Source organism: Ornithorhynchus anatinus, chromosome 21, assembly GCF_004115215.2.
Source record: "Ornithorhynchus anatinus isolate Pmale09 chromosome 21, mOrnAna1.pri.v4, whole genome shotgun sequence".
In the NCBI taxonomy this organism is placed as follows: domain Eukaryota; kingdom Metazoa; phylum Chordata; class Mammalia; order Monotremata; family Ornithorhynchidae; genus Ornithorhynchus; species Ornithorhynchus anatinus.
Genome location: NC_041748.1, coordinates 2,734,145 through 2,802,331, shown reverse-complemented (window position 1 = coordinate 2,802,331; position 68,187 = coordinate 2,734,145). Strand labels below are relative to the sequence as shown.

At 64.2% G+C, this 68,187-nt stretch overlaps 2 protein-coding genes and 1 pseudogene across 2 annotated transcripts; 1 reads left to right on the top strand and 2 right to left on the bottom strand.

Moving 5' to 3' along the window:
* Positions 1 to 25,674, bottom strand: part of LOC114806157 — a 26,220-nt pseudogene extending 546 nt beyond the window's left edge.
* Positions 25,675 to 30,613: 4,939 nt separating this feature from the next.
* Positions 30,614 to 35,602, top strand: SNRPB (small nuclear ribonucleoprotein polypeptides B and B1). The gene is made up of 7 exons (XM_029048716.2): positions 30,614 to 30,744; positions 30,836 to 30,987; positions 33,057 to 33,168; positions 33,765 to 33,917; positions 34,731 to 34,869; positions 34,975 to 35,100; positions 35,484 to 35,602. The coding sequence occupies exons 1-7, from the start codon at positions 30,742 to 30,744 to the stop codon at positions 35,519 to 35,521; spliced, it is 723 nt and encodes a 240-aa protein (XP_028904549.1). The 5' UTR covers positions 30,614 to 30,741; the 3' UTR covers positions 35,522 to 35,602.
* A 2,081-nt stretch (positions 35,603 to 37,683) lies between these two features.
* TGM6 (transglutaminase 6) lies at positions 37,684 to 59,738 on the bottom strand. Its single transcript, XM_039910067.1, has 13 exons — positions 59,732 to 59,738; positions 54,963 to 55,136; positions 53,755 to 54,030; positions 52,124 to 52,242; positions 49,856 to 49,984; positions 48,456 to 48,633; positions 46,664 to 46,802; positions 45,288 to 45,391; positions 44,134 to 44,379; positions 42,774 to 43,097; positions 41,317 to 41,471; positions 40,485 to 40,618; positions 37,684 to 38,349 (listed from the first exon to the last, which is right to left on the bottom strand). The coding sequence occupies exons 1-13, from the start codon at positions 59,736 to 59,738 to the stop codon at positions 38,151 to 38,153; spliced, it is 2,184 nt and encodes a 727-aa protein (XP_039766001.1). The 3' UTR covers positions 37,684 to 38,150.
* Positions 59,739 to 68,187: the final 8,449 nt, after the last annotated feature.

Below are 68,187 nucleotides of genomic sequence, written 5' to 3'. Positions count from 1 at the left end.
CCCCGGGCCCGCGGGGCGCCGGCGCTCACCGAGCGGTCTTCCTCCCCGGTTTTCCCTCGACGCCCCCCCGGGGTCCCCTCCCCCCTCGATCCGCCCCCTCGACTAGGTGAGTCTCGTATAAATATATATATATATATATATATATAATATATGTATATATATACACAACGTCGGTAGGCGTGCGGGCCGGAGGGAACGGGGCCGCCGGCGTCGGCGCCCCCCCGGCCGGCGGGCTCAGCCGTAGTGGTAGACGAAGTCGTAGCTGGTGGGCTCCTTGGGGACGGGCGGCGGGGCCTCGGGGATCTGGATGTTCTCCAGGTCCAGGAGCCGGAGCTTCATCTCCATGCTGAGCAGGGTGTCCAGGTCGGTCTTGGTCAGCTCGCTGCACATCTCCTTGCCCAGCAGGGCGCACAGCCCGTCGATCCAGATGCAGTACTGCGGGGGCGGCGGCGGGGGACGGGTCGCCCGGCCGGACCCCCGCCGGCCCTCCATCTCCCGCCGGTCCATCCCCTCCCTCCTCCTCTCCATCCGCCCACCCGTCACCCATCCCTCCGTCTCCCCTCCACAGTCCCTCCGTCACCCCTCCGTCCCACCCCCCATCCGTCTCTCCGTCCACCCCGCCGTCTCCCTCTCCGTCCGCCCGCCGGCCACCCCTCCGTCCGGAGCTCGTCGATCCCTCCCTCCGTCTCCCCCCCCTCTCCACCCACCCTCCATCACCCGCCCCTCCGCCCCCGTGTCCATCACACCGTCGCCCGACCGCCTCTCCGTCGGTCCGTCCATCCATCCCTCCGTCTCTCCCTCCGCCCGTCCGTCTCCCCCTTTCTATCCATCCGCCCTCCGTCTCTCCGTCCGTCGTCCAACCATCCACCCCTCCGTCCCCCCATCTCTCCGTCCGTCCCTCCGTCTCCCCCTCCATCCACCCACCCCTCCTCCATCTTCCCCTCCGTCTCTCCGTCCACCCGTCCGTCTCTCCGTTGTTCATCCATCCGCCCCTCCCTCCCTCCCTCCATCTCTCCACCCACCGCCCGTCGGGGGATATCTATCGAGCACCGACCGCGTGCGGGGCCTCGGTCTCCCCCACCGTAGAACGGGGCTGGGGGGGGGGTCCGATCCCTGGGACTCCTCTCTGAGGCAAGAGCCCGGAGACTCACCTCGTATTTATTGGGCGCGATGAAGTTGAGCGTTTCGTCGGGATCGTAGAGGATGGAGAAAGCCAGCTCCAACAGCTCCTGAGACGGACGGACGGCGCGGTCTCTCAACCTTCGGTCTGGTTCTCATCCCCGCCCGCCATCTTGAGTTCCTTCCGCCCTCTCCTCCTCCTCCTCCTCCTCCTCCTCTTGCCCCCACGGGCTCCGACCGCCATTTTGAGTCGCTCGTTCCCTCCTCCTCTCCCTCCTCCCTCGGAGTCCGGCCGCCATCTCGAGCCCCTCCCGGCAGCCTCCTCTTCCTCCTCCCTCCGAGTCCGGCCCACCTTCTCGAGCCCCTCCTGCCCACCTCCTCCTCCCCCCGCAGGCTCCGACCGCCGTCTCGAGCCGCTCCTCCGCGCCTCCTCTCCCTCCTCCCGCAAGCTGTGGCCGCCATCCCGAGCCCCTCCCGTCGGTCGGCCTCCTCTTCCTCCTCCCCCTCGACGACCGCCATCTTGAATCGCTCCTCCCCTCCTCCTCTCCCGGACCACGGCCCCGGTGGCCGTCACCCACCTTGTTCTGCTTCAGGGCGCTCTTCTCCCTCATGTGCGGGCAGTCCTTCCGGTGACGATGGCCTTGATGTCGGCCACGGGGACTGGGAGGGAGACAGGAAGCGACCGGTGGCGGGGACGGCCCTCTCCGGGGGTGGGGATGGGGGTCCGGCCGCCCCCCCGGGTCCCCCTCCGTCCCTCCCTCCCTCCGTCCCTCCGTCCCGCTCGCCGGCCCCCCGGGTCGGACGCACTCTTGTCCTGCAGGGCCTCGAAGGTGACCTCCCCATCCGGGCGGTCGTCCAGGTCGCCGTAGTGCAACACTTTGTGATTCAGGGCCAGGCGACAGTACCAGAACCGCTCTGACCGCGAGGAATAATGATAATCACCATTCGATTCTGTCACAGTGGACTAAATACATACTACTGAAATAGACACTAAATATATCACACTAAATGCATACTAGATAGACTAAAAGTATTGTGCTAAACATATACGACCAGTATATACTGATATATACTATTAATATACTAAGTATAATGCATGTTTAAAGGTAAGGGGCAAGGTAGCAGATATAGTACGATCTATTAAAAATATTATAGCGTATAACCATGTCACCATGTCACCGATTAATCACGTCACAATGGACTAAATAAATTCTACCGAAACGCAGACTAAATATATCACACTAAATACATACTAGATAAACGTATCGTGCTAAACGTGTACGACTGGTATATACTGATATCATATACTATAATATACTAAGTATAATGTATAGTTTAAAGATAAGGGGCAATGTAGCAGATATAGTATGATCTGTTAAAAACATTAGAGCGTATAACTATGTCACAATGTCACAGATGAATTACGTCACAGTGGACTAAATAAATTCTACCGAAACATAGACTAAATATAGCAGACCAAATACATACTAGACTAAACGTATCGTGCTAAAAACGTGTACGACTGGTATATACTGATATCGTATACTATAATATACTAAGTATAATGTATAGTTTAAAGATAAGGGGCAATGTAGCAGATATAGTATGATCTATTAAAAACATTAGAGCGTATAACTATGTCACAATGTCACAGATGAATTACGTCACAGTGGACTAAATTCTACCGAAATATAGACTAAATACACCACACTAAATACATACTAGGTAGACTAAGCGTATCGTGCTAAACATGTACGACTGGTAAATACTGATATCGTATACTAAAATATACTAAGTATAATGTATAGTTTAAAGATAAGGGGCAATGTAGCAGATATAGTATGATCTATTAAAAATATTAGAGCGTATAACTATGTCACACTGTCACAGATTAACTACGTCACAGTAGACTAAATAAATTCTACTGAAATATAGAATAAACATAGACTAAATTCATACTCGATAGACTAAACGTATCGTGCTAAACATGTACGACTAGTATGTACTGATATCCTATACTAAAATATACTAAGTATAATGTATATTTTAAAGATAAGGTGCAATGTAGCAGATATAGTATGATCTATTAAAAATATTATAGCGTGTAACGTTTCAGATGGACTGAATATATCATAACCTATTACATATATGGTAAGATATTGCTATTATTAAATATACGAATGTATCACATACATCGTAGGCTAAGCGTCTAACGTTTCAAATGTATTGAATATATACAACCTATTAAATAGTATCATAAGATATCGCTATTATCAAATATACGAACGCATTACGTACGTTATAGACGACGATACATTTCCTAAGCGCTTACTGTGTGCCCGGCGCCGCCGGGGGGGATACGAGCCGACGGGGTTGGACCCGGTCCCCGTCTCCACCCCCGTTTTCCAGAGGAGGGAAACCGAGGCCCGGAGCGGTCGGGAACCGTCAGGAAGCGGGGGCCGTGACTCGCCCGCGAGGGGAGACGGGGGAGACGCCGCCCCCGGCCCCGGCCCCGGCCGCCCTCACCTTGGCGTCGCCGGTTCCCGACCTTCCGAAAGCTTCCCCCCTCGCAGAGCCGGTTCAGTCGCTGCTGCTTGATGAGCTCCAGGATTTCCGGCTGGATCTTCTCCCGGAGCTCCCTGAGGACGGGGGGGGGAGGGGGGGGGGGGGACAGGGACGACGGGGTCGGCGCCTCCTCCGGGCGGCCTCCCCGGATGACCTCCCCTCCCCATCCTCGTCACGGACCCGCCGGGCAGGGGGGATGTGCTGAGCGCCGGTGCCCTCCGCCCTCTGTCGCCCGCCGCCTCGGCCCCCGCGGTCGTTACTTCCGGCTCTCCATCTCCCCTCGGGGAACGCCTCGGCCGGCTCGGGGATCCCGGACCCTCCCGAGCACGCCGTAGGCGCTCAGCAAACACCACCGAGGGTGTGATGGCTCAGCACGGCGCTCAGTACGGCCCGCTGACCGGCCGCTCGGCGCCGGGCTGTCGGCCGGCGCTCGAGAGACCGGTGGTTCGCGCGGTCTGGCGCCCCCGCGGCCGGCCGGCGCTCGGTAGGTAGCCCCGACCGATCGAGGGCTCGGCGTGGAGCTCCGCAGCCGGCGGGCGCTCAGAAGGGAGCCCCGACCGACCGACGGCTCGGTCGAGAGCCCCGCGGCCCGCCGGCCCTCGGGGAGACCGTGCCGAGCGACCGACCGCCGCGGGGGCGCGGGCCGGAGCCCCGGCGGCGGGGGGCCGGCGGGGGGGAGGGACTGACACGATGGCGGCCGACTGGAAGTCGTCCTGGTTGAGGCGCTCGGCCTGGCGCAGGCGGAGGATCTCGGCGTAGCTGAGGCTGCGGAGTCTGCTCTTCAGCTGGTCCAGGGAGTTGGGTCTGGAGGGCAGCGCCCGCGTGATCTGCTCGCGCACCACCTGCATCACCTGCGCGGACCCGCCCCGCCTCAGCCTCCTCCTCCTCCTCCTCCCCGGCCCCGCCGCCGCCCGGGGGACGGAGCTCCGCCGGCTGCGGCGCCGGAGGGGCGGGCGAGGGAAGGGGTTCGGGGGCCGCGGGGGTTCGAGGGGTGGAGGAGACGCGGAGGGTGGGGTCGCGGGTGAGGCACAGAGGGTGGAGGTTCGGGGGGCCGGGGAGGTGACGGGGGAGGGGGCACGGGGGCCGGGGGAGGTGAGGGGACCGGGGGTGCGGGGAAGGTGCGGGGGTGCGGGGGGCGGCGGGGGCCGGGACCTTGTTGAAGTCCTCGGCGGTGGCGCGCATCTCCTTCCACGTCTTGTTGAGCAGCTGGATGCAGACGGCGAAGAGCTCCTCGAAGGCCCGGTCGTGGGTGAAGAACATGGGGTGATAGTCGTTGCGCCCCTCGTTGGCTGTCGGGACAGGGGGTGAGGGGCCGGACCACCGCCCCCCCCCACCCGCCCCCCTCCGTCGTACCGCCCCAACGGCGGCACGGCGCCGGACGGCCGCGTGGCCGGAGGGGGCGGGGCGGGAAGGGGGAAGCCCCGGGGGGGGGGGGGGGGTCCCTCCCCGCCCCTCCGTCGGCGCTCGTATCTATCTACCGAGCGCGGGACACCGGGCCAACCGCTCGGGAGAGTCCCCCAGGGCGGCCCCCGGCCCCGGCCCCCGACGGGCCCGCGGCCTAGGGGGCTCCCTTGGCCTGGGAGACCCGCACGGGGGCCCCGACGGTATTCGCCGGGCGCTTACTCTGTGCCGGGCGATAACAACCGTGACGACGAGGGTGTCGGTTAAGCGCTTACTATGTGCCGGGCGACGTTCTAAGCGCCGGGGGAGACGAGGAGGGAGAGGAGGAGGGGAAGGAAACGGGGAGGGGAGGAGGAGGAGGAGGAAGAGAGGAAGGAAATGGGGCGGGAGGGAGAGAAAAGGGGAAGGAGGAGGAGCAGGAGACGAAGGAGATGGGGAGGAGGAGGAAGAGGAAGGAAATGGGGAGGGAGGGTGGAAGGGAGAGAAAGAGGGGAGGAGGAGGAAGAGAAACGGGGATGGGGAAGGAGGAAGAGAGGAAGGAGATGGGGAGGGAGAGGAGGAAGGAGATTGCAGGGGAGAAAGCGGGGAGGAAGGGGGAGAGAAAAGGGGATGGAGGAGGAGGAGGAGAGGAAGGAGATGGGGAGGGAGGGGACGAGGAGGAGGAAGAGAGGAAGGAGAGGGAGAGGAGGAGGAAGGAGATGGGGAGGGAAAGGAGGAGGAAGGAGATGGGGAGGGAGGGAAAGGAGGAGGAAGGAGAGAGGAAGGAGTGGGGAGGGAAAGGAAGGAGAGGAGGAAGGAGATGGGGAGGGAGGGAGAGAAAAAGGGAAGGAGGAGGAGAGGAAGGAGATGGGGAGGGAGAGGAGGAGGAGGAAGAGAGGAAAGAAACAGGGAGGGAGGAGGGGAGAGAAAGCGGGGAGGAGGAGGAGGAAGGGAGGAGGGGAGAGAAAGCGGGGGGGGGGAGCAACGGGGAAAGAGGAGAGGCAGGAGAGGGAGGGAGAGGAGGAGGAAGAAGAGGAAAAGAGGAAGGAAATGGGGAAGGAGGGAGAGAAGGAGGGGAGGAGGAGGAAGCGGAGAGGAAGGAGAAAGGGAGGGAGAGGAGGAGGAAGAAGGGAGGGAGGCAGGAACAGGGCAGGGAGGAGAGGAGGGAAGGGGAAAGGCGGGGAGGAGCGGAGGGACGAAGAAGGAAGACGACAGGAGACCAAGGAGGAGGGGAAGAGCTTCCTTACCGATTTCTCTTCCTGTCCGTCTCCCCCCCACCCCCGTAAACCCCCAGCTCGTGGGGGGGGGAACGCGTCCGTGCGCCGTTCTCCTGGACTCTCCCGAGCGTTTAATCCAGTGCCCGGGAGCGCTCAATAAATACGACCGGCTGCGGGGAGGAGGGGAGCGGGGGGGGGGGGGGGGGGGCGGGCGCGTCCACTTACGCAGCTCCCCGACCTGCAGGATCTCACAGAGGGCCTTGGTGAGCTCGATGGCTCCGCGCCCGAAGGGACACTCGTGCTTGTCCTCCCGGCTGCTGTTCTCCAGGACGATCTGAGCGGGGGGCGGGCAGCGTCGGAGGGGGGCCCGGGGCGGGGGGGGGGTGGGGGTCCCGCCGGGCCCCGGGGCCGCCCCCCGCCGCTTACCCGGATGTAGGTGTCCTGATGGACTTTGGCCAGGTAGAGCATGTTGTCCAAGGCCAACATCCCCGGAGGGGTCTGGGTGAAGTCCAGCGCCGGGTTGACGTGATTCTGCGACACGCACGGACGCGACACGGGCCGACTCGCGCCTTCTCCCCCCGCGCGCCGGGGCCGAGGCCCCGCCGGGCCCCCCGGGCCGTAGCGGACTCCCCCGGGCGCTCGACAGACCCCGGCGGCTGAGGGTTGCGAGCGTGACCTTCCCGGGCGCTCGGCGCCTAGTAAGCGCTCCAGGAACAGCGCCGACGGGGAAAATGAAGCCCGGCGGCCGGCGTTCGCTCGGTCGTACTTATCGCGCGCTTGGCGTGCGCGGAGCGCCGTGCTGGGCGCTCAGAAAGTAGCGTTGGGCGGCAGGGAGAGACCATCGGGGCCGGGACGGCCGCCGGCCGGACGGCTCGGGGGGACGGGCGGAGGGGAGATGGGGGACGGGGGGACCGTACCGTGAACCCCAACATCTTGTAGTCTTTGGTGTACATCGCTCGGCGCTTTTCCGTGCCGCTGACGGCGCTGGGGTCCGAGTCCGCGTCGAAGGCGATGCGCCGCAGCTCGAAGATGACGTCCCGCTGCGCCTGAGGGGACGGACGGAGGGACGGGAGGGAGGGAGGAGGGGAGGAGGAAGAGGAGGAAGGGGAGGGGAAAGAGGTGGAGAAGATGAAGAGGAAGAGGAAGAAAGGAGGGGGAAGAGACGAGGAGGAAGCCAAGAGGAGGAGGAGGAGAAAGGGGGAGGAGGAAGGGGGGAGGAGGAGGAGAAAGAGGCGGAAGAGGAGGAGGAAGAAGAAGAAAAAGAGGAAGTGAAGAGGAGGAAGGGAAGAGGAGGAGGAAGAGAAGAGGAGGAGGGGAAGGAGGAAGAGGAGGAAGCGGGGAGGAAGAAGAGGGGGAGGAGAAGAGAGGAGGAGAAAAAGGAGGGGAAGGAGGAAGAGGATGAGAAAGCGGTAAAGAAGAGGAGGAGGAGGAGAGGAGGAGGAGGAGGAAGAGGAGGAGGAGGAGGAAGAGGAGGAGGAGGAAGAGGAGGAAGGGGAGGAAGAGAGAGGAGGAGGAGGAGGAGGAGAAGAGAGATGCCCGGTTGGTAACGTGTTCTTTCAAGTGGATGTCAGACTCTGACAAATAACAATGGTAGTATTTCTTAAGCACGTACTACGGGCCCGGCCCCGTGCTGAGCGCTGGGGCCGGACCCGGTCCCCGCCCCCCACGCGTCCCCATCCTGGACGTCCGACTCCCAAACGTGTCCCCGTCCCGGACGTCAGACTCCCACACGCGTCCCTGTCCCGATCCCGGTTCTCCAGGCCGGAGGTGCTCCGTAAACCTTCGCACCGACGCGCTCGACGCCCGTCCGCCGGCTTGGTTTTGGGGTCCGTCTCCCCCGCTTCCGGCCCGCGGGCCCGTCGCCGAGCCGCTCTCCCCGAGCGCTCGGTACAGCGCCCTGCGCAAGGCAGGCGCCCGAGACAGACGACAGCGAACGAGTGAACCAAGTTAGCGACGGAGCGGTCGGCGCCGTCGGCGCCGCCGTCACTCCGACCGTTACCGTCGAGACCGAAGCGGGGTGGCCCGGCGGGCGGCGCCCCGGGCCGGGGGTCCCGGGTTCTAATCCCGGCTCGGGCCGGCCGCGTCCCTTCCCCGGCCTCGGTCCCCGAGAGCGGCCCGGCGCCCGGAACGGCGCTCGGCGCGGGACCGCCGTCGCCCGCGCGGCCGCCCCGGCCGGGGTCTGGGGGGGGCCCGGCGGTCGGGGCGGGGGGGCGGCGCCACCTGGGTCGTTGGGGTCCATCTTGGTCATCATCCGCTCCTCCAGGAGGTTAAAGGTCAGCACCTGGAGCACGTAGAGCTGGTGGGCCATCTCCGTTTTGATCGGACAGTTCCCCCGGATCACGTGCTGCGGGAGGGACCGGCGGGAGGTGAGGGCCGGGGCGGACCCCCAGGCCCGCGCGTCCTGATAACGATTCACGGCGAGGGGACCCGCCCAAGCCCCCACCGTGCGCCGGGCACCGGGCCGAGCGGATGGGGGTCGGCCTCCGGCCCCCCGTTTCCAGAGGAGGGACGGGGCCGAGGTGGGCCGGGGGGCGACCTTCGAACCCGGGACCCCCGGCTAGGCCGCGCCGCGTGGCGGGGAGAGGCCCGGCTGGGGAGTCGGAGGTCACCGCGGGGAGCCCGGGCGGGTCGCCTTCCCTTCCCCGGGCCTCGGTTCCCCCCGTCCGTCCAACGGGATGGAGAGCGGGAGCCCCCGCGGGACGACCCGATCGCCTTCCGTCTCCCCCGGCGCTCGGCACACGGCGAGCGCTTCAAAAATGCGTCGTCGTTATCCCGGCTCTGCCGCTCGTCCGCGGGGTGGACCCTGGGCGGGTCACTTCGCTTCTCTGGGCCTCGGTGACCCCGTGTGGAAAATGGGGACGGAGACCGGGAGCCCCACGGGGGACGACCCGACGACCCCGCATCTCCCCCCGGCGCTCGGGACGGCGCTCGGCACATAGTAAGCGCTTCGCAAGTATCATCCTCCTCATCTTCATTATATCATTATTACTCTCTGGGCCTCGGTTCCCTCATCCGGCAAATGGGGGTGACGCCCCCGAGCCCCACGGGGGACCACCTGACGACCCCGTCTCTCCCCCGGCGCTCAGAACGGCGCTCGGCACGTAGCCGGCGCTTAACCAACACCATCCTCGTTACTATCGCGCGCGCGGCTCGGCGGAAAGAGCCCGGGCTCGGGAGCCAGAGGTCACGGGTTCGAATGCCGGCTCTGCCCCTCGGCAGCCGGGTGACCGCGGGCGAGTCGCTTCACCTCTCTGGGCCTCCGTTCCCTCCTCTGGAAAATGGGGATGAAGACCGGGAGCCTCACGTGGGACCACCCGATCTCCCCAGCGCTCAGGAACAGTGCCCGGCACACAGTGGGCGCTTAACAAACCGCCAACGTGATTGTTTTATTCTTATTCCTCTCCGGGCCTCGGCTGCCTCATCCGGCACACGGGGGGGACGCCCGTGAGCCCCCCGGGGGGGGCGGCCCGGCGGCCCCCGCGTCTCCCCCAGCGCTTACGACGGTGCTCGGCGCATAGTCGGCGCCTCACGGATGCGTTAAAAAACAGACGTGCCGCCTTTATCGCTATTAACCACCGTGTTAGCGAATGTAATATTAATCTAACGCAATCCCGTGAGTACGCTATTAAGATATTATCGAATCCAGAGCTGGATTCAATACGATCGATCGTCATCGACACGGCTTCCGGGCCGCGGGTCCGACCTCCAACCCCGGCCCGCACTCACGTTGAGGATGATGGAGCGCAGGTTGCTTCTGGGCGAAGGCGTTGGCCATGGCCTGCGGAGAGAGGGCGGGCGGGGGGTCGCGGCGGCCGCGTCCCCCCGTCGTCGTCCCGTCCCCCGGTCGCTCCCCCGGGCCTCGGTTCCCCCGTGCACGTGGTGAGCGCTCAACGGGATCCCGACGTTATTCTCCGGGCCTCGGTCTCCTCATCCGTCCAACGGGGATGACGACCGGGAGCCCCCCGGGGGACGACCCGCCGACACCGTGTCTCCCCCGGCGCGTAGTCAGCGCCTCCCAGGTACCGTGATATCACCATTATGCTATTAAGCGCTCAGTACGGTGCTCCGCCCGTAGTAAGCGCTCGGTCAATGCTATCGAACGAATCATCTGCCCCGGGCGAGGGGCCGAGCGCCGAGCGAACGTCTCCTCCCCGCCCCGGGACCGTCGGCGGGCGGGGACGGTCTCTCTCCGTCGCCCGACTGGGCTCTCCGGGCGTTCGGTACGGCGCCCCGCGCCCAGCGAGCGCGACGACGGACGCTGGCCGAGCCGGGGTCTGCGGGCGCTCGCACGGTGGGCGCTCAGTAAGCACGCGGGGACCGACGGCCGGGGGACGTTAGTTACCTGCCGCTGGTCCTTCTGGGGCCTTGAGGAAGAGGGCGTTGATGAGGGCGATGGAATACGTCTGGATCTCCGGTTGGAGCTGCGGGCGGACGGACCCCCGGTCGACGGCCGGCCCCCGGGACTCCCGCCCGCCGGGCCCGGACCCCGTCCTCCCCGGCCGCCGCCCCTTTTAGAGACGCGGGGCGGGCGGCCCGCGGTCCTCCCGGTCCGCGGGGGGGGGGGGGTCCCGGGCCCCCTACTCACACCTGCAGGTGGGCGGTGAGCTGGCCGACGGTGGACCTCCTGGGCGACATTGTGGTAGAGGGTCTGGCTGTTGAGGACGACGCTCTCCAGGATGGCCAGGGACCGCTGCAGGATCGACCCACGTCCACCAGCGGCTGGCTCACGTGCCCGTGATCTGCCCCGGGGGAGGGAGGACGGTGGCTGGCCGGGACCCCCCCGCGCCCCGCCCTCCTCCTCCCCCGCCCCGCTCCGTCCCCCTCGTCCCTTCCTCTCCCTTCACCTCCGTCTCCCGCCCTAGACCCGGCGGCCCCTCGGCGGGCGCGGGCCGGGTCCGTTACGCTACCGTATCGGACTCTCCCAAGCGCCCGGTACGGCGCTCCGCACGCGGGGGAAGCGCTCGCTCAGGCGATAACGCCCGACGTGGGCGGCGTATCCGTGATTTCTCTCTTCCTCGTCCCGTCCGTCTCCCCTCTTAGACCGGAGGCTCCGCGCGGCGCGGGGACGTGTCCGTTTATTATTATACTAGACCCTCCAAGGGCCCGGTACGGCGCTCCGCACGGAGAAGCGCTCGCGCAGTCGATATGCCCGACGTGGGCGCGTATCCGTGATTTCTCTCTTCCTCTTCCCGTCCGTCTCCCCCTCTAGACCGTCGGCTCCTCGTGGGCGGAGGACGTGTCCGTTTACTGTCGTGCTGGACTCTCCCAGGCGCCCGGTACGGCGCTCCGCACGGAGTAAGCGCTCGCTCAATAAATATGCCCCACCGGGACGCGTATCCGTAATTTCTCTCTCCTCTTCCCGTCCGTCTCCCCCTCTAGACCGTCACCTCCTCGTGGGCGGGGAACGGATCCTTCTATCGTCGTACTGGACGCTCCCGAGCGCTCGGCACGGCGCTCTGCACGCAGGAAGCGCTCAACCAAGACAACCGGCAGACTCGGCGCCCACCGGGGCGCCGTACTGAGCGCTCGGGAGCGTCCGGCACGGCTGGGTGGGGGGGGGGGCGGAGGAGCGGGGAAGGCCGCGGGCGGGCGCCCCGCGCCGGAGGCGCTCGGCAAGTAGCGCCCAAGGGCCCCGCACCTGCTTGATGAAATTGACGGAGACCAGGTCCCAGGAGATGATGCCGTGGTCCATGAGCTCGAGGAAGGCGGTGAGGGTGAAGGCCAGCGTCTCGCTGTAGCTGGGCCCCGGGGGAGAAAGGAGGCGGAGGAGAATCGCCGGGGCGTCCGATAAGCGCCCGCTCCGCGCCGGGCTCCGTCCCCAACGCCGCGGGGCTCCCGGCCTCCGCCCCCGCTCTCCGGAGGGGGGAGACCGAGGCCCGGGCGGGAAGGGAACGGGCCGAGGTCGGCCGGCAGGGCCCGGCCCGGCCGGGCCCGCCCGGCGCCCGCCACGTAGTGAGCGCTTAGTAGAGAGCGTCGTCGTTAAAGATCACGAGGCCGCCGCGCGACGCGGCGGCTCGGCTCCCCGCGGCCCTCGCCTTCTCCCCCGGCCTCCCGGATCCCCGGCCCGGCCCCCCGGTGCCCGCCGGGCTCGTCTCATGTCCGCCCGGGGCCCGCCGGGCTCATCTCGTGCCCCCCCGGCTGGTCCCGCGCCCCCCCCGGTGCCCACCGGCCTCATCTCGCACCCCCCCGGTGACCCCGGGCTCGTCTCGCGCCCCCTCGGTGCCCGCCGGGCTGGTCTCGCGCCCCCCAGGTGCCCGCCGGGCTGGTCTCGCAGCTCCTTGGTGCCCACCGGGCCAGTCTTGTGTCCCCCCAGGGCCCGCCGGGCTGGTCTCGGTGCCCACCGGGCTCACCTCGCACCCCTTGGCGCCCGCGCGGGCTAGTCCGTGCCCCCCGGTGCCCACCGGGCTCGTCTCGCACCTCCTTGGTGCCCGCCGAGCTCATCCCGTGCTCCTCCGGTGCCCACCGGGCTCGTCTCGCACCTCCTTGGTGCCCGCCGAGCTCATCCCGCGCCCCCCCGGTGCCCGCCGGGCTGGTCCCGCACCTCCCTGGTGCCCGCCGGGCTGGTCTCGCGCCTCCCCGGTGCCCGCCGGGCAGGTCCCGCGCCGCCCCCGGTGCCCGGCCCTCCCGCCCCCGCCCCCGGCCGGCCCCGGGACGTACTGGGAGAGGAGCTTGGCGCCGCCCTCGACCAGGCGGGTGAGCACGGCGATGCCCTCCATGTTGATGAACTCGGTGGCGAAGGTGACGTCGGCGGACAGCTTGGCCAGCTCCTTCATGGCCTCCAGCCGCGGCTCCGTGTGCGAGGACTGGATCCGGTCCAGCAGCTGGCGGGCCGCCCGCGACTGCCGGGAACGCGTCCGAGGGAGGGGGCGGGGGGCGGGGGTCAGGGGCCGTCTGCGGGTAAAACTGTCTCCCCCCTTCTAGCCCGGGAGCCCGTCGTCGGGCAGGACTTGTCTCTGTTGCCTAACTGTCCTTTCCAGGCGCTCGGTACAGCGCTCTGCACCCAGTAAGCGCTCAATAAATACGACTGAACGAATGAATGAGCGAGCGAATGTCCGTCTCCCCGTTCTAGCCGGGAGCCCGTCGTCGGGCAGGGATGGTCTCTCTCCGGTGCCGAACCCTCCTTCCCAAGCGCTCAGTACAGCGCTCTGCACGCGGTAAACGCTCAATAAATGCGACCGAATACAACTGAATGAATGAGTGAATGTCCGTCTTCCCCGTTGTAGCCCGGGAGCCCGTCGTCGGGTAGGGATGGTCTCTCTCCGGTGCCCAACCGTCCTTCCCAAGCGCTCAGTATAGCGTTCTGCCCTCAGTAAGCGCTCGATAAATGCGGCTGAATGAATGAATACAAGTGAATGAACGAATGAGTGTCTCCCCCGTTCCAGCCCGGGAGCCCGTCGTCGGGCAGGGATGGTCTCTCTCTCTCTGGTGCCAGACTGTCCTTACCAAGCGCTCAGTACGGCACTCTGCCCTCTGTAAGCACTCGATAAATACGACTGAATGAATGAATGAATGAATGAATGAGCGAGCGAATGTCCGTCTCCCCCGTTCTAGCCCGGGAGCCCGTCGTCGGGCAGGGATCGTCTCCCTTCAGGGCCCAACTGTCCTTCCCAAGCGCTCGGTACAGCGTTCTGCCCTCAGTAGGCGCTCAATAAATAAGACTGACTGACTGAATGAATGAATGAATGAATGAGTGTCCGTCTCCCCCCTTCTAGCCCGGGAGCCCGTCGTCGGGCAGGATGGTCTCTCTCTGGTGCCGAACTGTCTTTCCCAAGCGCTCGATATAGCCCTCCACACACAGTGAGCGCTCAGTAAATACAACAGAATGAATGAATACGATTGAGTGAATGAACGAACGTCTCCCCCGTTCTAGCCCGGGAGCCCGTCGTCGGGCAGGGCCGGTCTCCCTCTGGTGCCCAACTGTCCTTTCCAAGCGCCCAGTACAGCGCTCTGCCCTCAGTAGGCGCTCGATAAATACGACCGAACGAATGAATAAGTGAACGAGTGAACGTCTGTCTCCCCCCTTCTAGCCCGGGAGCCCGTCGTCGGGTAGGGATCGTCTCTCTCTGGTGCCGAACTGTACTTTCTAGGCGCTCAGTACAGTGACCTGCAGATCTGCACAGTAAGCGCTCAATAAATACGACCGACCGACTGAATTCCCCCCCTCCTCTCGCCTGTCAGCGCCTCGTGGGCAGGGATCGGGTCCGCCGACGCCGTTTCAGACCAGCGGTCGGCGAGCGCTCAGTAAATAGCGCCGACTGGCTTCCGCTCCCGTCCGTCTCTAGACCGCGACCTCGTCGTGAGCTCCGTCCAGTGCTCCGCCCAAGGCGAGCGCTCAGTAAATAGCGCCGACAGGCTTCCGCACACTTCCGTCTCTAGGTCCCCGCCCCTTCGACCCCCTCCTCCAACCCGGGTGCGAGGGGGAGCCGCCTCGGCCTCCGCCTCGACCTCCCTCCGGGGCCGGGGGACGCGACGTACCGGGGACACGGCCCAACTGCAGGATGGTGCCGTTCTTGATGTCGCTGCGGGTCTGGCCCGGACCAGGGGGAAGAGAGGCGTTCAGGAGGTGGCGGGCGGTGGTCGCCGGCCGCCTTCCGCTACCCCGGCAGCTCCTCGAGGGCGGGGCCCGCCCCACCGACTCGACCGGACTCCCCCCCGAGCGCTCAGTACAGTGCTCTGCACCCGGGAGACCGGAGGCTCCACCCGGGCAGCGATCGGGCCTACGCTCGGTCTGCTGGACTCCCCCCGGGCGCTCAGACCGGCGCTCCGCACACCGTAGACCGGCAGCTCCCCGAGGGCCGGGATTGGGTCCGCTGACGCTACGGGACCCTCCCCGGCGCTCAGCGCAGCGTCCGGCGCACGGGAGGTGGCGGCTAAAGGCTCCTACGGGCGGCGTCTTCCCCGCCCCCCGCCTTCCCGGGGCCCCGGGTGGCGGGGTTAGGGATTTGGGGGGACGCTGGGGGGACGGCGGGGGCCGAGGGTCAGAGGTCAAGGGGTGAGGATCCAGAGGGCAGTCTGTCTGGGGGTCGGGGGTCATGGGGTGAGGGTCAGGGGTCTTGGGGGGGGTGTCCGGGGGTGAGGAGTCTGGGGGTCAGAGGTCACGGGGTGGTGGGTCCAGAGAGCAGACTGCCCGGGGTCAGAGATTAGACTGTAAGCCCGTCAAACGGCAGGGACTGTCTCTATCTGTTGCCGACTTGTTCATCCCAAGCGCTTAGTACAGTGCTCTGCACATAGTAAGCGCTCAATAAATACTATTGAATGAATGAATGAATGAAAGAGACCACGGGGTGGGAGTCCAGAGGGCAGGCCGTCTGGGGTCCGGGGGGGGGGGGGGGCGAATGTCCAGGGGGTGAGAGGTCACTGGGTGGGGGGTCCAGGGCGCAGACCGTCTGGGGGTCTGGGGGCAACTGTCTGGGGGTGAGAGGTCACGGGGCGGGGGGTCCGGAGGGTAGAATGTCTGGGGCCGGGGGGGAGCCAAGGGAGTCAGAGGTCACGGGGTGGGGTGGGGCGGTTCAGGGCGCAGAGTGTCTGGGGGCCCGGGGGGGGCCGAGTACCTAGAGGGTCAGAGGTCACGGGGCGGAGGTCCAGGGGGCAGGGATCTGGGGGTCAGAGGTCACGGGGTGGGAGTCCGGAAGGCAGACCATCCGGGAGGGGAGGGGGTGTCTAGGGGGTCAGAGGTCACAGGGTGGGGGGGGGGTCCAGGGCGCAGCCCGTCTGGGAGTCCGGGGGGCGACTGTCTGGAGGTCAAGGGGCGTTGGGGGGGGCCGGGGGGGGGGGGGGGTCCCACCTGCTCGGTGATGTAGAGCTGAAGGCCGTCGGCGTAGCGAAGCGTGTAGAACTCCGGGTTCGGCAGGGACCACCTGGCCGGCGGCGGGACGCACGCACGCACGCGGCTCAACCGGGGGACCCCCGGGGACCCCGCCCCCCACCCGCCTCTGGGGTCTCCCCTCCGGCGCCCGTCACCCAGGGACCGCCCCCCACCCCCCCCGACCCCCTCCCCGGGGGGCGGATCCGGGGGTCCCGGGATGGGGGAGACGCCCCCGCTTACCCGTCGCACACCTCCTTGATGATGGAAGCCAGGGGCCGCTTCTGCGAAAGGAGACGGACGGGGGGGCGGGACATCGCGCGCCGCTCCGCTCGCCCGCCGGGATCCCTCCGGTCCCCCCCCCCGACGCGGTCACGGCCTCGAGGACTGAGGGTCCCATGTAGCGCGAGAAGCCTTTTTGGGGGGTCCCCCTTCCCCGCCACACGGGAGTCGGATTCTCCCGGCGCTCAATCCAGCGCGCGGGGGGGAATAATAATAATAACGATTCATCCGATCGTATCTCACTCAGCCTTATTTATTGAGCGCTTCCTGGGTGCCGAGAGTTGGATTAATATCCGTTAGGCTGTAAGACCCCGGCGGGGGGGGGGGGAGGAAAGACGTCGGCTAACACTACCGGACTCTCCGCGGACGGGAGGGATCGGGTCCCCTGAGCGTACTGGACTCCCCCCGGTGCCCCGCCCACGGCAGGACCCGTCGGCTCCCCGGGGCGGGGACCGGGCCTCCTGATTTCAGCGGCCTCTCCCGAGCGCTCAGCCCGGCGGCGAGAGCCGGTCGGCCCGTATCCGCCCCGGCGGCCGGTACGGCGCCGGGCCCGTGGTAAGCGCCCGGCGGACGGCGCGGGGGTTACCCTGAGGCGGGGAGGGCCTCACCTGGTCAATCTCCAGGAGCTGGGCGTTGGTCCCGGGCCATTCTATGGCCACCTTGACGATGTCGGACGGGGGCGGCATGTTCTCCGGACGCTTCCTGGACGCCCGGCACGTTCCCTGCGGCCACAGAGCCGGGATTAGAACCCAGATCCTCTGACCCGGCCCCGGCGCCACTTCCCTTTCGGCCGAGCCGCTCCCCTCACCCCCGTTTCCCAGAAGGGGAAGCCGAGGCCCAGGGTCGCCCAGCGGACGGGCCACGGAGCCGGGATTGGAACCCGCGGCCTCTGACCCGCCCTCTTCCAGCCCCCCCCCCCCCCGTGTCCCAGCGGGGGAAACCGAGGCCCGGAGAAGCGGAGCTCCTCGCCCCGGCTCACCCAGCGGGCGGGCGCCGGGATCAGAACCCGGACCCTCCTGCGCCCCCCACCCCCCGCTGCAGGCCGAACAAGTTCCGCCTCAGTTTCCCCCGGGGGGGGGGGGGGAAGGGCTGGGCCTGACCCCCGGGGTCACCTCGCTTCCATTTCGGTTTGAGAAAAGAAGAGGAAACGGAAACGAAAGCGCCTCGAGGCCGGGGAAAACGGGCCCGTCCTCTCGGGCCGGGGGGGGGAGACTGAGGCGGGGGGAAGTCGGGGGGCGGGGGGGCTCCCCTCTTTGGGACCCTCCCCTCCCCCCAGGAGACGAGGCCCCGTCCCTTAAGCTCCTCCGGCCCTAAGGGAAACCTCCGGAGCCAAAACCGACCGAGAAAAACCACAGATCGTGTCTGCCGACTGTGCTGGACGCTCCCAGGCGCTCAGCAGAGTGCTCCGCACAGAGTAGGCCGGAAGCTCCTCGAGGGAAGGGGTGGGGTCTACTCTACCGTCCCGGACTCTCCCAGGCGCTCAGCAGAGTGCTCCGCACACAGTAGGCTGGACGCTCCCGGAGGGAAGGGGTGGGGTCTACTCTACTGTCCTGGATTCTCCCAAGCGCTCAGTTTCCCTGTTTCTCCGCCGTCTCTCTTCCAACTCTCCCCGTCCCTGTCTCCCTGTTCTCCCTCTGACTCAGTTTCCCTGTTTCTCCGCCGTCTCTCTTCTCTTCCAGCTCTCCCCGTTCCTGTCTCCCTGGTCTCCCTGTGACTCTCTCTCGTCTCTGTTTTTTGTCTCTGCTTCTCTCTGCCTCTCCCCGCTCCCGTCTCCCTGTTCTCCCGCTGACTCAGTTTCCCTGTTTCTCTGCTGTCTCTCGTTTTTGTCTCTCTGCCTCTCTATTCCCCTCTGCCTCTCCCCGTTCCCGTCTCCCTGTTCTCCCTCTGACTCAGTTTCCCCACTTCTCCGCTGTCTCTCTTTCATCTCCGTTTCTCTCTCCCTGTTCTCCCCGACTCCGCTTCCCCGTTTCTCTGCTGTCTCTCCTGTCTCTTTTTTGTCTCTCTGCTTCTCTTTCTTTGCCTCTCCGTCTCTCCCCGTTCCTGTCTCCCTGTTCTCTGACTCAGTTTCCCCGTTTCTCCGCCGTCTCTGTCATCTCTCTCTCCGTTTCTCTCTCCCTGTTCTCCCCCCGACTCTGTTTCCCCGTTTCTCTGCTATCTCTTGTCTCTTTTTTGTCTCTCTGCTTCTCTTTCTTTGCCTCTCTGTTCTTTTCCGTCTCTCCCCGTTCCCGTCTCCCCGTTCTCTCTCTGACTCTGTTTCCCTGTTTCTCTGCCATCTCTCTCTCTCTCTCTCTTTTGTCTCTCTTTCATCTGTTTCTCTTTGCCTCTGTTTGTCTCCCTGTCTCTCTGCTGTCTCTCTCTGTTCCTCTCTTTCTCTCCCCATCCCCGTCTCCCTGTTCTCCCTCTGACTCTGTTTCCCTGCTGTCTCTCTCGCTTTTATCTCTCCCTGTGTCTCTTTGACTCTCTGTTCATCTCCCTGGTCTCCCTCTGACTCTGTTTCCCCTTTTCTCTGCTGTCTCTCTCTCTCTTCTGGCTCTCTCTTTCATCTCTTTCTGCTTCTCTCTGACTGTCTCTCCCCGTTCCTGTCTCCCTGTTCTCTCTCTGACTCTGTTTCCTTTTCTCCGCTGTCTCCCTCTGTCTCTCTGCTGTCTCTGTCTCCCTTTTATCTCTCTCCGTTCCTCTCTGTCTCCCTGTTCTCTCTCCGACTCTCTTCCTTTTCTCCCTCGGACTCGGTTTCCCTGTTTCTCTCTCATCTCTCCCTTCCGTCTCTCTCTGTTCCTCTCTGGCTCCCTGTTCTCTGTTCCTTGTCTCCCTCTGACTCGGTTTCCCTGTTTCTCTCTGTCTCTCTCTTTTGTCTCTCTCGCTTTTGTCTCTCTCTGTTCCTCTCTGGCTCCCTGTTCTCTGTTCCTTTTCTCCCTCTGACTCGGTTTCCCTGTTTCTCTCTGTCTCTCGTCTCTCGCTTTTGTCTCTCTCTGTTCCTTTTCTCCCTCTGACTCGGTTTCCCCGTTTCTCCGCTGTCTCTCTTCTGTCTCTCTCTTTTGTCTCTCTTTCCCATCTCCAATCAGGGACTGCCCCTCTTTATTGCTGTATTCTACTTTCCAAGCGCTCAGTCCAGTGTTCTGCACAGTGAGCGCTCAATAAATACGACTGAATTAATCTGTCCCCACGGCACCTACATATATAGCTGTACGTTACCGTGATCGATTTATTTATCTATTTATTTAGTCAGTCACCTGTATTAACATCTGTCTCCCGCTCTGGACTTTAAGCTTGTAATGGGAAAGGAATGTATCTGTTACTATATTAGACTCTCCCAAGGGTTTATGACAGTGCTTTGCCCCCAATAAGCGCTCAATAAATACAATTAAGTGAGTTTCTCTGCTCTTTCTGCCTCAGTTTCTTTGTTCTCTCTCTCTCCATTTCTCTGTGTCTCTGCTGTCTCTCTGTTCTCTCTCCGTCTCCCTAGTTCTCTGCTGTCTCTCTGTATCTCTGCTCTCTCTCTATCTCTGCTCTCTCTCTCCCTAGATCTCCGCTGTCTCTCTGTCTCCTTATATCTCTGCTCTCTCTGTCTCCCTAATTCTCTCTCTCTCTCTCCCTACATCTCTGCTCTCTCTCTGTCTCCCTAGTTCTCTGCTGTCTCTCTGTCTCCCTAGTTTTCTCCAGTCTCTGTCTCCCTATGTCTCTGCTCGCTTTCTCTGTCTCCTTAGCTCTCTGCTGTCTCTCTCTGTCTCCTTATCTCTCTGCTTTCATCTGTCTCCCTAGTGTTCTGCTGTTTCTCTGTCTCCCTCTATCTCTGCTCCCACTGTCTCTGCTCTGTCTCCCTAGTTCTCTGCTGTCTCTCTGTGTCTCTGCTCTCCCTCTTCCTAGTTCTCTGCTGTCTCTCTCTATCTCTGTTGTCTCTCTGTCTCCCTATATCTCTGCAGTCTCCCTAGTTCTCTGCTGTCTCTGTCTCCCTATATCTCTGTTGTCTCTCTCTGTCTCTGCTGTCTGTCTCCCTAGTTCTCTGCTGTCTCTCTGCCTCCCTATATCTCGGCTCTCTCTTCCTAGTTCTCTGTTGTCTCTCCCTGTCTCCCTATATCTCTGCTCTCTCTGTCTCCCTAGTTCTCTGCTGTCTCTCTGTCTCCCTATATCTCTGTTCTCTCTCTCTGCCTCCCTATATCTCTGCTCTCTCTCTGTCTCCCTAGTTCTCTGCTGTCTCTCTGTCTCCCTATATCTCTGCTCTCTCTGTCTCCCTATATCTCTGTTCTCTCTCTGTCTCTCTAGTTCTCTGCTGTCTCTCTGTCTCCCTATATCTCTGTTCTCTCTCTCTGCCTCCCTATATCTCTGTTCTCTATCTCTGTCTCTGCTCTCTGTCGTCTCTCTGTCTCCCTATATCTCTGTTCTCTCTCCCTCCCTATATCTCTGTTCTCTCTCTCTGTCTCTGCTCTCTGTCTCTCTAGTTCTCTGCTGTCTCTCTCCCTCCCTATATCTCTGTTCTCTCTCTGTGTCTCTGCTCTCTGTCTCCCTATTTCTCTGCTATCTCTCTGCCTCCCTATATCTCTGCTCTCTCTCTGCTGTCTCTCTCCGTCTCCCTGTGTCTCTGCTCTCTCTCCCTCTGTCTCTGGCCTCTGCCTCCCCGTCTCTCACCTTCTTCCTCCGTCTCCCCCTCCTTCTTCGCTCCCCGTCTCTCCCCGTCTCCGTCTCTCGGCGGCCGCACGGGGGGCAGCCCGGCCTCCCCCCGGCTCCACCGCCCCCGCCCGCCCGCGAGACCTTCAGCGGGTCGCTCGACTTGTCTTTGCCTCGGTCTCCCCCTCCGGTCTCCCCACGAGAGAGCCCGGGCCCGGGTTCGAATCCCGGCTCCCCCCCCCCCCCGTCCGCCGCGTGACCTCGGGCCGGTCGCTTCCCTTCTCCGGGCCCCGGTCCCCTCCTCCGGAAGACGGGGTTGAGGACCGTGAGCCCCACGGGGACCCGATTATTCTGCACCTCCCCCAGCGCTCAGTACACTGGCACATGGTAAGCGCTTCCCTTAGCTGTGTGACTCTGGGCAAGTCACAACCTCTCTGGGCCTCGGTGACCTCATCTGTCCAATGGGGATGAAGACCGTGAGCCGCCACCCGATCGCCTTGTATCTCCCCAGCGCTCAGAACAGTGCTTGGCACGTAGTAGGCGCTTAAATACCGTAACGATCATTAACGGACGCCATCGTCATTAGAGAGCGCTCAGTACGTGCCTCTGATGGGCCGATATATATATTTTATTAAAATCCGCCCCCCTCTAGACCGTCAGCTCGCCGGGGGGGGCAGGGCGGCTGCCGACTCCGCCGGACAACCCTCTCCCAAGCGTTTAGTGCAGCGTGCCGCGCAGCGGAGGCACTCGACAGATACCGGGCGGCCAGCCGACGGTACGTCTTGAGCGCTCGCCGCGTGCGCGGCGCTGTGCTAAGCGCCGGGGGGGAGTCCAACGGATCAACAGGCCCCATCCCCCGCCCACGACGGGTCTCGAGGACGGCGCCGATCGATCGATCGATCGATGGCCGATCGATCGCCAGACGGAACTAGGCCAGGCCCCCCCGGCCCCTCCCTCCGCCGCATTTCACCCGCCGCCTTCCTCATTCCTCCGCCCAAAAGGGAACCACCGAGTCAGATCCGGCGGCGGGAACTTCCCCGTGAAAAATCACCGGGCCTCGGTTTCCTCATCTGCCCCGTGGGGACTGTAATAAGAAAAGCGACGGCATTTGGGAAGCGCTCACTAGGTGCCCGGCACTGTTCTGAGCGCCGGGGGAGAGGCGGGGTCAACAGGCGGTGCCCCGTGGGACTCACGGTCTCCCTCCCCATTTTATTATTATTATTACGGTATTTGGGAAGCGCTCACTATGTGCCGAGCACCGTTCTAAGCACCGGGGCAGATACAAGGTCATCAGGTGGTCCCCCGGGGGGCCCACGGTCTCCCTCCCCATTTTATTATTGATATCACGGAATTTATTAAGCGCTTACTACGTGCCGAGCACTGTTCTAAGCGCTGGGGGAGACACCGGGTCATCAGATTGTAATAATAATTATGATGTTGGTATTTGTAAGCGCTTACTACGTGCAGAGCACCGTTCTAAGCGCCGGGGGAGATCCGGGGTCGTCCCGGGTCGCCCCACGCGAGGCTCCCGGTTCATCCCCATTTTCCAGATGAGGTCAGTGAGGCCCGGAGAAGTGAAGCGACTCGCCCACGGTCCCCCAGCTGACAAGGGGCCGAGCCGGGATTCGAACCCCTGACCTCTGACTCCCAAGCCCGGGCTCTTTCCGCCGAGCCGCGCCGCTTCTCTCCCACGAGGGGCTCCCGGTCTTCACCCCCGTTTTAATAATAATAAGGGTGGCATTTGGGAAGCGCCTACTCTGTGCCGAGCACCGTTCTAAGCGCCGGGGGAGAGGCGGGGTAGCAGGGGGTCCCCCCGGGGCTCGGGGTCTTCATCCCCGTTTGACCGATGAGGAAACCGAGGCCCAGAGCAGCGACCGGTCCGGAGTCGCCCGGCTGACGAGCGGCGGAGGCGGGATTCGAACCCAAGACCCCCGCCTCCCAGGCCCGGGCTCGGTCGGCTAAGCCGCGCGCCGCCTCCCCGTCCCCCCTCATCTTAGAAGGGGGTTCCCGGCGGGGGCGGGGGCTCTGCCTGACCCGATGACCTTCCACCTCCCCCCGCCCCGGCGCCCAGTACAGCGTTCACCGCATAGTAGGCGCGCAGCGGAAACCACGAACCATCTTCCGCTGGCCGCGGTTCTCTCCCCCCACCCCGGCGTTCACGCCTCCTCCGGGGGGCCTTCCCAGACCGAGCCCGCGGCCCCCGCCTGGGAGCCCCGTCCTTCGATCCGGCGGCGCTTACTGGGCGCCTCCGGGCCGCGGGCCGCCGTATTAAGCGCTTGGGAGGAGACGACGCCAGAGATTCGGGGAGGGAAGGGGTTCAGCACTTGATATTAAGCACTGCGAATCGGCAGGTCCCGGGTTCTAATCCCGGCTCCGCCCCTCGCCGGCCGGGTGACCTCGGCCCGGTCACTTCCCTTCTCGCGGCCTCGGTTGCCTCCTCTGGAAAATGGGGCTGGAGACCGCGAGCCCCAAGGGGGACTGGGTTCAACCCCATTAGTTTGTAGCCACCCCAGCGCTTAGTACAGTGCCTGGCACATAGTAAGCGCTTAACAAATAACAACACCATCATTATTATTATTGATATTCACCCCCAGCCCGGTCCTCCAAGCGCTCAGCACAGAATATTCATTCACTCATTCAATTCTACTTATTGAGCAGCGCTTAATACAGTGCCCACCGTGCTTAGTACAGTCCCTGGCACACAGTAAGCGCTTAACAAATACCAACACCATCATTATTATTATTGATATTCACCCCCAGCCCGGCCCTCCAAGCGCTCAGCACAGTATATTCCTTTACTCATTCAATTCTACTTATTGAGCAGCGCTTAATACAGTGCCCACAGCATCTAGTTCAGTGCCTGGCACATAGTAAGCGCTTAATAAAGCCCATCATCATTATTATTATTGATATTCACCCCCAGCCCGGCCCTCCAAGCGCTCAGCACAGTATATTCCTTTACCCGTTCAATTCTACTTATTGAGCAGCGCTGATTACAGGGCCCACAGCGTCTAGTACAGTGCCTGGCACATTGTAAGCGCTTAACAAATGTCATCATTATTACCATTATTAATGTTCAATCCCAGCCCCACCCTTGACGGCCCTTAGGTGCTCAGTACATTCCTTCCTTCCTTCCTTCCCCTGTATTTATTGAGCGCTTACTGCGTGCAGAGCACCGGACTAATTGAGCAGCGCTTAACACAGGGCCCCCGGTGCTTAGCACAGTGCCTGGCACGTAGTAAGCGCTCCACAAATACCACAAGTATGATCGTTATTGAAAGTCACCGCAGCCCTGCCCTCCACGGCCCTTAGGTGCTCAGTACGGTACATTCATTCAGTTCCATGTATTGAGCAGCGCTTAGTACGGTGTCTGGCACGTAGTAAGCGCTCCACAAATACCACAATTATTATCATTATTGAAAGTCACCGCAGCCCCTAGGAGCTCAGTACAGCACATTCATTCAGTTCAGTACATTCATTCATGCCTTCAGTTCTATGTATTAAGTGGCGCTCAGTACAGTGTCTGGCACATAGAAGGGGCTTCACAAATACCTTATTAATATTTTTATTCCCCCCAGCCTCACCCTCCACAGCTCTTAGGTGCTCAGTACAGCACATTCATTCAGTTCAGTACATTCATTCATGCCTTCAGTTCTATGTATTAAGTGGCGCTCAGTACAGTGTCTGGCACATAGAAGGGGCTTCACAAATACCTTATTAATATTTTTATTCCCCCCAGCCTCACCCTCCACAGCTCTTAGGTGCTCAGTACAGCACATTCATTCATTCAGCTCAGTACATTCATTCATGCCTTCAGTTCTATGTATTAAGCGGCGCTCAGTACAGTGTCTGGCACATAGAAGGGGCTTCACAAATACCCATCCTCATTATTATCCTCATTATTGATATTTATTCCCCCCAGCCTCACCCTCTGCAGCCTTTAGGCGCTCAGTACAGCACATTCAGGACAGTACATTCATTCATGCCTTCAGTTCTACGGATTAAGCGGCGCTTAGTACAGTGTCTGGCACACAGAAGACGCCTCACAAATACCCACTATTATTATTAATTATTATTATTATTGCTATTTATCCCCCCCAGCCCCGCCCTCCACAGCCCTCAGGCGCTCAGTCCAGCCCATGCATTCATTCATTCGCTCCCAAGAAGCGCTCAACAAGGAGCCCAATTATTAGAATCAGCCCCGCCACGAGGCCTGTTATTTTCCGGGCCTCAGTTTTCCCACCTGGAAAATGGGGGTGAAGGCGGGGAGCCTCGTCTATCGATTCCCCCAGCGCTTGGCACCTAGTAAGCGCCTAACGGCTGCCCGCATTATTCATGATGATGATGATGAATAAAAGCATCGTCGGCGCTTTCCCTCCCCCCCCCCCGATGATTCTCCCGACGGTGATGATTATTATTAATGCGATTAATAAAATGTGGGGGTGAGGCCCGCCGACCCCGCCCCTCCCCCCCCCCCGCCCCGCGCTTCGAAGGGCGCTTAGCACAGAGTCGGCGCTTCCCAACCCCCGGAGTGAATGAATGAATGCTTGAGGGAATGAATGAATGAGTGGAAGATGGAAGGGGAAGGAAAGGCCTCGTAGAAGGGGGAGGGGAATCCCGCCCGCCCGCCCGGGGCCCTCTCCTCACCGGCACCCGCGGCCTGCGCCTGCTCCCGCTGCGGCGGAGACTCTTCGGCCTCGGCCTCGGCCCCGGCCCTGGACCCGCCCCCAGAGGCCCGCCCCGCGCGCCCATTGGTCCGCCCAGCCGTCAATCGGCCATACCCGCTCCCCATTGGTCGCCCCCGCGGGGAGGGGGCGGGGCCGATTCCTGAGGCGCCCCGCGCTCCCATTGGTCCGCCCGGACGTCAATCGGCCATCCTCGCTCCCCATTGGTGGCCTCCGCTGGGCCCTCGGGGGAGGGGGCGGGGGCGACTCTCTAAGGCGCCCCGCGCTCCCATTGGTCCGCCCGGACGTCAATCGGCCATCCTCGCTCCCCATTGGTGGCCTCCGCTGGGCCCTCGGGGGAGGGGGCGGGGCGTCTCTGAGGCGCCCCGCGCGCCCATTGGTCCGCCAGGCCGTCAATCGGCCATCCCCACTCCTCATTGGTAGCGCCCGCAGGGCCCTCGGGGGGGTGGGGCGGGGCTGTAGCTGGTCAGAGCTCTGAGGAGAAGCCCAGTCGTTCGGAGACCTCCCCGCTCTCCCATTGGTTCACCCAGCCGTCAATCAACGATCCCCGCTCCTCATCGGTCGGGCCGCATGTTCGAGGGAGGGGGAGGGCTCTGCCGGTCAAGGGGCTGAGGCGCCCATCGCGCCCATTGGTCCATCCAGCCGTCAATCGTCCATCCCCGCTCCCCATTGGTTGCCTCCGCAGGGTCCTCCGGGGAGGGGGCGGGGCCGGCTATGAGGCGCCCCGCGCGCCCATTGGTCCGCCTGGCCGTCAATCGGGCATCCCCTCTTCCCATTGGCCGCTCCCGCAGGGGCCCTCGGGGGATGGGGCGGGGCTGTAGCTGGTCAGAGCTCTGAGGAGAAGCCCCGGCGTTCGGAGACCTCCCCGCGCGCCCATTGGTCCGCCCAGCCGTCAATCGGCGATCCCCGCTCCCCATTGGTCGGGCCGCAGATTCGATGAGGGGGCGGGGCTGTTGTCGGTCAGTGCTCAGAGGAGAAGCCCAGTCCCCCGGGAAGCCTCCCCGCGCACCCATTCATCCATTCTCTCGTTCAATCGTATTTATTGAGCGCTTACTAGGTGCCGAGCACTGTACTAAGCGCTTGGAGTGTACAATTCGGCATCAATTCGGGAGGGGGCGGGCCCGTTGCTGGGCAGGATTTGGAGAAGGCTAGTCGACGGGAGGGCCGCCCCGCGCGCTCATTGCTCCGCGCAGCCGTCACTCAGAGACCTTTGCTTCCCATTGGTCGCGCCGCAGGAGTCTTCTGCTGCCATTGGTTAGGCCCCGGATCTCGGCAAGTGGGGGCGGAGCCGTAGCTGGGCAGGACTCCGAGGAGAATCCCTGTCGCCTGGAGGCCCTCGGGCCCTCCCATTGGTCCGCCCAGCTGTCGATCAGCGATGCTCGCTCCCCATTGGCCGCTCAGCAGGGCCTTCGAGGGAGGGGGCGGGGTCGAAGCCGGGCAGGACTCGGGGAAAAGCCCTGTCGCCTGGAGGCCTTTCGGCCCTCCCATTGGTCTAGCTAGCCGTCAATCAGCGATACTCGCTCCCCATTGGCCTCTCCGCAGGTCCCCCTCCCGAGAGAGGGGGCGGGGCCGTTGCCGGGCAGGACTCGGGGAGAAGCTACGCCCCCGAGAGCCCGGATTTAAAGGCGCCGCACACTCTTTCCTTCCTCTGGCCACTCGGGGGTCAAACCGTCGCTTCAACCGACATTCATTCATTCAGTCGTATTTACTGAGCGCTTACTGTGTGCAGAGCACTGGGCTATTCATTCAATTCATTCAATAGTATTTATTGAGCGCTTACTATGTGCAGAGCACTGGACTAAGCGCTTGGGAGAGGACAATAGAACAATACTATTGAATGAATGAATGAATGAATGTACTGTACTGAGCACCTAAGAGCTGTGGAGGGCGGGGCTGGGAGGAATAAAGATCAATAATAAGAATAATAATGATGGGTGTTTGTGAAGCACCTTCTATGTGTCAGAGTGTGGCCCAGTGGAAAGAGCCCGGCCTTGGGAGTCAGCGGTCATGGGTTCGAATCTCGCTCTGCCACTTGGCCGTGTGACCGTGGGCAAGTGACTTAACTTCTCTGTGCCTCAGTTCCCTCATCTGTAAAATGGGAATGAAGACCGTGAGCCTCACGTGGGACAACCTGATGACCCTGTATCTCCCCCAGCGCTTAGCACAGTGCTCTGCACATAGTAAGCGCTTAACAAATACTAACATTATTATTATTGTTATTATAAGGGTTTGAAGGCGGAGAGAGCGACGGTCCGTGGACCGTGAGGCGGGACGGGGGTCGGGGGCCGGCGGCCACACGGTCCCCATCGAGGCCCAGCCAGAAGGTTGGCGTTAGGGGAGCCGAGCGTGCGGCCTGGACTGTACTAGACGACCGGCCGGGGGAGGTCGAATGGGGCCGGGGATGGACGGCTTCAAAGCCGACGGGGAGGAGTCTCTGTTTGAAGCGGAGGTGGATGGGCGACCGCCGGAGTCTTTTAATACTTTTGAGTATCTACCCCAGCGCTTAGAACAGTGCTCGGCACATAGTAAGCGCTGAACAAATACCAGTATTATTATTATTATTTTTCTAAGCGCTGGGGTAGATACAGAGTCATCAGATTGTCCCATGTGAGGCTCACAGTCAATCCCCATTTTACAGATGAGGTAACTGAGGCACAGAGAAGTTAAGTGACTCGCCCACAGTCACACAGCTGACAAGTGGCCGTGGTGGGATTCGAACCCATGACCTCTGACTCCCAAACCCGGGCTCTTTCCACTGAGCCACGCTGATTCTCTTTCTTCCCATAGCCAAGCACGCACGGCTTCGTTCATCCGAGAAGCAGCGGGGCTCAGTGGAAAGAACCCGGGCTTGGGAGTCAGAGGACGTGGGTTCTAATGCCGCCTCTGCCACTTGTCAGCTGTGTGACCTTGGGCAAGTCACTTGGCTTCTCTGGGCCTCAGTTCCCTCATCTGTCAAATGGGGATGAAGACTGGGAGCCCCACGAGGGACAACCTGATGACCTAGCACCTACCCTAGTGCTTAGACTAGTGCTTAGCACATAGTAAGCGCTTAAGAAATGCCATCATTACAATTATTATTTTTATTATTAAGATGGGGATGAAGACCGTGAGCCCCACGTGGGACAACCCGATGACCTCGTATCTCCCCCAGCGCTCAGAACACAGTAAGCGCTTAACAAAATGTCATCATCGTTATGATTACCGATGAGGAAACTGAGGCCCAGAGAAGTGAAGTGACTTGACCAAGGTCACACAGCAGACCCGGCTTGAGAACCCAGGTCCTTCTGACTCCCAGGCTGGAGTTTTACCCTCTAGGCCACGCGGCCTCTCTAAGTGGGCATCCAGTAAGTGCCTAACCCGTCCAGGGAGAAGCAGCGGGGCTCAGTGGCAGGAGGCCGGGCTTGGGAGTCGGAGGTCATGGGTTCTAATCCCGGCTCCGCCGCTTGTCAGCTGGGTGACTTTGGGCGAGTCGTTTCACTTCTCTGGGCCTCAGAACTAAGCGCTTAGTACAGTGCTCTGCACATAGTAAGCGCTCAATGCTATTGAATGAATGGGCCTCAGTTGCCTCACCTGTAAAATGGGGATGAAGACTGTGAGCCCCACGTGGGACCACCTGGTGACCTTGTATTCCCCCCCCCAGCGCTTAGAACAGTGCTTGGCACATAGTAAGCGCTTCACAAACACCATCATTATTATCATTATTTTGATTATTAGGACGGGGATGAAGCCTGCCAGCCCCACGTGGGACAACCCGCTGACCTCGTATCTCCCCCAACGCTCAGAACATAGTAAGCGCTTAACAAAACACCATCATCCTTATTATCGTTATCATTAGGAGAAGCAGCGTGGCTCAGTGGAAAGAGCCCGGGCTTGGGAGTCTGAGGTCCTGGGTTCTAATGCCGCCTCGGCCACTTGTCCGCTGTGGGACTGTGGGCAAGTCACTTCCCTTCTCTGCAGCGTGGCTCAGTGGAAAGAGCCCGGGCTTGGGAGTCAGAGGTCATGAGTTCGAATCCCGGATCTGCCACTTATCAGCTGTGTGACTGTGGGCGAGTCACTTCACTTCTCTGGGCCTCAGTTACCTCATCTGTAAAATGGGGATTAACTGTGAGCCTCACGTGGGATAACCTGCTTACCCTGTATCTACCCCAGCGCTTAGAACAGTGCTCGGCACAAAGCAAGCGCTTAACAAATACTATTATTATTATTATTATTATTCTCTGGGCCTCAGTTCCCTCATCTGGAAAATGGGGATGAAGACCGTGAGCCCCACGTGGGTCAACCTGATGACCCCGTATCTCCCCCAGCGCTTAGAACAGTGCTCTGCACGTAGTAAGCGCTTAACGAATACCAACATTATTATTCCCTTCTCTGGGCCTCAGTTCCCTCATCTGGAAAATGGGGATGGGGACTGCGTCCAACCCGATCTGCTTGTATCCACCCCAGCGCTCGGCACATAGTCAGGCTTGGCCACTTGTCAGCTGTGTGACTGTGGGCAAGTCCCTTAACTTCTCTGTGCCTCAGTTCCCTCATCTGTCAAATGGGGATGAAGACTGTGAGCCCCACGGGGGACAACCTGATTCCCCCGTGTCTACCCCAGCGCTTAGAACGGTGCTCTGCACATGGTAAGCGCTTAACAGATACCAACATTATTATAGTCAGGCGCTTAACCGATCCCATCATTATTTATTATTATTAACAGCTGGCGGAACGAGGAGGAAGGCGGAACACCGGACGCTCGGGCGAGACCGGAAGTCGGGCGCCGGCAGCTTTTTCCCCGAGCACACTTCCGGCGGCCGGGCAGGGTGGCGTCGGACCAACTCGGGCGGGGCACACTTCCGGCCTCGAGGCGCCGGCTGGTTTTCTCCCCAGCGCACTTCCGGTGAGGGGGCGGGGCAAGGGGGGCGCCGGACGGCTTTCCCCCGAGCACACTTCCGGCGCCGCACGGGGGGCGGGCCCGGACGGCTTTTCCCCGCGCACACTTCCGGCCTCCGGTTCGGGCGGACGCGGGAAGAGCGCAGCGCGGCTTGGAGCGGCCGGGGCCCGGGCGGCGGAGGATCCGGCGGCAATCGGGGCCATCCGAGCGGTCACCATGGTGAGGGGCGGCCCGGGCTCCCCCCGGGAGGGCGGCGGGGCGGGCCCCGGGGCGCGGGCGGTGACGGACGCCGCCGTGTGTCTCCCCGCAGACGGTGGGGAAGAGCAGCAAGATGCTGCAGCACATCGACTACCGGATGCGCTGCATCCTGCAGGACGGACGCATCTTCATCGGGACCTTCAAGGCCTTCGACAAGCACATGAACCTCATCCTCTGCGACTGCGATGAGTTCAGGAAGATCAAGTGAGCGGGCGACAAGGACGCGAGCGCGGGGCGGCGCGCGCGGGCGTGTGCGTGCGCGAGCGTGTGAAGGGGGGGTGTGCGTGCGCGGGCGTGTGAGGAGGTGTGCGTGCGCGAGCGTGCGTGCGCGGGAAGGGGGGTGTGCGGGCGTGTGAGGCGGGGTGTGCGTGCGCGGGCGTTGCGAGCGTGCGTGCGCGAGCGTGTGAAGGGGGGTGTGCGTGCGCGGGCGTGTGAGGAGGTGTGCGTGCGCGAGCGTGCGTGCGCGGGAAGGGGGGGTGTGCGTGCGCGGGCGTGTGAGGCGGGGTGTGCGTGCGCGGGCGTTGCGAGCGTGCGTGCGCGAGCGTGTGAAGGGGGGTGTGCGTGCGCGGGCGTGTGAGGAGGTGTGCGTGCGCGAGCGTGCGTGCGCGGGAAGGGGGGTGTGCGTGCGCGGGCGTGTGAGGCGGGGTGTGCGTGCGCGGGCGTGTGAGGAGGTGTGCGTGCGCGAGCGTGCGTGCGCGGGAAGGGGGGGTGTGCGTGCGCGGGCGTTGCGAGCGTGCGTGAGCGGGGGGGGGGGTGCGTGCGCGCCGTATGAGCGGACGTGCGTGCGCGCGCGCCCCCGCGCGGGGGGCCGCCTCTCCTATAGAGAAGGGGCCTGGGGGGGCGGGAGGGGGTCGTGAGGACCCGCTGTTGTGTGTTTGTGTGGAGAAGGGGGCTGTGACCAACGTCTGTTGTGGGTCTCTCTGTGTTTGTGTGTGGAGAGGGGCCTGTGAGGAACGTCGGTTGTGTGTTTGTGTGGAGGGGGTGTGAAGAGGGGCCTGGGTGGACCTGTGTTGTGTGTGTGTGTGTGTGTGTGTGTGTGTGGAGGGGGCTGTGTGGACCCTTCTGGTGTGTGTGAGAGTGTGTGTGTGTGTGTGTGTGAAGAGGGGGCTGTGTGGACCTGTGTTGTGGGTGTAGGGGGCTGTGTGGACCCTTCCGGTGTGTGTGTGCACGTGTGTGTTTGTGAAGAAGGGGCTGTGTGGACCTGTGTTGTGTGTGTGTGGAGAGGGGTGTATGTGTGTGTGCACATAGGGGCTGTGTGGACCCATCTGGGGTGTGTGTGTGGGTGTGTGAAGAGGGGGCTGTGTGGACCTGTGTTGTGTGTTTGTGGAGTAGGGTGTGTGTGTGTGCACGTAGGGGGCTGTGTGGACCCATCGGGGGGGGGGGGGGGGTGAAGAGGGGGCTGTGTGGACCTGTGTTGTGTGTTTATGGAGCAGGGTGTGTGTGTGTGTGTAGGGGGATGTGTGGACCCGTCTGGTGTGTATCTGTGGGTGTGTGTGTATGTGTCGGGGGCTGTGTGGACCCATCTGGGGGAGGTGTGTGTGTGAAGAGGGGGCTGTGTGGACCTGTGTTGTGTGTGTGTGGAGAGGGGTGTGTGTGTAGGGGGCTGTGTGGACCCGTTAGGGGCGGGGATGGGGGGAGAGAGGACTGTGTGAGATCATCTGTTGTGGGTCTGTGTGAGAAGAGGGGGCTGCGTGGACCCGCCTGGGATGTGTGTGTGTGTGTGTGTGTGGGGAGAGGGGTCTGTGCGAGCCCACCCGCTGATGTGTGGAGGGGGGCTGGGGGAGGTCCCATCCTGGTGAGTGTGTGTAAGGGGTTTGTGTGGACCCCCGGGGGGGGGAGGGGGGTTGTGTGGCGCCCGCAGGGAGGCCAGACGTCCAGCTCTCCGCATCGCTGGACGGATGGACGGACGGATGGGGGGGCCCCCCGCCGCTCCGTCCGCACCTACCGGGCGCAGAGCACTGCGCCCAACGCTGCTGCATCTCTCCCTGTTAGCGCGGGGAGCCCCTCACCCGGCGGGGGCTCCGAAAACACCCCGACCACCAAGACGGGCAGAGCGGAAGCCCCCTCGGGGACCGGCCCCCTTCTCCGCCTCGCCCCTCTTCCCAGCGCTCAGTACGGCGTCCCGCGTCCGTGTCCCCCCCCCCGGGGGTGGACTCCTGTCGTAGTAGAAGGAGCGGGCCGGGCCCCCGCCCCACGGGAGCCGGAAAGGAGATGTAGTTGTGGGGGGAGAGGGGGCGCCTCGCGTCACGTCTCGCACTCGCTCCCCGTTGCAGGCCCAAGAACACGAAGCAGGGCGAGCGGGAGGAGAAGCGAGTCCTGGGCCTGGTGCTGCTGCGGGGAGAGAATCTGGTGTCCATGACGGTGGAGGGGCCGCCCCCCAAAGACGTAAGGGATCCGGGAGGCGGGGGGGGACCGGGGCGGGACCTGGTGACTGCGGCGGGGCCGCCCCCCAGGGGTGCGAGGGATGGTGGGGGGGAATCGGGGGACGGTGGGGGGGAATCGGGGGATGGTGGGGGGCCGCCCCCCCCCCCCCAAGTTGAAGGGGGAGACGGGAGGGGGCCTGGTGACTGTGGGGGGGGCCGCTCCCCCGGAGGTGTAGGGGACCTGGTGACTCTGTGGAGAAGCCGCCCCCCAAAAGTGAAGGAAATTGGGAGGAACTGGGTGACCGTGAAGGGGCCGCGCCCCCCCCCCCAAAGATATAAGGGATGGGGGGAGACGGGAGGGGGCCTGGTGACTGGGGGAGCTGCCCCCCCCAAAGGTGTAGGGGACGGGGGGGGCCCTGGTGACCCTGGAGAAGCCGCCCCCCCAAAAGTGAAGGGAATTGGGGGGAACCGGGTGACCGTGAAGGGGCCGCGCCCCCCCCCCCAAGACGTAAGGGATGGGGCGGCGGGTGGGGAGCGTGGGGGGGGCCGCCCCCAAAGGTGAAGGGGATGCGGGGGAGGAAGGCGCCCGGCGACCGTCTCTGTCCTTGCGCCCCACAGACGGGCATCGCCCGGGTGCCGCTGGCCGGAGCCGCCGGAGGACCGGGCGTGGGCCGCGCCGCCGGCCGGGGGGTGCCCGCCGGGGTCCCCCTGCCCCAGGCCCCCGCCGGCCTGGCCGGGCCCGTGCGGGGAGTGGGGGGACCCTCCCAGCAGGTGAGAGGGCCGGGGGGCGGGCGGGCGGCGCGGGCGGGGGGCGGCCTCACCCCCGTTTTATTCTCCCTCCATTTCCCACCCTCCTCCCTGAATCTTGCAGGTTCCTTCACCTTTCCTAGTCAGGGACCCCATTCCTTCGTTCGGTCGTATTTGTCGAGCGCTTACCGTGCGCAGAACACTGTACTAAGCGCTCGGGAAAGGACGGTGCGGCAATAGAGACGATCCCCGCCCGCAACGGACTCACAGTCTAGAGACCGAACCCGCCCGCCCCCGGCCCAGTCAGTTTGGGGGGTCGGGACGTGCGAGTACGTGATGATTGTGGTATCCGTTAAGCGGCCACCACGTGCCACGCGCCGTTCTAAGCGCTGGGGGAGATACAGGTCGGATACGGGGCTCGGTGGAAAGAGCCCGGGCTTGGGAGGCAGAGGTCATGGGTTCGACTCCCGGCTCGGCCGCCTGTCGGCTGTGGGACTGTGGGCGAGTCACTTCACTGGGCCTCAGTTCCCTCATCTGGAAAATGGGGATGAAGACTGGGAGCCTCACGTGGGACGACCCGGTGACCCTGTATCTACCCAGCGCTTAGAACAGTGCTCTGCACGTAGTAAGCGCTTAACAAATACCAACATTATAAGCCCTGGGGCTGCGATTATAGTGACCCCGGGGGCCTACATCCCGCGGGGGAGCGGGGCGACGTCGGACTCCCCCAGCTCCCCCCCCCCCACCCCCGTTTCACGGAGGAGGAAACCGAGGCCCGGGCTGGGGGTTGGGGCAGACCAGGCGTCCCAACGACTCCACCCTCTCTGTCCGCCGCAGGTGATGACGCCCCAGGGCCGAGGGACGGTGGCCACCGCCGCGGCCGCGGCCACCGCCAGCATCGCGGGGGCGCCCACCCAGTACACCCCCGGCCGCGGGGGGCCGCCCCCGCCCATGGGCCGGGGAGCCCCACCCCCAGGTGAGACGACCCCCCCCCCCCCCCCCCCCGCCGGCCGGCCCGCCGCCCCCACGGCGCCCGGCCGGCGCCCTGACCGCCCTCCCCTCCTCTCTCCTCCGGTCGCAGGCATGATGGGCCCCCCTCCCGGCCTGCGGCCCCCCATGGGCCCCCCGATGGGCATGCCCCCCGGCCGAGGGGCTCCCATGGGCATGCCCCCTCCGGGGATGAGACCCCCGCCGCCGGGACTGCGAGGTGAGCCGGGACCCCGCGGGGAGGACGGGCGGGCGGGCGGGAGACAGCCGAGGCCCGGAGAAGCCAAGCGACCGGCGGCGGAGCCGGGGTCGGAACCCGTTCCCTCGCCTCCTCGGCGGCTCCGGAGGGAAGCGGCGAGAGAGTCGGAGGGCGTGGGTTCCGATCCCGGCCCCGCTGCCCGGCCTCGGGGAGACCGGGAGCCCCGCGCGGGGGGGCGGAGGGCGGCGCTTAGCGGGTCCCGCGGTTGTCAGACGGCGACGAGGGGACGGGAGAACGGTAAACGGACGTGTTCCCGGCCCGCGGCGCTCCGAGGGTCGACGGGGCCGTCGGGGGGATCGGGGCGGGTAGGGGGGTCTCACCCCGTTGCCGTTTCTCCTCGGCAGGACCCCCGCCCCCGGGCATGAGACCGCCCCGGCCGTAGGATCCCCCGGGCCCCGCCGCCAGCCGATGTACATAGACCGCCTCTCCAGCCTGGTTTGTAATAAAAGGCAAAAAGACCCCGGCTCCGACCGTCTCTGAGAGGGGGGCGACGCGGAAGGGAGCGGGAGAAGAGGGAAAAGGGGGGGCGCGGGCCGGGAAGGCTTCTCGGAGGAGGAGGAGGCGGCCGCAAGGGCCCCGTCGAGGCCCATCCCGTTGGCTGCTCGGGCCCCGTCGGACACCGGCGCTCCTTCCTCCGTCCGGTCGTATCTGTCGAGCGCTCGGAAAGGACAGTTCAGCGACGCCGGGAGGCGGTCCCCCGCCCGCCGCGGGCTGACTCGGGGGACGTACGTGGTACTCACGGCGCTCGTTAGGCGCTTACCGTGGGCTGGGCACTGTGATGAGCGCTTGGGAGAGTCCAAGAAACAGACGCCTCCCCTGCCAACGACAGGTTTACAGCCCGGAGGGGAGTCGGAGATTAATCGGAATAAATTTGGGGCTGACCGTCTCCATCCCTATATTCCAGAGGAGGGAACTGAGGCCCAGAGAAGGGCAGTGACTTGCTCAAGGTCACTCAGCGGACCGACGGTGGAGCTGGGATTAGAACCCAGGACCTTGTGCCTCCCAGGCCCGGACTCTCCTGTTTCTCGGATTTTCTCCTCCTCTCTGCCTCCGTTTGTCTCTCTCGATGGGTTTCTAATGACGACGATGGTATTTGTTAAGCGCTTACGACGTGCCGGGCGCTGTACTGAGCGCTGGGATGGAGGCGAGCCAACCGGGTTGGCCCCGGTCCCCCGTGGGGCTCCCGGTCTTCATCCCCATTTTCCAGACGAGGGAACCGAGGCCCGGAGAAGGGGAGCGACTGGCCCGGGGTCACACGACGGACAGGTGGCGGAGCCGGGATTAGAACCCAGGACCTTCCGACTCCCAGCGTGGCTTAGTGGCAGAAGCCCGGGCTTGGGAGTCAGAGGACGCGGGTTCGAAGCCCAGCTCCGCCGCCGCTGTGTGACTTGGGCAAGTCGTCGCACTTCTCCGGGCCTCAGTTCCCTCGTCTGTAAAACGGGGATGAAGACCGGGAGGACGAACCGATGACCCCGGATCCCCAACAGCGCTCGGCACATAGTGAGCGCTTAACAAATACCTTCATTTATGATTATAATTATTATCTTTCCGTCTGTTTCCCTCTTCCACTGGGATTTCCCCGGTCGCCCTTCGCCTCCCCCACCGGTTGCTTTCTGTCAGACGGCTACGGGGAGGCGCTGCGCCCCCGGCCACCGGGCTGGTGAAGCGCGGACGCTGTGCCGCACACTGCGCTGAGCGCCGGGGCCCCCGCGGGACCGTCGGATCGGACGCCGCCCCTTCCCGCCGCACCGGCAGGGAAACTGACTCCGGGACGTGGGTCTGTGACAGGACTCGAGTTTGCTCATCCGCCGTCGTATTCAGCGTTTAGCGTGTGCGGGGCACCGAGTTCCGAACCGCTACTGCGTGCAGGGCGCTCGGTGGGTGACGACAATAACGATCACCGTGGCGTTCGTTAAGCGCTGGCTCCGGGCCAGACGCTGTTCTGAGCGCTGCTGCGGCGCGGGTCCCTGCCCCCACCGTCCTCAGGGGGCCGGGTCCCCGCTCCCGGCGTACCCGGCTCTCCACGTCCCGGCTCCCGGCATCCTCGGGCCGCCCGTGTCCCCGCTCCCCGCCTGCCCACCCGCCGTGCGCGCCAGCCCTCCCCGAGGCCCCGGAGCTCCGTGTTCAGATCCCGCGCGCTCCCGGCCCGGAGCCGAGGGCCTCCGGCCACCGGCCCGCCCGGTGACTCAGGCCCGCGTGGGCCGCCCGGAGGCGGGGGCGGCGGGCCGGTTCGGCCGGTTCCACTCCCGTCCTGCCCCCGGCCCGGGCACCTTTGCCCCGGCCGCCCCACGCGTCATGCGGTGCTAATGGCCGCGGTGTTCGTGAAGCGCTCACCCTGGGCCGGGCGCTGTACTGAGCTGAGCGCTGGGTTGGAGGCAGGCAGAGCGGGTCGTTCCCGGCCCCCGTGGGGCTCACCCCCGTTTTCCGGACGAGGGGAACCGAGGCCCGGAGAAGCGGAGCGACCGGCCCGAGGTCACCCGGCCGACGAGCGGCGGGGCGGGGATTCGAACCCACGACCTCCGACTGGGGCCCGCTACGCCAGGCCGTTCGTTCATTCAGACGTCTTTATTGCGGGCAGAGCGCTGTACGGAGCGCCTGGGCCAGTCCAATACAAAGATAAACAGCCACGTTCTGACTCCGTCGTCCCTATCGGTGTCCCGCACGGCCGCACGGGTTTATCGAGCGCTTCCGGGGCGCCCAACACCGTACTGAGCGCTTGGGAGAGGACCAGAGGACGCCAAAACGGACACATTCACTGCCCACGGCGAGCTTACCCCTAATACCCGTGTCGGGGAAGCCCTGGCTACGCGCTAAGCGCCGGGGTAGATACGAGATGATCGGGCGATACCCAGGCCCCGCCCACCCCCCCTCCCCCCCAGGAACCTCGCAGTCTAAGGGGGAGGGAAAACACGTCGCGGAGGAGGAAACCGAGGCCCGGAGAGGTGAGGTCGCCCGGCGGGCGAGGGGTGGGGCCGGGATCGGAACCCGGGTCTCCCCGCACCCGGCCGCGGTCAGAGCGGCCGAGGGCGGGCCGGCGGGCCCGGGGACGAGGCGCGGCGGCGGGCGGGGTCCACGTGGACGGTCAGGAAGCCCTTGATGTCCGGGAAGCGGGCGCTGACCAGGTCGGCCTGCAGCTGCCTCGACCCGCTCTTGTACGGGGTGACGTCGAACCGGACGGTGGCCTTCTCCTCGGCCTCCAGGGGCGGCACCCTGGCGGGGAAGGGCGCCGGGGGGGTGAGCCTGGCCCGGCGAGCTCCTCCGGGCGCCGTCCGCTACGCCGCCCGGCCCTCTTTGGCCGTCGATTCTGACCTCGGTTTCCCTCCCCCCCCCCCAGCACTCGGGAAAGCGGGAAGACGCCGAGGAAAAGACGCGACTGAGAAAGGTGGAGAGCCACGCGGCGGGGAATGCTGAGAAACGCTCCGAGGGAAATTCTGCAAGGAACGGAGACGGGGAGGAAGACGCCCAGGGGAACGCCGCAGGGACGGGGGGGAGAGATGCTGAGGAGAAGGGTTCGGGAGAGAGATGCCGAGGGGAGAGATGCCGAGAGACATGCTGCGAAGAGAGAGACTGGAGGGAGATGCTGTGGAGAAGGGCTGAGGGGTGAGATGCTGAGGAGAGAAGGTTCGGGAGAGATGCTGCAGGGAGGTACTGAGGAGAGAGACACGGAGGGGAGAGGGGGGTTCAGGAGAGAGATGCCGAGGGGAGAGATGTGGAGAAAGGGATGAAGAGAGAAAGGCTGAGGAGAGATGGGTTCGAGAGAGATACCGGAGGGAGAGATGTGGAGGAGAAAGGCTGAGGAGAGAGATGCTGAGGGGAGATGGGTTCGGGAGAGAGATACCGAGGGGAGAGAGGTGTGGAGAAGAAAGGGATGAAGAGAGATGGGTTCGGGAGAGAGATGTAGAGGAGAAAGGGATGAAGAGAGAGAGGCTGAGGAGAGAGACGTTAAGGAGAGAGAGGTGGAGGAGAAAGGGATGAAGAGAGAGGCTGAGGAGAGAGACACCGAGGGGAGGGATGGGTTCGGGAGAGAGATGCTGAGGAGAGATTCCCGAGGGGAGACGTGGGGGAGAAAGGGATGAAGGGAGAAAGGCTGAGGAGAGATGGGGTTCAGGAGAGAGATGCGCAGGAGAAAGGGATGAAGAGAGAGGTTGAGGAGAGAGACGCGGGGAGAGACTCTTAGGGGAGAGACACTGAGAAGAGAGGGAGATGACGGGAGGGAAAGGCTGAGGAGAGACACTCCGAGGAGGGGAGAGATGCTGAGGAGAGAGGGGTTCAGGAGAGAGGTGCTGGGGAGAGACCCTGGACACAGAGACTCTGAGGAGAGAGATGCTGCGGAGAGACACGGGAGACAGAGACTCTGAGGAGAGAGATGATGAGAGGCGCCGCAGAGAGAGCGACGTGGAGGAGAGAGGAGGTGGAAGGGAAAGCCATCGGGGAGGGAGATGCTGCAGAGAGATAGAGATGTTGAGGAGAGATACTGGAGAGAGATGTTGAGAGATGCTGTGGAGAGAGAGATTGAGAGAGATGCTGCAGAGAGATATTAAGGAGAGACATGCTGAGGAGAAAAGGGTCCGGGAGAGATGCTGAGGAGAGAGATGTGGAGAGATGCTGCGGAGAGATATTGAGGGGAGAGATGCTGAGGAGAGAGACTCGGGAGAGAGATGCTGCAGAGAGACGCCGGAGACAGAGACTCTTAGGAGAGAGGGGATGACGGCAGAATGGTGAGGAGAGAGATGCCGAAGAGACAAAGGCTGAGGAGAGCGATGTGAGCGCTTAGTACAGTGCTTGGCACCTAGTCAGCGCTCAATAAATACCATTATTATGTGAGGGGACACTGAGGGGAGAGACGGACGACGGGAGAGATGCCAGGGAGAGAGAGGCTGAGGAGAGAAGGGATGACGGGAGAGATGTCGAGGAGAGGAGGGCTGACGAGAGACACTCTGGGGACAGAGATGTTGGGGAGAGATACGCTGAGGACAGAGATGCCGGAGACAGAGACTCCGCTGAGGAGAGAAGCTGCGGAGAGAGGGATTCAGGAGAGAGATGCCGAGGAGAGACACACTGAGCGGAGACGTGCTGAGGACAGAGATGCTGGAGACAGAGACTCTGCTGAAGAGAGAGATGCAGGGGACAGAGACTGCCGAAGAGAGATGCAGAAGCTAGAGATGCTTAGTACAGTGCTCTGCACACAGTAAGCGCTCAATAAATACGATTGAATGAATCAATGAGGGGTTCAGCAGAGAGATGCTGGAGACAGAGTCTCTGTCGAAGAGAGAGAGGCAGAGGAGAGAGGGGTTCAGGAGAGAGACGCCGAGACGAGGAGAGGGGCCGAGAGGGGAGACGCTCACTCGATGCTGAGGGGCTCGGCGAGCAGGCCGCTGCCCTCCACCACCAGCACGCAGTCGTCCACGGCCTCGGGAAGCGGGTTCGAGACGGTCACGGCCACGGTGCAGGGTTCGTCCACCACGGCAGGGCCCAGCACCTGGGGGCCCAGAGGGCACCGAGGCCGGAGCAAAATGGTTCCCTCCGGCTCCGGGCCCAGCCCGCGCACCCCGCTCCTCCATCTCGCCCACGGCCTCCCCCTCCGTATCGCCTAGAAATCCCTCCTTAAAAAAAAAAAACCCCACCCCCTCCAGGAAGCCTTCCCTGATTAAGCCCTCTTCCTCCTCCTCTGCCTTCCCCACTTGCCTGTCTACTTGTTTTGCGGTCCGTCTCCCCGATTCTAGGCCGTGAGCCCGCTGATGGGCTGGGATGGTCTCTCTCTATTGCCGAATTATACTTTCCAAGCGCTTAGTACAGTAAGCGCTCAATAAATGCGGCCGATTGAATGAATACGACCCCACCCCACCCCTCTGGTCCTCCCCGAGCTCCACAGCGTTTACGTTCGTGTCCTCGTACTCTGTCTCCTCCCTCCCGCACCCCCCTCCCGACCGTCACCCCCGTCTACCCCGTCGGCTCCCGGCCGACGGGGAGAGAAGCGTTGGGCGCAGTGCTCCGCACCCAGTAAGCACTCAATAAATAGCGGTGATTGAGTGAATGAGTACCACCGATCGACCCCGCGGCGCCACTAGTGACGGTGATGATCACGAGGCGCTTATTATGGGCCAAGCTCCGTTCTAAGCCGGGATTAGAACCCACGACTTCCGACCCCCCCCCCAGCCCGAGCGACGCTGCCTCTACCTTGATGAGGATGAAATCCCCCAGGGTCACGTCTTTCTCCAGGAGCGTCTTCTCGCCCTTGAAGACCAGGACCATGGCCGACACCAGGATCTTCTTATCGCTCGTCAGATCCTTCATGTAATCCGAATACGGGATGCTGATGGGGATTTGCTTCTCTGCGGGGAAATAGCCCCGGGCGGTTGTCGTTCATTCAGCCAATCGTATCGATTATCATTAGTAGGAGTAATAGTAATGACGTCGATGCCATCTGTTAAGCGCTTACTATGTGCCGAGCACCGTTCTAAGCGCTGGGGGAGATCCGAGGTCATCGGGTTGTCCCCCCGTGGGGCTCCCGGTCTTCATCCCCATTTTCCAGATGAGGGAACTGAGGCCCAGAGAAGTGAGTTGACTGGCCCAAAGTCACCCAGCTGACGAGCGGCGGAGTCGGGATTTGAACCCGCGACAGCTGGCTCCCAAGCCCGGCCTCTTGCCTCTGAGCCGCGCTGCTTCGCCTTACTGAGCGCTTACAGCGTGCGGGGGCCTGGGCTAAGCTCCCAGACTGAGAAAGAGAAGTGGAGATGGAGGAGAGGAGAAGAGGAGAACGGGAGGAGGAGGAGAAGAGGGGGAAGAGGAGAAGGAGAAGAGGAAGAGAAGAGGAGGAGAAGAGGAGGAGGAGAGCAGGAGAAGAGGAAGAGGAGGAGAGGAGAAGAAGAGAACAAGAGGAGAAGAGGAGGAAGAGAAGAGGAGGAGGAAAGAAGAGGAAGAGGAGGAGAAGAGGAAGAGAAGGAGGAGAGGAGAAGAGGAAGAGAGGGAGGAGAGGAGGAGAAGAACAAGAGGAGGAGGAGAGGAGGAAGAGGAGGAGGAGAGGAGGAAGAAGAGAAGAGGGAGAGGAGGAGAAGACCAGGAGGAGGAGAGGAAGAGGAGGAGAACAGGAGGAGGAGAAAGAGCCCCTCTGGATCGTAAACTCATTACCGGCAGAGAACGCGTCTGCTAATTCTGTTGTATCGTACTCTCCCGAGCACTTAGCGGAGTGGTCCGCATAGAGTCGGCGCTCACTAAATAGCAGCGATCGATGGATTGATCGATCGAGGAGGAGAAAGGTGCGAGGTCTATCGCTTCTAGAGAAGCGGCGCGGCTCAGCGGCAAGAGGCCGGGCCCGGGCGTCAGAAGTCGTGGTCTCTAATCCCGCCTCCGCCGCCCGTCTGCCGTGTGACCTCGGGCCGGCCGCTTCGCTCCTCTGGGCCTCGGATCCCTCATCTGGAAAAATTGGGGATGGAGCCCGGGAGCCCCACGGGGGACGGGGACCGGGTCCAAACCCGATGGACCCGTACCACCCCGGCGCTTAGAACGGCGGCCGGCACAGAGTGAGCGCCTGACGGGCGCCTTCCTCATCCCCCCTCAATTTCCAGACAGTTTCCTCGACGGCCGGATGGATGAGAGAAGCCACCGACCCGAGGTCACCCGGCGGGGCCGCCTACCTTCCCTGGGGCCCAGCTTGACCGCCCTGCTCTCGTGCAGGACCTCGGCCACCGGCCGGCGGGTGTAGAGGATGGTGGAGGCGCTGAGGTTGACCTTGACCTTCTGGGGGCGGGCGGTGAGGTTGGCGAGGCCCAGGGCCAAGCGGAGATCCCGGCCCACCGCGGGCGGCTCCAGCAGCTTGAACTTCCCGGAGACGGTGGGCTTCTTGGCGGGCTCGGGGACGTGCCCCCCGGCCCGGCGGACCCGCTCTCTCCTCCCCGCGGCCTCCACCCCGAACAGCTTCCTCACCGCCTTCCGGAACACCTGCCTCTCCTTCTTGGACCCTGGCGGGAGGCGGAGGAGCTCGGCGTGAGAACGACGGTAACGCCCGTCAAGCGCCTACTACGCGCCAACCACCGTTCTAAGCGCCGGGGGAGATTCCGGGTCATCGGGCGGTCCCCCGCGGGGCTCACGGCCTCGCTCCCCCTTCGACGGACGAGGGGACGGAGGCCCCGAGAAGCCGAGCGGCCGGCCCGGGGTCGCGCGGCGGCGGCGGAGGCGGGGTTAGAACCCACGACCTCGGACTCCGGCCTCTTGCCACCAAGCCCCGCCGCTTCTCAAACAAGGGTACTTGCTAAGCACTGTTCCAAGTGCTGGGGGGGACACAAGTCCCCCCGGCTCTCGACCGTGAGCCCGTCGCGGGCGGGGATGGCCTCTCTCTATTGCTTCATTGTGCCTTCCGAGTGCCGGGCCCAGTGCTTCGCACACAGTAGGCGCTCAGTGCGTCCGACTGACCGACAGTGAACGAATGAACGGAAGTTAATGAGGCCCCCGGTCCGAATCCCCATTTTGCAGATGAGGGAACTGAGGCCCAGGGAAGGGAAGTGAGTGGCCCAGGGTCACCCGGCAGACAGGCGGCGGGGCCGGGATTAGAACCCGGGACCTTCCGACTCCCGGGCCCGACGCCCGGCGGGTGCTCGATGGACCCCCCCCCCCCGACTACTCCTGGGCCGTCGGAAGTGAGGAATGGGTCCCTTTTCCATTCCGGGTTCTCCCCGGCGCTCCGTGCGGCGCCCGACACCCAGCAGGAGCTCGATCGACCCACCGCTGGGCCGAAAGGGTCGCTTTCTGGTTCCGGGCTCTCCCCGGCGCTCGGTACGGCGGCCGACACCCATCGGGAGCTCGATAAGCCGCCCGGCTACCGCGAGGCCGTCAGAGGCCCCTCGTGAGTGAGAAACGGGGCGCTTTTTCGTTTCGGGCCCTCCCCGGCGCTCAGGACGGCGGCCGGACGCCCGGCGGGAGCTCGATGAACCCCCCCGACGGCGGCCGGGCCCCGGGCGGGCCGGGGAGAGGGACGCGCGCGGCGGGGGGCGGGGGTACCCTCGGGGTGCTTGTAGCAGCGGGTGAGGTCGCAGGGCCGGTCTCCTCGGAGGGCCTTGGTGGCGAGGCGCGCCCCGACGGCGCGGGGGTCGGTGCGGACGGGCTCGCGGGCGGCGCCCTCCGCCTGCCACAGCCACGTGACGTAGTCGGCGTTCACCTCGGCGAAGACGAAGGGGCCGTCGTAGGCCAGGTCCACCTCGCCCTCCCGGATGGCCGCCACCGACGCCGGCCCGCACCGGAACACGCCTGGGAGGGCGCGCGGGCGGACGGACACGTGCGGACACACAGACGCGCCGTCACGGACGCCCGCGCGGACACAGACGCACGGAGACGGGCACGCGCGCGGACGCGGACACCCACGGACAGCCACGTGGACACGGACGCACGGATACGGGCACCCACGTGGACACGCACGCGGACCTGGACGCCCACACGGACACAGGCGCACGGAGGCGGGCACGCACGTGGACACACGGACCCCCGCACGGACACAGACGCACAGACACGGGCAGACACGTGGATACGCACGCAGTCACGGACACACGTGGACAACCCACATGGACACAGACGAATGGAGGTGGGTAAACACGCGGACACCCACGTGGACACAACATCCACATGGACACGGACACGTGGATACGGGCGCACACGCGGACACGCACGCGGACACGGACACGGACGCACGGAGGCGGGCACCCGCGTGGACACACATAGACACGGGCACGCAGACGCATACACAGACACACACGGAAACAACGGACACCACACGCACGGCTCAGCTGGGCCCCGGCCGGGGCCCCGCCGGACCCTCCCCGGTCTCAGCACGGTGCTCTGCCCTCGGGATGCTTGGAACCCCTCCCGGGCGGGGACTGCACTGGACTCTCCCCAGTGCTCCGCACACGGTAGTAGACTAGAGGCTCCTCGAGGGCGGGGATCGGGTCGACTCGCTCTACTGGCCCCTCCCGGGCGCTCAGTACGGCGCTCGGCACACAGGAAGCGCTCGGTAACCTCCGTCGATCGATCGGGTGACGGATCGAGGAGGGCCCGGGGGGCCGGGGGCGGGTTGGGACGGGGAGGGTGTCGGGGCCTGGTCCAGTGCTCTGCACACGGTAGGCGCTCGATAAATACGCCGGGACGAACGACTGAGTCTCCACCTTGACTCTGCTCCTGAGGAGTGGCGTCCAAGACCTGCCAACCGTTGTAGGAGGGTCCCAGGTCCGGGCGGGCGAACCAGCTCTCGTTCCAGACGTGGAAATTCCTGCCGGGACCCAGAGCTTGGACCCAGGAGTCCGGGACGGCGCGCCGCCCCGGCCCCCGGCCCCCGGCCCCCGGCCCCCGCCCCGGGGGCGCTCAGTAAATCCCGTGGCGGCCAGTAGGCCGTCGGAGCCCCCGGTGGACGGGAAAGGGGCCCTTTCTCCGCCTGGTCCTTTCCCCGGCGTTGGGTCCGCTGCCCCGCGTGCAGCCGGTGGGCGCTCAGTAGATCCTGCGATAGAAGCCCCTTGCGGGCAGGGAATCGGGCCTTTCTCTGGCTTGTCCCTCTTCCCCGACGCTCAGGACAGGGTGCAGCACCTAGTGGACACTCGCTCCTTCCTCCTCCTCCTTCTGCTCCTTCTCTTCTCCTTCGTCCTCCTTTCCCTCCTCCTCCCCCCCTTCGTCGCCGTCCTCCTCGCTTTTCCCTCCCATCCTCTTCCTCCTTCCCCTCCTTCTCTTTTTCCTCTTCCTCCTGCCTTTTCCCTCTTATCTTCTTCCTCCTTTTCCTCCTCCCCCTCCTCATCTTCTTTTCCTCCTTCCCCCCCTCCTTTCCCTTCTCCTCCTCCTTTCGCTCCTCTTTTTTTCTTCTCCTCCTTTTCCTCTTTATTTCTCCTCCTCCTCCTCCTCTGTTTTTCTCCTCCTTTTCCTCCTTTCCCTCCTCTTTATTTCTCCTCCTCCTCCTTTTCCTTCTTTCCCTCCTCCTGTTTTTCTCCTTCTCCTTTCCCTCCTCCCCTTCCTCCTCCTTTCCCACCTCCTTTTTTCTACTCCTTTTTTCTCCTCCTCCTCCTTTTCCTCCTCCTTTCTCTCCTCCTTTTTTCTACTCCTTTCCTCCTCCTTTCCCTCCTCCTTTTTCTCCTCCTCCTCCTCCTCTGTTCTTCTCCTTCTCCTTTCCCTCCTCCTTTCCTCCTCCTTTCCCTCCTCCTTTTTCTCCTCCTCCTCCTCCTCCTCCTCTGTTTTTCTCCTTCTCCTTTCCCTCCTCCTTTTTCTCCTCCTCCTCCTCCTCTGTTCTTCTCCTTCTCCTTTCCCTCCTCCTTTCCTCCTCCTTTCCCTCCTCCTTTTTTGTACTCCTCCTTTTTTCTCCTCCTTTCCCTCCTTTCTCTCCTCCTTTCGTCCTCCTTTCGTCCTCCTTTCCTCCTCCTCTTCCTCTTCCTCTTCCCCTTCCTCTTCCCCTCCCTCCTCCTCCTTTTCCTGCTCCTTTCCCTCCTCCTCCATTCCCTCCTCCTCCCCTTCCTCCTCCTCCTCCCCCTCTTCCTCCCCCGGCGCCCCCCCGGGCCCGCACCACATGCTGTCCTCGGTGATGTCGTCCAGGGCCCGGCCGAAGCTGTCCACGTATTTGTCCACGATGAGGTTGCGGTCGGTGTCGTGGGCGGAGTTGAAGTTGGACACGACGCGGGTGGCGATGCCCAAGCACCGCAGCACTGAAACTCGCCCAGAGGGCCGGGGGGGCAGGGGTCAGGGGTCAGGCCCCTGGGGAGATTGCTCCACGCCCCCCCGCCCCACTCCAAACCCGCCCGGGAGGGTCCCCCCGTTCTCCCGCTCCTACTAATAGTAATATCGATAACGCCGCTGGCATTTATCAAGCGCTTAACTACGGGGTCGGACGTGGCCCCTGCCCACTCGGACGCTCACGGTCTCCGTCCCCGTCTCCCGGGTGGGGTAACCGAGGCCCAGAGAAGTCAAGCGACTGGCCCGAGGCCGCACGGCAGACAGATGCGCCGGGATGAGAAGGTCTGTCTCCCCTCCGCCCCAAGGCCGGGCGATCGTCTCTCTTTACGGCCGCTTTGGCCCTTCCGAGCGTTTAGCCCAGCGCTCCGCACACATCGAGCGCTCGGTACGGTTCCTCCAGTGTTTAGTAGAGAAGCAGCGCGGCGCAGTGGGTAGAGCCCGGGCTTGGGCGTCAGAGGACGTGGGTTCTAATCCCGCCTTCCCCGCTTATCTGCTGGGCGGCCTCGGGTAAGTCATTTAATTTCCCCGGGCCTCAGCGACCTCATCTGGAGAACGGGGATTAAGGGCGGTGCGCCCCGCGGGGGACGACCCGATGACCCCGTGACTCCCCCGGCGCTCAGAACGGTGCTCGGCACCTGGTAAGCGCTTAACAAATACCATCGTGATGAATTAATATTATTAGCTCAGGGCCTCCAGCGGTTAGCACGGTGCCCGTCACATAGTGAAGCGCCTAACAGAAACACCACGACGACGACGATGATGACGATTAGCTCAGGGCCCCCAGCGGTTAGCACGGTGCCCGTCACATAGTAAGCGCTCAACAGATACCATCGTGCTTATTATCATTCTTGGCTCAGGGCCTCCAGCGGTTAGCACAGTGCCCGTCACGTAGTCAGCGCTCAACATACATCATCGTGATTGTAATTATCATTCACAAATCCGACCGAATGGACGAGCGCGGGAACGAGCGTCCTCTGACTCCCAAGCCTGGGTTCTGACACTGAGCTGCACGTTATTCGTTATTACCGTTGTGACGACGACGACGACGACGACGGTGACGTTTGGTATTTGTTAAGCGCCGACTATGTGCCAAGCACCGTTCTAAGCGCCGGGGGTGGGGGATGCGCGGTCGCCGGGCGGTCCCCCGTGGGACTCCCGGTCCCCGTCCCCATTTTCCAGATGAGGGAACCGAGGCCCAGAGAAGCGAAGCGACCGGCCCGGGGCCGCGCAGCAGCCACGTGGCGGAGGCAGGTTCGGAACCCGCTGAGCCGCGCCGCTCCTCTAGAAGAGGGCCCCCCGGCCCCGACCCGGGCCTTCCGGCCGGTTCCCGGGGAGGCGGCGTGGCCCCGTGGAGTCGGAGGTCGTGGGTTCGAATCCCGCCTCCGCCGCTCGTCACCCGCGGGACCCTGGGCGGGTCGCTCTCCGTCCCCTCATCCGGAAACGGGGATGGAGAGCGGGAGCCGCCCGGGGGACCGCCCGATGACCTTGCCCGGCGCTTAGAACGGTGCTCGGCACGGAGCGCTCGACAGATACTTTGGTTATTATTGTGATTATCATTATTATGAGCAGGCCGCCCGGCCCCCCGCCCCCCGGGCCGCCCGCCGCCCCGCGTCCCCCCGAGTCACCTGTGCACATGACCCCGGCGAAGACCCAGCACTGGCCGAACTTGACGGGTTTGTAGCGGCCACGGTACCACTTGCGGAGGATGGCCACGCTGCCCCTCCAGGCCAGGGGGTTGGTCCCCCCGCCGTACTGGCCGCGCCACTGACCCTCCACCACGCCCTTGTCGTCGTTGCTGTTCACCTGCAACGGTCGTCGAGCCCGTCAGACCGCCCCCCTCGCGCAGGGAAAGCTGACGCCGGCGATAACGATCAGAAGAAGAACGCCGCCGGTATCCGGGAAGCGCCTGCTACGTGCCGAGCACCGTTCCGGGCGCCGGGGGAGACGCGGGGTCATCGGGCCGTCACGTCCTTTCATCCCCGTTTCTCCGGAGGGGGCGACCGAGGCCCAGAGAAGTGAGGTGACCGGCCCGGGGTCGCCCGGCAGACGAGCGGCGGAGCCGGCATTCGAACCCACGGGCTCGGACAGCCCGGCCCGGGCTCTCTCCACTGAGCCACGCCGCCCCTCGTGGCGACGAGGGTGGTCCGGGCGGCGCCGGCCGCGTGCCGGGCACCGAGGCCCGGGGAGGGGACCCGACCGAGGTCGCCGGGGTCGGAACACGGGACGGGGCGCCCGCCCGGCCCGGCCTTCCGGGGCTGGATTAGTAGAGTGCTTTGCACATAGTAAGCGTTCAGCAGATGCTACTGAATGGGTGGACTCGCCCTCTCTCCCTCCCTCCAGAGATCTCTGAGAGGGGACTCTCTGGGGGGGGGGGGCGAGAAAAACCCCGAAACGTCCACGGGAGTCGGGACGCCCGGGTCCCCGTCCCCGCTCCGCCGCCGGCCCGCTGCGTGACCTCGGGTCGGTGGCCGCCCTCCTCTGGGCCTCGGTTTCCTCCTCCGCCAGATGGGGACGGGCCTCGCCCGTCCCTCTCTCGCGGGGGCCATCGGGAGGGGAAAACGGGACGGACGGCGGCAAAGCGCTTCGGAAAGGGAGAAACTAAGCCTCCTCGGAAAGGAAACCCTTCCCTTCTAGCCGCCGTCCCCGCCGCTTTCTCCTTTCCGTCGCCTCACCGCGGTATTTCTCAAGAGCTCGCTATGCGCCAAGCGCTGTCCTAAGCGCCGGGGGGGGGATACGGGGTCATCGGGTCGTCCCCCGTGGGGCTCCCGGTCTTCATCCCCATTTTCCGGATGAGGGAGCCGGGGCCCGGGGAAGCGACCTGCCCGAAGTCACCCAGCAGGCGAGCGGCGGAGGCGGGACCGGAACCCACGACCCGGGACTCCCGGGCCCGGCCTCGACCGCGCCGCTTCTCTAAACGAACGAATCGAATCGATCGGAGCCCCGACCGCCCTCGGCCCGTTCACGGCCGGTCCCCCCATCCCCCGACCCCCCCCCCCGAGCCCCCCAGCCCCCCGGACGGCCTCACCATGGCGCTGACCACCCTGCTGACGTAGATGGGGTCCCCTCGCCGGCTGACGTCCGTGAGCGGATCCAGCTGGGCGCTGGGGCTCTGGTCCAGGATGGACAGGCAGATGTTCAGGATGTCCTCTTCGAACTGGGCCGGGGCGGAGGGAGAACGGGAGGGTGGCGAGGGGCTCCGGCTCGGGGACCCCCCCGGATCGCCCCCGGCCCGGCCCCCTCCGCCCGTCGTCCCGCCCGCACGGCCGACTCTTCCTCCCTCCGGCTCCGAGCCGGTCATTCGGTCGCATCGATCGAGCGCTGGCTGGGCGCCGAGCGCTGGACTGAGCGCTTGGGGGGGTCCGATACGCCGATAAAGAGACCCATTCCCCGCCCGCGAGGAGCCGCCGGTCTAGAGGGGGAGACGGAGGCGAAGAGAAAGGAAGAAATGAGGGGAGGGGGACGGGTGCGGGGCCGGGACGGGGGGAGGAAGAGAGGGAGCCGGCCGGGGCGACGCGGGAGGAGAGGAAAGGGGGGAGCGGGCCGGGAAGGCTCCTCGGAGGAGGAGGCGGGCCCGCCGTTAGACCCTGAAGGCCGGGAGAGCGGCGGTCTGGGGGACCTGAGGCGGGACGGGCCTTCCGGGCCGGAGGCGGGACATGGGCCCGGGGTTGGCGGCAAAAGAGATGAGACGGCGGCCCAGGGCGTTATAGGAGCCGAACGTGCGGGCCGGACCGCGGTAGACCATCTGCGAGGTGAGGCGGTGAGGGGGCCGGGGGGCCGAGGGCCGGAAAGCCATCGGGGACGGGCTCCCGTTCGTAGCGGAGGTGCACGTCGGCTCCCTGGGGCAGGGTGAGCGTCTACCGACTCTGTCGGACTCTCCCAAGCGCTTAGTACAGTGCTCGGAGACTGCGGGCCCAGGGGTGGGGAAGGAGAGAGAAATGGAGAGAGACGGATGGAGCGAGAAAGAGAGAAAAATGGAGGCAGAGAAAGAGAGAAAGAGATCGATCCAACGTTCAGGCAGTCAGTGGTATTTATCGAGCGCTCGCTGTGGGCAGACACCGTGCTCAGCGTTTGGGGGAGAAGAGTAGAACGAAGAACGGACCCATTCGGTCGATCGGTCGCTCTACCGATCGATCGCATCCGTCGACGGCCGGGATGCGAAAGCCGGACGGTGAAAGAACGGGATAGAAAGAGCGTCGATCCTCTCGCAGTGCGGCGTCGCGGACGGCCCGGGAAACCGACCAGTGGATTTTAGGGCAGATTAAGCCGGAGGCGTTTTCGGAAGGCCGAATGGCGCGACCCGTTCGCGCGTATTTGGGACCCGTGATGGGGAGGGCGGATTCTCCGGAGGAGACACGGAGGCTGGGAAAAGTCCAGGGGAAACGTGGGAGCGGGAGACCGGCGGCTGGACGGACCGAACGACCACGGGGGAGAGGGCGCGGGCCGCCGACGTTCCGGAGAACGTCCGTCCGAGGAGTCGCTGGGAATCGGAAATGGCTCGAAGGCGCTTGATAATGATAACGAGCGGTGCACGGGGCAGTGTACTGAACGCTCCGGAGAGTACGGTTCGACGATGGGACACGTTTCCTCCAAGAGGCCTTCCCAGGCTGAGGGTCAGGGAGGTTTCGGGGGGTGAAAGCCCGGGGGTCAGCGGGTCGGGGGGTCCCGGGGGTCACCGGGTCGGGGGTCCCGGGGGCCAGCAGGTCGGGGGGGGGGGTCCCTTTTCCTCTCCCCCCACCCCCGTCGCCCCGACTCTCTCCCTTTTCTCTACCTCCCTCCGCCCCCCACAGCTTTCCGGTCTATACCTACAGATCTGTAATTCTCTTTATTTATATTAATGCCTGTTTACTTGTTTTGATGCGTTTATATACATACATTTCTATAATTCTATTTCTATCGATGGATTCATTCGTTCGATCGTATTTATGGAGCGCTCGCTGTACTGAGCGTTTGGAGAGTACGGTTTGGCGACCGAGAGAGACCATCCCTGCCCAACGACGGGCTCACGTGCTACTGATGCCTGTTTACTTGTTCTGATGTGTGTATATATAAATATCTATATATCTAAAATTCTATTTATTTCTACTGATGCTATTGATGCCCGTTGACTGGTTTCGATGCCTGCCTCCCCCCTTCTGGACCGTGAGCCCGGTCCGGGCGGGGATCGTCTCTCTTTACTGCCCGATTGTACCTCCCGAGCGCTCAGTACAGTGCTGTGCACACGGTGAGCGCTCAGGCCCCGCATCGCTCCTCCCGGACCACCGATCCCGGGCCCGGACGCTCTCCCCCCCCTCACCTGGCCGTAGTTCCATCCCTGGGCGCGGATGCGCTCCTTGACGCCGCGGAAGATGACCCCGTGCTCGTTGAGCACGTATTCCTCACGCTCCTCCTCCGAGCTCAGGTGCACCGTGTCCTCTGCGCGGGGGGCCCGGGAGGGTCAGCGGGTCGGTGGGGGTCAGTGGGTCGGGGGGGGGTCCCAGGGGTCGGGGGTCCCAAGGGGTGTCGAGGGGTCGGGGGGGTCAGCGGGTCCCGGGGGGGTATCAGGGGATCCCAGGGGTCAGAGGGTCCCAGGGGTCAGCGGGACGCAATGGCCAGCGGGTCGGGGGGGGTGAGGATCGGGGGTCAGAGGTCAGGGGTCAGCAGATCGGGGCGCGGGTGGGGGGGGGCCTTCAGGTCCAGGGGTCCAGGGTTCAAGGGAGCCGGTCGTTCGGTTCATCTGATCGCATCTATCGGGCGCCCACTGAGCGCGGAGCACTGTACGGAGCGCTCGGAAAGTCCAGTAAAGAGAGACGATCCCCTCCCGCAACGGCCTTGCGGGCCAGAGGCGGTCCGGCGCGGGTGGGGATCGTCCCCGCTAACCCTACCGGCTCTCCCAAGCGCCCGGTACGGTGCTCGGCACCCGCCGGATACCACCACTGCTATAAGCGACGCTATTCGTTAAGCGCCCGCTACGTGCCGGCCGCCGTTCCGGGCGCCGGGGCCGAGGGTTAGGCCCTCAGGTCATCCCCCGTGGGGCTCACGCTCTTCATCCCCGTTTTCCAGACGAGGGAACCGAGGCGCCGAGAAGCGAGGTCACACAGCCGTCGGAGATTAGAACCCGCGACCTCTGACTCCCAAGCCACTGCCCTTTCCCAAGAGCCTCGTGCGGTGCTTTGCGCACAGTAAGCGCTCACGGAGAAGCAGCGCGGCCTGGTGGGTAGATCCGGGGCCGGGGGGGGTCAGGTTCGAACCCCGGCTCCGCCCCTTGGCGGCCGTGTGACCTCGGGCCAGTCACTTCCCTTCTCTGGGCCTCGGTTTCCCTCATCTGTCAAATGGGGATGAAGCCCGCGAGCCCCACGTGGGACAACCTGATGACCTCGCATCTCCCCACGCGCTCGGAACGGTGCTCGGCACACAGAGAGCGCTCAAGCAAACACCGTCCTGATTATTATTAGGAGGTCCCGGGTTCTAATCCCGGCTCCGCCACCCGTGTGCCGGGTGACCCGGGGCCAGTCACTCCTCTGGGCCTCAGTTTCCCTCATCCGTCAAATGGGGATGAAGCCGGTGAGCCCCACGGGGGACGGGGACCGCGTCCGACCCGATCGCTTTATGTTACCTCGGTATCGATCACCCGGGGCTTCGTATCCGTGATCTATTTATCGGTATCGCTGTCTCTATCCCCGCTCCCGACCGTCAGCTCGTCGTGGGCGGGGAATGACACCCTCCCTAAGCGCTCAATACGGTGCTCCGCCCGCAGGAAGCGCCCCGTAAACGCCACCGAACGAGAGGCCGGGGCTCCGTTCCTAGTGAGCGCTTAAGCCATCCCCCCGGTGACGACGATTCTCGCCGGTAAATAGGACCCGACGCTGGCCCGCGCCTTGGCTCAGGAGGGTGAGGGGCGGAGGAGCCGGCAGAGCGGGGAGGGGAGACCGAGGCCGCGGACCTCACCCGGAGCCCAGGGGTTGAAGAGCAGCACGAACTGGCCCAGCTTCTTGATGCGGTGCGGGCCCCGCGAGGAGACGCGGGCGCTCAGCTTGTAGCGTCCGACGGGCGCGTCCGCCGGGCTGGAGATGGAGACCCCGACCGAGCCGGGAGCCCCGGCCTCCTCCTCGGCCTCCACCGCGGCCTCCCAGCGGGCCTCGGCCTCCTCCTCCTCCTCCTCCTCCTCCTCCTCCGACGTGGAGAACACGGCCTTGGTGCGGAGCTCCTCGGACGCCCGGGGCCCTGCCGGGGGCGGGAGGTCGCCGTCCACCCGCCGCGCGGCCGATAACGAGGATTAGAATGACGCCGGCGCCCGGGAGGCGCCTACTACGTGCCCGGCGCCGTCCTGAGCGCTGGGGGAGATGCGAGGTCAACAGGAGGTCCCCCGCGGGGCTCCCGGGCTTCATCCCCGTTTGGCGGATGAGGAAACCGAGGCCCAGGGAGGGGAAGTGACCGGCCCGAGGTCTGATCTGTCTCGTCGTCCGTCTCTCCCCTTCTAGACCGCGAGCCCGATGTCGGGCGGGGGTCGTCTCTATCCGTCACCGATCCGTCCCTTCGAAGCGCTCGGTGCGGTGCTGTGCACGCGGCGAGCGCTCAGTGGGTACGGTTGAATGAATGAAGGAGTGAGAGGACAGCGACCCACCGTGGGCGGGGATTCTCTCTCTCTGTTGCCGAACTGCACTCTCCGAGCGTTTAATAGGGTGCTCGGCACGCGGTAAGCGCTCGGTAAATACGATCGAACGAACGCATTCCCTCAAGGCCCCTGCCTCCCGTCGATCAGTCGATCGGTAAGGTTTACCGATCGCCTAGCGCGTGCAGGCCGCCGGATTAAGCCGCAACCTCGGCCTCCGCCTCGGCCTCGACCTCAGTCGGGGCCTCGGCCTCCGCTTGCGGCACGGCCTCGGCCTCGACCTCGGCCTCAGTTACAGCCTCAGCCTCCACTCGGGTCAAAGCCCCGACCTTGGCCTCGGGCTCAGGCCCAGCCTCGGCCTCCACCCCGGCCTCGGGCTCGGTCACGACCTCGGCCTCGGCCTCGGCCCCCGCCTCAGTCCCGGCCTCCGGCTCGGCTCGGCCTCCGCCCCGGCCTCCGCCCCGGTCCCGGCCTCGACCTCCGCCTCGGGCCCGGCCCCCGCCCCAACCCCAACCCCGCCCTGGGCCTCGGGCCCGGCGCTCACCGGTCTCCACGGTGAAGACGAGGTCCTCGGAGGGGTCCAGGGCCCTGCTGAGGCCCAGCGCGAGGCGGAAGGGCCGGCCCCTCCTCACCACCAGCTCGGGGCCCGGGAACTCGGCCGTGTGGTGGCTCTGCCCGTTGGCTTCCCTCCGCCAGTCCACCTCGGCGATCTTGACGGCTGCGGGGACCGACGGGCGGCCCTCGAACCCCTCTCCCGCCTCCGGGCCTCCTCCCCCCCGCCCCCTTCCCGCCGCGCCCCGGCTCGCGCCCTCCGCCGTTCCCCCCGGCCTCCCTCCTGGAACGGCCTCTCCTCCGGGGAGCCTTCCCCGATGGGTCTCGCCCCGGCTTGGGCTCGGGGGTCGGAGGTCGTGGGTTCGGGTCCCGGCCCCGCCGCTCGTCCGCTCCGTGACCTCGGCTCTCCCCCGGCGCTTAGAACGGCGCTCGGCACGTAGCGAGCGCCCAAAGGACGCCCTCCTGCTGTCGAGGAGCGGCGCGGCTCAGTGGGCGGAGCCCGGGCTTGGGAGTCCGAGGTCACGGGTTCGAAACCCCGTCCAGCCGCTCGTCAGCTGGGCGACTTCGGGCCGGTCACTTCACTTCTCTGGGCCTCGGCGACCTCCCCTGTCAAGTGGGGATGAAGACCGGGAGCCCCCCGGGGGACGGCCCGATGGCCTCGTATCCTCCCCAGCGCTTAGAACAGTGCTTGGCGCAGAGCAAGCGCTTGATAAATGCCGTAATAATAATAATGATGATAACCACCGGACGGCCAAACGTCGGCCGTTCTGGCTCGTCCGCATCCCCTAAATGCCGCTGCGTTCACAGCCTCGCGGGGGCGGTTGGGGTAAATCTTGGTAAATGTGTGTAAATTTATGTTATTAATAATAATAATAATAATAATAATGGTATTTGTGAAGCGCTTACTATGTGCGAAGCACCGTTCTAAGCGCCGGGGGAGATACAGGGTCATCGGGTTGTCCCAGGTGGGGCTCCCGGGCTTCATCCCCGTTTTCCAGAGGAGGGAACCGAGGCCCAGAGAAGGGAAGTGACTCGCCCACGGTCACGCAGCTGCCGAGTGGCGGAGCCGGGATTCGAACCCACGTCTAATAGTAATGATGGTATTTGTTAAGCGCTTGCTGTGTGCCGAGCACCGCGCTAAGCGCTGGGGGAGATGGTGTAGCGGGTAGAGCCCGGGCCTGGGAGTCAGACGGTCCCGGGTTCGAATCCCCGCTCCGTCGCCGGTCCGCCGGGTGACCCCGGGCCGGTCGCTTGGCTTCTCGGGGCCTCGGTTTCCTCCTCTTTAAACGCGGCCTGGTTGAAAGGGCCCTGGGGGCCGGGAGTCCGAGGACCCGGGTTCTAATCCCGGCCTGCTGCGTGACCTAGGGCGGGTCACCTCGCTCCTCCGGGCCTCGGTCTCCTCCCTCGTAACACGGGGATTAGGGAAGCAGCGTGGTTTCGTCGAAAGAGCCCAGTCCTGGGAGTCAGAGGATCCGGGTTCTAATCCCGGCTCTGCCCCCCTCTCTGCCGCGTGACCTCGGGTAAGTCACTTCCCTTCTCCGGGCCTCGGTTTCCCCCTCCGCGGGAGGGCGGGAGGAACGCCCCTTCTCCCTCCTACTTGGATTCCGTGAGCCCCGGGCGGGACGGGGGGACCGCGTCCGATCCCTCCCGACGATCCCGATCCCTCCCACCGGCCCCCGCCCCGGAGCCCGGCCCGGAGGAAGGCCGGGAACGTCGGTATCCGGCTGGGTCACGGAAAAGACGGCTGTCCAGCTCGTCGGTCGGGACCCGCCGGCTCTAATCCGCCTCGTGATCACGGGAGTAATCACGACGGTTCCTCTTGGGCGCTCACTACGTGCCAGGCGCTGTACTGAGCGCCGCGGGGGGGACCCAGGCCAACGGGGTGGGCCCCTTTTCCAGAGGAGGGACCGAGGCCCGGAGAAGGGAAGCGACGGGCCCGGGGTCACCCTGCAGACGAGGGGCGGAGCCGGGAGGAGGCCCGGGCCTGGTCACGGGTTCCGATTCCGGCTCCGGGGCTCGTCTGCCGGGTGACTTTGGGCGAGTCGCTGCCTGACACGTAGTAAGCGCTAAACAGACGCCGTCGGGATGATTCACTTCTCTGGGCCTCGGTCCCCTCATCTGCAAAACGGGGGTCGAGACCGCGAGCCCCACCGGGGGACGGGGACCGGGCCCGGGAGCCGGAGGACCCGGGTTCCGATCCCGGCTTCGCCCCTCGCCCGCCGCGAGGCCTCGGGCGAGTCGCTTCACTTCTCTGGGCCTCGGTTCCCTCGTCTGGAAAACGGGGATTCGATCCCACTCAGGGAAGCGGCGGGACCTGCCGGGAAAAGGCCGCGTTTAGGAGTCGGAGGACCCCGGGTTCCAATCCCCGCTTCGCCTCTCGCCCGCCGCGTGACCCTGGGCGAGTCGCCTCCCCCCTCTGCCCCTCAGCTTCGTTCCGGGGTTGTCGTCGGCTGCGGCCCCGTCCCCTCGCGTGGATTCCTCAGCCCCTCTGGGGGCCCCCGCCCCGACTCATTCATTCGGCCGGATCTATCGAGCGCCCGCTGGGCGCCGAGCACTGGGCCGAGCGCTCGGGAGAGTCCCGTACGACACTAAACCGACCCGTTCCCCGCCCGCGAGGAGCCGCCGGCCCGGAGGGGGAGGCGGAGGTGAAGAGGAAGGAAGAAATGGCGGGAGGGGGACGGGAGCGGCGCGGGACCGGGACGCGGGGAGGAGGAGAGGGAGCCGGTCGGGGCGACGCGGAAGGGAGCGGGAGGAGAGGGGAGGAGGGCGCAATCGGGGAAGGCTTCCCGGAGGAGGAGGCGGGCCCGCCGGAAGGCTCCGGAGGCCGGGAGAGCGACGGTCTGGGGGCCGCGAGGCGGGACGGCCTCCTGGGCGGCGACGTCTCTCTCTCCCCCTCCCCGCCGTCTCTCATCTCCTCCTGCGTGCGGGACGCCTCCGCTGGGGGGGGTCCTCCCGTCACCTCCGGCTTAAGGCGCCCGAGCCCCTCGCCTTCCCGCCCGAATCCCGTCCTCCTCCCGACGTTCCCGGCGCCGGGGACGGCAGCGGTCGCCTCGCTTCCCCGGGCCTCGGTTCCCTCCTCTGGAAAACGGGGACGGAGACCGGGAGCCCCGCCGGGGGACGGGGACCGGGTCCGACCCCATTCGCCTGGATCCACCGCGGCGCTCGGCACGGGGCCCGGCACATAGTAAGCGCTCGTCGGACGCCACCCGCCGGTCAATCCGCATCTTCCCACCCACACCCCGACTTTAACTCGGGTGTCTGCGAAGCGCTCACTATGTGCCGAGCACCGTTCTAAGCGCCGGGGGGAGATGGCGGGGTCATCGGGTGCCCCGTTTGACAGATGAGGGAACCGAGGCCCAGAGGAGCGACCGGCCCGGGGTCCCGCGGCGGACGAGCGGCGGAGCCGCGTTTAGAACCCGGGACCTGCCCTCTCCCAGACCCGCTTCGCCGTGCTGCTTCCCGTCGCCGTAGACGGCGCCACCGTCCTCCCGGCCGCTCAGCCGGTCGTATTTATCGGGCGCCTACTGTGTGCGGAGCGCCGTACCGAGCGCTTGTCCGACGGTACAACGGAACGGACCCATTCCCCGCCCGCGGGGAGCCGACGGTCTAGCGGGGGAGAGACGGACGCGAAGAGAAAATGATGACAATAACGCTCATCGGGCTATCTGTTAAGCGCTCACTCCGTGCCGAGCACCGTTCCAGATGAGGCCACCGAGGCCCGGAGGAGTGAAGCGCCGCGGCCGGGTAGGGATTAGAATCCGGCCCCTCCGCCTCCCAGCGTGGCCTCCTGCGGCGCGCCGCCCCTCTGGCTCTCTCTCCGGCTCCGGGCGTCCCCCCGCACCCGCACGGTCGCGCAAGATCGCGTCCGCGGACACGGCGGCGGCAGATACGGCCCCCCGCCCATGCTCCCCCCGCCATCGTAATGATGACGTCGGCGTCCGTTAAGCGCTCACTGCGTGCCGGGCACCGTCGTAAGCGCCGGGGGAGATACGGGGTCATCGGGTCGCCCCCCGCGGGGCTCCCGGTCTCCATCCCCCTTTTCCAGAGGAGGGAACCGAGGCCCGGAGAGACGAAGCGACCGGCCCAGAGTCACCCGGCCGACGGGCGGCGGGGCCCGGATTGGAACCCACGACCTCCGACTCCCAAGCCCGACCTCTTGCCACTGAGGCGCGCCGCTCCTCCTCACGCCCACCCACGGGCACCCCCGACCGCTTAACCAACACCATCCTCATTATCGTGACCCACAGAGTCCCACCCCGGTCCCGCACGGTCAGACCCCCCGACCCCCACCACCGGCCCACCCTCTCACGCGAAGGCCCGGTTCATCCGGGCCTAACTACCGAGCGCTCGCTGCGGCCGGAGCGCCGGGCTCCGGGGAGGAAGCCGAGTCCGAGGGGCGGCCGCCCCCCCGGCCCCGCGCTGAGCGCTGGGGGGAGACGCGGGGCCGGACGGAGGGGCGCCCGGTCCGAGGGGGAGGGGAAACCGGATTTCTCCCCCAGCTGACGGAGGAGGGGGAGACCGAGGCCCGGAGAGGCGAGGCGACCGGCCCGAGGCCCCGCGGCACGCCGGCCGGGGGTGGCATTTGAAGCCGGGTCTCCCCCCGGGTCCCGAGCCTCTCAACCACCGGAATCCCAACAGAACGTCTCCCCTCCACCGGCTGGCCTCTCCCCCTTCCCGGGGACTCCCGGCTGACTCAGTTTCCCCTCCCTTGGACAAACGGCCCGGGGAAGGAACGCCCCCCCCCCCGCCCCGTCCGCTCACCGGCCATGGCGACCCGTCCTCGCGGCGCCGGCCGGGCACCTCGCCTCGGGTCTGACAGCCGTCGGTCCCCGGGCCCGGCTGGGATAACCACCCCGGGCCTCCACCCCGTTTCCTCCCCCCGCCCCCGGGCCCTCCGGCCGGGGGCGGGACCCGGGCCGCCGGCCAATCGGGAGCCTCCTCGGCGGCGGGCGAGGTGCCCCGGGGGCCGAAGGTGGCCCCTGGGCCGGTTAGGGGGCCCCCCTTCCTTCGCCAGAGAGACCGGGCCTCCGGTAGGCCTCGGGTAGGCCCGAGGTCGAGGGTCGGCCCCGAGGAGGCGGGAAAAGAGGGAGGCGGGAGGCCGGGGGGGGCGTAGGGAGGCCGGGAGCCGAAAGGAACGACGAAGGAGGAGATGGGAAGGGAAGAGCGGAGCGGGAAGGAAGCGGCGGAAGCGGATGGGAAGGAGGAAGGAGGCCGGAGGGGCAGAGAAGGACCGACGGAGGAGGTCGCGGGGAGGAAGCCGTGGAGGAGGAGGGAACGTCGGAGGAGGACGGAAGGAGGAAGTCGTGGGGAAGGAAGGAACGACGAAGGAGGAGATAGGAAGGGAAGAGCGGAGCGGGAAGGAAGCGGCGGAGGGGGAACGGAATAGGAAGTAGGAAGGAGGTCATGGAGTCGGAAGGCACGATGAAGGGGGAAGTAGGGAGGACGTCGTGGAGAAGGAAGGAACGACGGAGGGGGACGGAAAGAGGAAGCGGTGGAGAAGGAAGGAACGACGAAGGAGGAGATCGGAGGGAAGAGCGGAGCGGGAAGGAAGGGGCGGAGGGGGGAGGAACGGAATAGGGAGTAGGGAGGAAGTCATGGAGTCGGAAGGAACGATGGAGGAGGAACTAGGCTGTAAGCTCGCCGTGGGCAAGGGAACGTGTCTGTTGTACCGTCGTACCGTCCTTTCCCAAGCGCTTAGTACAGTGTTCCGCACACTGTAATCTCTCGGTAAATATGAGTGATCGATTGAACGGTGAAAGAGGAAATAGGAAGGAATAATAAAAGGGGAAGGGGGAAGCCGCGGAATAGGAAGTAGGAAGGCAATAGGGGACTAGCCCTCCTACCCCGTTCTTCCCCAAACGCTTCCATCCAGTTGTCTCCACTTCCCCCCCTCTGATTCTCCCCTGGGCTTAGGTTGGACTCCCCCCCCCCCCGGGTTGGGATGGACTTCTGGGGCTGTGATGGACTCCCCGAGACTGTGATGGACTCCCCGGGGCTGTGATGGATCTCCTGGGATCGTGAGGGACTCTCCGAGGTCGTGACGGACTCTCTGGGGTTATGACGGATCCCCCGGGGTTGGGTTGGACTCCCGGAGATTGTGATGGGCTCCCCGAGGTTGGGAGGACTCCCCGAGATTGTGACGGACTCCACGGGGTGGTGATGGACTCTCTGGGGCTGTGATGGACTCCGTGGGGTTGTGACGGATCCCCCGGAGTTGGGATGGACTCCCGGAGATTGTGATAGACTCTCTGGGGTTATGACGGATCCCCCGGGGTTGGGATGGACTCCCGGAGATTGTGATGGACCCTCTGGGGCCGCGATGGACTCCCCGGGGTCGTGACGGACTCTCTGGGGTTATGACGGATCCCCCGGGGTTGGGATGGACTCCCGGAGATTGTGATGGACCCTCTGGGGCCGTGATGGACTCCCCGGGGTCGTGACGGACTCCCTGGGGTTATGACGGATCCCCCGGGGTTGGGATGGACTCCCGGAGATTGTGATGGACCCTCTGGGGCCGCGATGGACTCCCCGGGGTCGCGACGGATTCCCTGGGGTTATGACGGATCCCCCGCGGTTGGGATGGACTCCCGGAGATTGTGATGGACCCTCTGGGGCCGTGATGGACTCCCCGGGGTCGCGACGGATTCCCTGGGGTTATGACGGATCCCCCGCGGTTGGGATGGACTCCCGGAGATTGTGATGGACCCTCTGGGGCCGTGATGGACTCCCCGGGGTCGCGACGGATTCCCTGGGGTTATGACGGATCCCCCGCGGTTGGGATGGACTCCCGGAGATTGTGATGGACCCTCTGGGGCCGTGATGGACTCTCCGGGGTCGCGACGGATTCCCTGGGGTTATGACGGATCCCCCGCGGTTGGGATGGACTCCCGGAGATTGTGATGGACTCTCTGGGGTTGTGATGGATTCCCCGGGGTTGTGATGGATTCCCCGGGGTTGTGATGGACTCCCTGGGGTTGGGATAGACTCCCTAAAACTGCGATGGACTCTCAGGGGCTGTGATGGACTCTCCGGGGTTACGATGGATCCCGGAGTTGTGACGGACTCCCCGAGGTTGCGATGGACTCCCCGGAGTCGCGATGGACTCCTCGTAGTCGTGATGGACTCCCCGAGGTTTTGACGGACTCCCAGGGCTTCAGCTCCTCGACGGGGACGGGGATGAGCAAATGAGACAAAGTCGGAGGGAGAACAGGGATCGAACCCCCGTTTTACGGAAGGGGAAACTGAGGCCCAGAGGGGTAAGGTGACCGGCCAGAGGTCACCCAGCAGACAAGCGGCGGAGAGGGGATGATAACGATGATATTCGTGAAGCGCTCACTCTGTGCCGAGCACCCTTCGAAGCGCCGGGGGAGATGAGACGTCATCGGGTCTTCCCCCGGGGGGGCTCCCGCTCTCCATCCTCATTTTCCCGATGAGGTCACCGAGACCCGGGGGAGTGAAACGACCGGCCCGAGGTCACCCGGCGGGCGGCCGGCGGAGCCGGGATTAGAACCCGGGACCTTCTGACTCGCCAGCCGGGGCCCTCGCCGGTAAACCCCGCCGCTCCTCCGCCGCCCCAGTACTCGGGGCGGGGCCCGGCACCTAGGCAGCGCTCCCCGAATGCCATAATCGTTATTATTCCTCAGTGGTGCGGTCATTAACACGCCGAGCTTCCTGTGAAGTCGCTTAACCGGGCCCAGCCCTGGTTTCTCACCTTATAATCATTTGAGTTTTATGGGCCCGGTCCTGCCAAACTCCATTTACCTAATGTGTCTGCAGCCCCGGGCGGGCGGGGACCGGGGAACCCGGGAGCCCCGGAGCCCAGGGCCCGACTCCTCCCGTCACGGTAATTACAGGCCGGCACCCGCCACCGCCCGCCACCGCCCGCCCGCGGCTCCTCGGCCTTCCCGGCTCCAGCCGGAGAACGCCGGTCCGGAGCCAGGAACCTCCCGGGGAGGCCGGGAGAGGAGGGAGGGAGAGGCGGGGGGGCCCGCGCGGCCCATCCGGGGGCCACTGGGGCTCCCCGGGTCGCCGGGCCGGCCGGGAGGGGGAGAGCCGGAGGACGGCGGGCCGGAGCCGGACATCGCGGCGTCGGGCGGGAGGGGAGGGCAGGAAGCCGCCGGGCCCGGGCCGGAAATCGAAGCGCCGGGCACGGCTGGTGGGGGGGAGGGTTATTGATCACAGTAAGCGTGATATGAGAATAATGACCGTGGTCTTCGTGAAGCCCTTACTCTGCGTCGTTCTAAGCGCCGAGGTAGATCCAAGCTTGGGCGCGCGGTCCCCATCCCCATTTGACGGAGGAGGGGACTGAGGCCCAGAGAAGGGAGGGGACCGGCCCGAGGTCACACAGCCGACCCGCGGCGGAGCCGGGATCGGATCCCGGGTCCTTGGGAGTCCCGGGCCCGGGCGCCGCCCACGAATCTAAGGAATTCCTTCGCTCACTCGGTCGTATTTATCGAGCGCTGACCGTGTGCGGGGCACCGGACCGGGCGCTTGGGAAGCGCGGTTCACCCATCCATCCATCCGGTCGTATTTATGGGGCGCTGACTGTGTGCAGGGCACTGGACTAAACGCCGGGGAGAGGACAGTTCGGCAGCAGAGCCCGGCGAGGGCCGGGAGGGGAGAGCTAGAAGACGCCGGGCCTCGTCCCGAAACCTCGGGGAGCTGGAAGATGCCCGATCCAGAAATCACGGCACCGGAGGAAACGGACGAGGCCGAGCGGACGGAGCCCGGGAGCCGGAAGGGCCCGGGGTCCTCCTCCCGCCTCCGCCCCTTGGGCGAATCACGGCGCTCCTCTGGGCCTCGGTTCCCTCGGCGGTAAAACGGGTGGCCCGGGTGGCCCAGCGCTTGACGCGGAGTGAGCGCTCGGCAAACGCCGGTCATTATTTTATCACCGTCGTCATTGCGGGGGAGGACGAGGACATGCCAGGATCCAGAGCGTGGGGTGGGGGGCGGGGGAGGGGGGGAGGAGCTGGAAAAGGCCGAACCAGAAGTGATCATGATAATTAAGGTATTTATTAAGCGCTTACTTAGTCCCAAGCACTGGACTAGCGCTGAGGTAGATACCTGCAAATCAGGTCGGACACGGTCCCCGTCCCCCGTGGGGCTCACGGTCTTAATCCCCATTTTACGGATGAGGTCACCGAGGCACGAGAAGGGAAGAGACTTGTCTAAGGTCACCCGGCGGACCAGCGGCGGAGCCGGGGTTAGAACCCGGGTCCTCCGACGCCCAGGCCCGGGCCCTGCCCGCCAGGCCACGCTCCTCCCCGGCAGGGGAAATCGCGGCGAGAGTCGGCGGGAGGGCCCGGGCCTGGGAGGCGGAAGGTCCCGGGTTCTAACCCCCGTTCCGGGTGACCCCGGGCCGCTCACTTCCCTCCTCCGGAAAACGGGGATGGAGACCGTGAGCCCCAAGGCCACCCGATTGGCCTGGATCCACCCCAGCGCTTAGTACGGTGCCCGGCACATAGTAAGGGCCTAGCACCTAACACACAGTTATCAACAAGGGACCGAATCTTGGAATCGCAGCACTGGGGGGATCCAAAGACGGCGGGCCGAATCCCGAGAGGGCAGCTCCGGGGGTCTTCGGGGGACGGGGGGTGGACCGCTGGATGAATACGTCCGTTTATCGTTGTAGTGTCCTCTCCCAAGCGCTTAGTACAGTGTTCTGCACACAGTGAGCGCTCAGTAAATACGGCGCAATGAACGATCGAAGTCGTTCTCCCGCCGGGCTCATCCCGAGACCGGCTTCCCCTCTGGTTCCCGCCGCGGGACGCGGCGACCTCCCGACGACCTCGTATCTCCCCCGGCGCTTAGGTCGGTGCTTGGCACGGAGTATTATCATTAATCACGATCGTGGTAATAACTGCGGTATTTCTTGAGCGCTTACTAGGTGCCGACCACTGTACTAAACGCCGGCACTAAGCACGTCCCCTCTTGGAAGCCCTCCTGAAGGCTCACCTCCTCCGGGACGCCTTCCCGGACTGAGCTCCGCTCCTCCTCCCCTCCCCATGGCCCCGACTCCCTCCCTCTGCTCTTCCCCTTTCCCCTCCCCGCGGCCCTGCTGGCTATTTGTAGATATTTATTATTCTATTTATTTATATTAAAACCCGTTTGGCTGCTTTGATGTGTATCTATATATTTCCATAATTCTATTTATTTATACGGATGCTATCGATGCCTGTTGACCTGTTTCGATGTCTATAGAGCTCTAATTCTATTTATTTCCACTGAGGCCTGTTAACCTGTTTCGATGTACATATCTCTATAATTCTATTTATTTCTATTGATCCCCGTTGACTTGTTTTGATATCTATAGATCTCCGATTCTATTTATTTCCACTGACCCCCGTTTACTTGTTTCGATGTGTATAGGTCTCTAATTCTATTTCTATCGATCCCCGTTGACTTGTTTCGATGTCTATGGAGCTCTAATTCTATTTATTTCCGTTGACCCCCGTTGACTTGTTTTGATATGTACAGATCTCTAATTCTATTTATTTCTATCGGTCCCCACTGACTTGTTTCGATGTGCATAGGTCTCTAATTCTATTTCTATTGATCCCCGTTGACTCGTTTTGACGTCTATAGATCTCTAATTCTATTTATTTCTATCGATCCCCATTGACTTGTTTCGATGGCTACGGAGCTCTAATTCTATTTATTTCTATTGATCCCCGTTGACTCGTTTTGGTGTCTATAGATCTCCGATTTTATTTATTTCTATTGATCCCCGTTGATTCGTTTTGATGTATATATTTCTCTAATTCTATTTATTTCTATTGATCCCCGTTGTCTTGTTTTGATGTCTGCAGGGCTCTAATTCTATTTATTTCTATTGACCCCCGTTGACTTGTTTTGATGTTTTGTTTTGAGAAGCGGCGTGGCTCAGTGGAAAGAGCCCGGGCTCGGGAGTCAGAGGTCACGGGTTCAAATCCTGGCTCTGCCACTTGTCAGCTGTGTGACTTCGGGCGAGTCACTTCGCTTCTCTGCGCCTCAGTTACCTCCTCTGTAAAATGGGGATTGAGATTGTGAGCCTCACGTGGGACAACCTGATGACCCTGTATCTGCCCCAGCGCTTAGAACAGTGCTGTGCACGTAGTAAGCGCTTAACAAATAGCAACATTATTATTATTATTATTATTATTATGATGATGTCTACAGAACTCTAATTCCATTTCTATTTATCCCCGTTGACTTGTTTCGATGTCTACAGATCTCTAATTCTATTTCTATTGATCTCCGTTGACTTGATGTGTCTGGAGCTCTGATTCTATTTATTCCTACTGATCCCCGTTGACTTATTTTGCTGTCTGTCTCCCCTCTTTGGGACCGCGGGCCCGCTGTGGGCGGGGAGCGTCACCCTTTGTTGCCGAACTGTACTTTCGAAGCGCTCGGTACGGCGCCCCGCACACGGTACGCGCTCACTGACTGACTGACTGACTGACTGAATGAATGAATGAATGAATGAATGAGCACTGTACTAAGCACTGTGCCAGATCAGCTCCCCCGCGGGGCTCACAATTTAAGTAGGAGGGAGAACCCGGGAATCTTAGGGTCCCGGGAATAGCAGGGGGATTAGGAGTAGCGCTTAGGAAGCGGCGTGGCTCAGTGGACAGAGCCCGGGCCTGGGAGTCAGAGGTCGCGGGTTCTAATCCCGCCGCCCCCCCTTGCCGGCTGGGTGACCTCGGGCGAGCCGCCGCGCTTCTCCGGGCCTCGGTTCCCTCGTCCGGAAAGCGGGGATGGAGACCGGGAGCCCCACGGGGGACCACCCGCCGACCCCGTATCTCCCCCGGCGCTCGGGACGGCGCTCGGCAGGTAGTAGGCGCTCAGTAGATGTCGTCGCTGTCGGCGGCAGCGGCCGTGATCGTATACGCTGACCCAGGAGGGTCGAGGAGGACGTGGACGAGTCCCGAAAAAGATGCTGGGAAAGGTGTCGCGGGGGGATCGGGAGGCCGGGCCCGGCCGGGGGGGACGGAGAGGCCGGGCCTGGGAGTCAGGGGTCGTGGGTTCTGATCCCGGCCCCCCACTTATCCGCTGCGTGACTTTGGGCCAGTCACTTCACTTCTCTGGGCCTCGGTTCCCTCGTCGGTAGAATGGGGATGAGGACCGCGAGCCCCACGGTGCGGGGGGACAACCTGAATACCCTGCGTCGATCCCAGAGCTTAGAACGGTGCTGGGCACGTAGTAAGCGCTCGGCAGATGCCGTAGCAATAATTATCATTATTATAAACAGGCCGGCGATAGTATCCGCGGGCCGCCGATTACGGGCTGAGGGCTGGATACGAGCACCAGATTGATCATTATCGGTCGTCGCTAAGGGCGGGGCCCGCGCCCGGCGCTGTGCCCAGGGGAGGGCGGAGGGGCCGGAGGTCACGGCCGGGGACCGGGGGCGGGAGAGAGGGACGCGGCGGTGAGCCGGGCCGGGGGAGGCGGCGTTTCTGTTGACGAGCGTCTCTCCGGGCGCTTTATAGACGTCTCTGCGGGTCGGGGCTCGTCCGGCCGGGCCGGGGGCGGGGGGCCGGGCCGGGCACCGGGCCCCGGGGACTCGGGGCCCGCGGGCCCGGGGCTCGCTTGGCTTCCCGGCCTCTCTCCCCGGGCCGGGGCCGGGGGGGGGGGAGACCGATAGGTACGACGGGCCGACCACGACCCGGACACGATCATTCGTCCGATGGTATTTATTGAGCGCTTACTATGTGCAGAGCGCTGGACTAGGCGCTTGGAATGGACAATTCGGAAACAGATAGAGACCGTCCCTGCCCGCGGACGGATCGGGGGAGACAGACAAAAACCCATAGCGATAAAACGAAAACAATAGCGATGAAGTAAAAGCGATGGTCACTGGTCGTCGTCGAGGGCCGGGTCCGCGCCGAGCACCGTGCCGAGCACTGGCGGGGAGGCCTTCGTGATGATGATGGTTTCGTCAAGCGCTCGCCAAGGGTCGAGCGTTGCTCTAAACGCCCGGCGTGGAGCCGGGTGAATGGGGTCGGACCCGGGCCCCGTCCCCCGCGGGGCTCCCGGTCTCCATCCCCGTTTTCCAGACGAGGGAACCGAGGCCCGGGGGAGTGAAGCCGCCGGCCCGAGGTCGCCCGGCGGACGGGTGGCGGAGCCGGGGTTAGAACCCGGGGCCTTCTGACTCCCGGGCCCGGGCTCTACCCACCGGGCCGCGCCGCTTCCGGCTTAGTGGGCGCTCACTGTGCGCAGGGCTCTGTACTAAGCGCTCG

What these genes read in the sequence shown, in the direction of transcription:
- SNRPB (XM_029048716.2), top strand. An exon ending in AGGGGCCGCCCCCCAAAGAC is followed by an intron (nt 33,169 to 33,764) that starts GTAAGGGATCCG and finishes TGCGCCCCACAG; the next exon opens with ACGGGCATCGCCCGGGTGCC. An exon ending in CCCGCCGCCGGGACTGCGAG is followed by an intron (nt 35,101 to 35,483) that starts GTGAGCCGGGAC and finishes TCTCCTCGGCAG; the next exon opens with GACCCCCGCCCCCGGGCATG.
- TGM6 (XM_039910067.1), bottom strand. An exon ending in TCCTCAGGAGCAGAGTCAAG is followed by an intron (nt 44,380 to 45,287) that starts GTGGAGACTCAG and finishes GCGCCCTCCCAG; the next exon opens with GCGTGTTCCGGTGCGGGCCG. An exon ending in CTGCTACAAGCACCCCGAGG is followed by an intron (nt 43,098 to 44,133) that starts GTACCCCCGCCC and finishes GCCTCCCGCCAG; the next exon opens with GGTCCAAGAAGGAGAGGCAG.